This window comes from Apium graveolens, chromosome 9 (genome assembly GCF_009905375.1).
Source record: "Apium graveolens cultivar Ventura chromosome 9, ASM990537v1, whole genome shotgun sequence".
NCBI classification, from domain to species: Eukaryota; Viridiplantae; Streptophyta; class Magnoliopsida; order Apiales; family Apiaceae; genus Apium; species Apium graveolens.
In genome coordinates this window covers 154746134-154818222 of record NC_133655.1, presented here as the reverse complement: position 1 = coordinate 154818222, position 72089 = coordinate 154746134, and the positions used below count along the sequence as shown (strand labels likewise).

At 36.2% G+C, this 72089-nt stretch overlaps 1 long non-coding RNA gene and 2 other non-coding genes across 3 annotated transcripts; 2 read left to right on the top strand and 1 right to left on the bottom strand.

Annotated features, from left to right (window-relative positions):
* Nucleotides 1-36415: 36415 nt before the first annotated feature.
* On the bottom strand, nucleotides 36416-36522 carry LOC141687703 (small nucleolar RNA R71). The gene has a single exon (XR_012561189.1). It is a non-coding gene; the product is annotated as a small nucleolar RNA R71 (small nucleolar RNA).
* An 11088-nt stretch (nucleotides 36523-47610) lies between these two features.
* LOC141687125 (uncharacterized) lies at nucleotides 47611-51018 on the top strand. The gene is made up of 5 exons (XR_012560936.1): nucleotides 47611-47898; nucleotides 48124-48293; nucleotides 49211-49307; nucleotides 49503-49570; nucleotides 50634-51018. It is a non-coding gene; the product is annotated as an uncharacterized LOC141687125 (long non-coding RNA).
* Nucleotides 51019-63579: 12561 nt separating this feature from the next.
* LOC141687755 (small nucleolar RNA R71) lies at nucleotides 63580-63686 on the top strand. Its single transcript, XR_012561239.1, has one exon. It is a non-coding gene; the product is annotated as a small nucleolar RNA R71 (small nucleolar RNA).
* The last annotated feature ends 8403 nt before the right edge of the window (nucleotides 63687-72089 follow it).

Here is a 72089-nt window from a genome sequence, read left to right as displayed (position 1 = left end):
TATTAATTCTTTAAGTACTTATTCATGTCACAGTCGCTTCCTTTTCGAAGTACCTTATGTCCGTTTATATTTTCATCGTCGGCCCCGCTTATGAATTCTAACGGCTTTCAAATCGCGCGGTCTTGGTTCGATATTTTTATTAAATTGAAAAATCATTATTTTTACTTGAAATTTTTATAGCAGTTAAGCTACTCTATTTAATACTCTCTATAAAAATTTCATGATTTATGATTTTTTTAAGTCGATCTTTCTATTTCCAAAATTTGTAATTCGTAGCAGTTTTTGTCGCATAAATCACTTTTAGTAAAACGGTCATAACTATTGATCCGTAAATCGGAATCAAGCGATTCAAGCGCCTAAACGATCCTTAAAACATTTTATATCATAATCAAGTGTTATTTTTCAAGAAACTACAGTTTATATCTTCGGGAATTTCTGCAGAAACTTAATGTTATGTTTTATTCGTTTTAGCGAGATTACGATTACGATCCGAGTTTCGTTTACGCCTTAAATCTCTATAATACCACCAACTATCATCAAATCATCATCACCACACTAAATCCTATCAGGAATATCATGTTATTGAGGCAACAGTCATCAACCTTAAATCTACTTAACTAAATATCAAGATTACAACAAATCATTCACCAAAACTATGTTTACAACTATGTTCCAAAAGATTCTTGAACTTAAACCTTAAATAAAGATGGGTCAAATATTTATACTTTGTTGAAAGCTTGATATGTGTTATTGATGATGGTGAAGTCTTGGGAGTTCTTGGTAGGGTTTTTGGAACCTAAATCAAACATTAAAATCAAGAAACCAGAGAAAAGTTACTATTCATACTATTCATTCTCATCTTTCTTGAATTTATTTCACCCATCAAATCTTGATAAAATGAGCTTAAAATTTATCTTACCTTATTTTAGGATGTATGATGCTTAGGAATTAATGTGGGATTTTTTCCATGACTAGAAGAGAGGTTTTTGAATTTGATTTCCTTCCTTTTTGGAGCTTGGCCGAATGGAAGAAGAAAATGGGGAGTGAGAGAGTTTTGTGTTGTGTTTTTTTAATGCTTCTTGCATAAGATTGTATTTGATTTGTATATCTTCTAGCATATGTCCTAGAACTAGTGTATGTTGGCATATCTTTGAACAAATCATGCTAGCTTCTTAGGCTACAAGCTAATCTACTTGGTTTTAGGATTTAGCTTACTATTTCTAGCTTTAGGTTATCATTCCTATATAACTAGGTTACTATTTGATGATTTAACCATGGTTAGTTTCTTACCATGGTTAATTAGTTTAGTTAGTTTGGTTCGATACATTTATTTATTCGTTTACACGTTTGTTCGGTCGCTTAATCGTTTTTGTAATAATTTCTCGTAAACGGTTCGTGGTATAAATCCTTTCGTATTCATTCTTTATGTTTTGAAGTATCATTCTTGGATATAAATCCGTAGGGTTTTAAGTTCGTAATTACATTGTGATTCCCGTAATCCTCGATGGTTCATAAATACGGTCATTTTTCAAATTCATTTTCTTCGAAAACTAATAGCGTTTATATACACTCATTTGGTACGTATAATCATGTTATCAAATCCGAAACTCAATTTCTCATGCACAACATAGTGTGGGCTAAAAAAATTTCCCCGTCTGTCAGGGTTACTATTCACTAAGCGTTTTTACAAAGTCTTAAAAATTTGAGTTATTACAATTCACCCCAATGCACCATGTACAGAGTCTGCACTGCCTGCACCTGAAGCAATTCAAGTGTATGGTAGGAGAAATAAGGATGGCACACACATTGAGAGCACATATCTTGAAGCTCCCTCATTTATTCAGGGGGAGCTTCCAACACTCACATCTGAGCAACAAACTCTCATATCTCAAATTTCTTCTCTACCAACAACACTTGAATTCAATTCTCAAGTGCAAGCTCACTCAAGTGACTTGGTTCAAGAAACCTTGCTCACCACCCAAATACTTCAATTAGATGGTGAGAGACTACTAGCTGGGGTACACCTTGATAACACCATTAAAACCATGGGGGATTCATCAGTTTTTACTGAAGACCCCATGGAGATACTAAATGCACCTTCATGTGCAAATCAGTCTTCACAGACTGTAAGGTTTGAGGGTAGTACTCCTGAGGGGGAGCTATCCAAATCCTCTCCAATTCAATTGGAGGTTCCTCATGTAGGAACAACTCCCCTTAAAACCCTAGCAGAAATTGCCTTGGCAGTAGATGCTAGGAGTACAATTGCCAATGATCCTGTTATAGGGGAGGCAAGTATAGCACATTCAAGTGACAGTGTGGTGCAAGACACATAAGGGTTTGAGACTGGTGCACATGACAGTAACCCGGTCAAATCCCCCCAATTCAATTGGAGGTTCCCACAACTAGTGTGGAACAACTGGTCATAAACACAGAGCAATCTGTGAGTAAAACTGTGACTTCAGTCACAGGTGTTTCTGAACCCTCCACTTCACAACGTCAATAATCACACATTTTATCTCACTGGCTACAAGAATCTAGCTCTCAACCCACATATGTAGATGATCTACTAGTTGAGCAGATTTCTGGACTGGAAAATGTTTCACAACATCTATTGACTTCAAACATGAGCAATCAAGATTATCAAGCTATCATGCTAACATACAATGAAGAATTTGAGAAGCAAAAAGAGAAAATTGTAAATGATGCAGAACAAGATGGAAATATGGATGCATGGCTCTCTCAGGTGTTTGTATTAGAGATGGATCAAGTCTTGGCCATATTTAGGGAAGAATACATCACTATTCTGGGAAGCAATGCAAAGACCTTGACTCCAAAAGATGTATATGATGCAGTTACAGAAGTGTATAAAACTCATCTCAAAGTATTTCATCTTTTTGGTAAAGCTCTTGAAGTCAAGCTAACTAGTCATGAAGATAAAATCAGGAAGCTGGTGAAGGAGAAAATGGATGAGATTATACCATTTCAAGTACAGATCACTTCCAAATTCAAGCATTTTGCTGATCAAATGTCAAGGATGGATCTCACTACCATTGAAAATGAAGTCAAAAATCTCAAACAATCCTTCATCTCTCTTCATACAGTTGTCCAGCAGCAAATCACTCATTCCAATGACACAAAGGTCAAGCTGGACCAACTTCACCAAAGAAGATATGAGCCCTCAGCTTTACTTAAGGAAGACATCAAACAGGTTGTAGAAGAGCATTTTGGAACCTCAACATCTACAAGCTCTTATCAGCCTAGCTCCACTTCCATAAATCTGCAAATCCAATCTCTTCAAACTCAACTGTCAGAATTGCAGAACTCAAATGCTTCTCTAAGTGCACAAGTCAAAGCCTTGACTACTCTAGTCAAGAGTTAACAAACTGATATCCAGATCCTGGTGGACTCTCAAAAGCATCTTCAAATGCAGAACTTTATTACTTTGGGCGCCATCATGGGGAAGCTCAATATTTCACTGCCTGCCTTACCTGAACAAATTAGGCCAAAAATTCCAACTCGCTTGCTCATGCCTGTTTCCAAGACTAATGGGGAGATTGAGGCTAGGATTGCACAATCTAGGGATGCCAAGACACAATCTAAAGAGTCTGTTCAGGTAGGACAAAACTCAAGTGCTCAAGTTGATGTTGGGAAAGAAAGACTACTAAGGGCTGCAGAAGGACCTAATCAAGATCAGGAATTCAATGACCTTCTTGCAGCATTGAGAGTGTCTCTTCAACACAATTATATGGGTTGCAAGAAAGCTTTAGGCAAGAACATTGTTAGGAAATGAATAACACGCAGAGGGGGGGGGGTGAATGTGTTTTACTGTTTTTGAGCTTTTCTTGATCTTTTATGATTGAACAAAGTAAATTAAATCTTGTAGTAAAAATGTGTTCATGCAAAAATTAAGCTTGCAGAAAATAAAGAACACAAATCTTCAAAACTCACTTAATTTTATATTAAAATTAAGAATGTTTTGCTATAAAATTTCTAGGCTCTTTGTTGATAAAGAGCTTAGCTTCTTCTTGAGAGAGTTACAAGATTTTCCTTTTCCTCAATTGTTACCATTGATTAAAGGACCAATGTTAACTTTATAATTCAGTTAACTGCTGGTTTACACAGTGTACAATAAGACATGCTATTAGCTTTTGTAAACAGTCACTTGTCATTTCTATTTATAGAAAAGTATATCTTCTATTTCTGGCTTAGCATATCTTTAGCATCCTGTGATCATCTTGATTTTCCTTTGTCAGTTAATCTTCACCATTGATCTTGCACATTCTTCAAGCTGCTTTTTATAGACTTGTCAATCCAGCTGTTGGATTGTTTGTTGATTGTTGATCTTGGATATTGAACTGATCTGCAATTCTGTACTTTGAGATTTTATCTCGAGATCTCCATTTGGTCTATAGAGGACTTGACTTCTCGATAAGTATATTGAGTTATCGAGATCTCTAATGCTCCATAGTAAATTTGACTTGTAGAGGTCTCTAAGTTCTCTATAAGAGAATTTGTCTTGTAGAGATCTCGAGTCTTCATATCTTCACTTTGACTTGTCGATATCTCTAAGTTCTCTAATGGTTTATTGACTTATCGATAACTCAGAGTTCTCTAGTCAAATTTGACTTGTCGACAACTCAGAGTTCTCTAGTGAATTTTAGCTTATCGATATCTATGAGTTTTCTAGTGGAATTTGGCTTATCAATAACTCAGTGTTCTCTAATGAATGTTGACTTGTCGATAACTCTGAGTTCTCTAGTGAAGAAATGACTTGTCGACATCTCCAATCTCCATGTATTCACTTTGGCTTGTCGATATCTCTGTGAGTTCTCTAGTGCCTTTTCTGACTTCTCGATAAGTCATTTTGAGTTCTCGAATGACTTCTCTATAACACTAAATCTGTGATTTGTAGAGATCTTGACTTAGAATATTTTTCCTAAAACAGATTTATTCAACTCCAAGCTTTTTTATAATTATTTTGAGGCATGATCTTCTTGATCTTCTTCTAGATAGAATTCTTAGGCTTGACACTATTTTATAGAAAAAGACTCTAGTCCCCTCCTTTGACATTTTTACACACTTTAAGTGTTACAAGTACAAGATGCAGATTTAGATAACAATACAACTTACTTAGGATTGATAAATTGTCTTAGTCTTGTTAAAGTACAGGCATGTCTTGTACAACAATCTCCCCCAATTTGTTAAAAGATTGCTTAACACAAATTCATGCTTGTTAACAAGAATAACCCCAAGTTTAAAAAGATGAAAAATTAAATTCATACACAAAGCTTGATCAAATTACAACTATTTGTACATTAGGAAATTTACCGAGTTTAAAGGCTACAAGTGTCAGGTAAAGATAGTTTTTACCTCATCTTGTTCTCTTTGTAGGTCCTTTAAGTAATCAAGAATTTCAAGTTCTTCTACAATAGGTATCCCACTTAGAGCTTCTATGAGTTCCTGTCTTGATGCTTTTGAGTAACCTTTGTCCAGTAAATCAATCCTGAATCTTGAAAATTGACCAGCTTTAATGTTGAGAAATTGTAACACCCTCCAAATCCGGGGTATAGATTTGGGGCATTACTAATATTAACTACTCACTAATCTTGCACAAGCGAAATATAAATAAAATAATTACCCCGAACTACTACTACTCAAGATCTTTTAAGGTTAAGATTTGAAAACAAGAATGACACACTAACTTTATTACAAACCAGTTTAAAACGATCTGTCTCAAGAACTCTCTTTGTTACAAAACTTTATTCTATTTACATTTCATACTAAACAACTTTTATTCAACTCATCACTATTACTTATCCTGTTACACCTGATCTGGCAGCTCAAAACTCTCTTCTGGGATAGGGATGATGTAATATCCGGGATATATCATTTAATTGTTTTTGCTATTAAATAATTATTATATGTGTTCCGTATCTATTCTGTGAATTATTTGTTAAGTGTTAAATGTGTTTGGATGTTTAAAAATATTATTAATTTAGTATTTTAATTTTTATATGTCCAAAATAAAATATAGATAATTATCATATCTTCCTAATTATTTTTATGTTGATTTATGAATTTATAGGAATCATATGGATTTTATAAAATCTTTTTCCGGGTATTTAAAATCTATTTTATAAAAACGGGAACCAACCGACGTCATCCGTTTTTACGTTTTTAGAACCCGAAACTCATTCGAGAACTCCTTCCTAACCTAATTGTAATATTCCGAGCATTTTCCATATTTCGACTTTTTCGATCCGGCGTACGGTTTGTCCTGCGCGGGTCCCGGCGGTAACATTTTCGATACAATATTCGTTTCGGTAAATCAATAAAACTCGTATTTTTGAGAAACGGGAGCTTTTTATTAAACTATCACAATTATCACCTCGTAATACGTGTAACCAGGCGCTGAGATCAAGATCGCAGTACAAATTGTACTGATTTGGATAATTATCCCGAAAACAGATACCGTTTGGACAGTTTTTATAAATAAACGTACCGTTTTATATCCGGAATGATCCAATGGGATACTAATTTTCCGTAATTATAAATAGCCTTTTAACGTATTTTATTTCGTATCAAAATCATTTGCAGTCAGTTAATTATATAGTTTTCCAGAGAAAAACCCTAAATTCATAAACCTTTCTGAGAATCAAACTACAATTTCAAGGTGTTATTGAAATCAGTTGGAAAAGTTGGAGTAACCAAATCGAAGGTCTCAAGGAGTACTATCAGATTCTGTGTTCCATATCACTGCAGAAATCAAGGTTTATTTTCTGAAAATTTATTTATTTTCGAATTATTTTTATTAAAAATATGAATTTTTGTTCGGATGATTGTTTGAATGATTTGATGATTGCATGTTGTAGAGCTTGTTTTCCTGATGATTTTCATATGTTATACGTCTGATTTGGAGTTCAATAACATGCTCAAAAGTGAGTTTAATTCTCGAATTTCAAAATTAGGGTTTATAACCCGTATGAATGTTTCCAATAGAAATTTGGGGCTTTTGATTTAAGGGTTATTAGCTGTTGATTTATAGTGGATAATGTTCCTTATGAAATTTGCAATCGATTGGTATATAGCTCGTTAACAGAGGATGCTTGAATCGTAGGGAGTTGTCTTTTTAAGTTTTCGATGTTTTGCCGGAAACCGGCGATGTTCTTGGCCAATTTCCGGCCAAGTCTGGGGTTATTGATATATTTTGATTGCATGAATCAATTCCTGGTTGTCTGTAAATGTGATCTGGAGCTTGTGGTGGGGTGAGGATGCCGGGAACGTGTTCTCCGGCCACCCCCGATGTTTTCCCGGCGACCCCTGTCAAAATTGCAGTTTAGTACCTGATCTTTTGAAAACGATGAAGTGTAGTCCCTGAACTTTCCAGAGTTTTCAAAAGTAGGATTCCTGTTTTAAAAATATTATAAAATCATATTCCCTATTTATTTTTATTATAAAAATTTGATTTTAATTTCTTAAAATTCCAAAAATTATTATTTTAATTCCAAAAATTATTTTTAATTTAAAAATAAATCTGAATTAATTAGTTAATTAATTTCAGTTAATTTTAATTGATTAATTGGTCAATTAATTTGGAAATTAATTGATTAATTGATTTAATTAATTATTAATTGATTTTAATTAATTATTTAATTAGATTTAATTATGTAAAAATGATTTAAAAATTCCGAAAAATAGTTTCGAGTTTTAAAATATTATTTTAAATTGTTTTCAAGGCTCGATAATTATTATAAAATTGTTTTGAAGCCAGAATTGGCCAGCCGAACCCTGTTTATTACCCCGAAATTGATCCACCGACCCGTTTTAATTCCGAAAAATGTTTTAAAAATCATTTTAAATATTTGAAAATCTGTTTATGACCCGAGACATCGTTTTAAACGTTATATCATTGATTATGTGATGTGTTATGTGTTATATATGACTTGTTGGTTGACTGTCGGTCTGTATATTCGATGTTTACTTGTTTAATTGCGTAACTTTCAATCCGTTAATCGGATTTGGGTGAAACGAAGGGTAGATAGAAGTATGTGTCGAATAGAATCGTATAAGTTGAATATTGATAGATGCTTATGATATGTGAGCAGAAGAGGCAAGGACTAGGAAAGGAAAACAGGTAGTCGAGGAGTAAGACAGAGGTGATTGAAAGCGAGTGCAGTATAATAAGCTAGTACCAGGCAAGTGTTCTGAACTTTCTCGAGATATTATAGTGATTGATAGTTCTGTTTTATATTGCAAGTGCTTTGGAGCACTGAATCCTAAACCCTGATTCTAATTATTGATCTTGAGCCGTAAACCTGATTCTTTCTAGACCATTGATTATTGTATACCCAAATACGAACCTCAAATATACGATACAACTCCACAAATACATACAAACTAAATATCAAACACTGAACCAGATTGCTTACACATTTAACCCATTGTATCTTATGCTTTGAAAGACCAAGTTTTTGAATCCCTGAAACATTGATTCCTTTGTATCCAATTCTTTCATTACCTAACAACCAAGCTTTGGAAATGCCATATTGATCTTTATACAAATTGAAACCATTTTGATTATTGAACGTCCAATGTTGTTAATGATCCTGTTTATTGTTTATTACTGCTTATTCTGTTATTATGTTAGAATTGGATTGTTTTTATAAAATTGTGGACCAGATTCATGGTCAGACCATATAATTGTTAAGTTAGGCCAATATGTGCCTTGGATCTAGTAGTTAGAGTAGTGTTATGTGCTTTGCTCAGGGTTAGTGCGTGACTGATCAGCAGCCTAACCTTGGTTTTTAAAATGAAAATATAATATCCAATTCTAAATCATAATCTATTGTTCACTTGATACCGTAACCATTTTACCTGACGATCATTATTCTCAGTTTTGTCATTGTGACTTGCTGGGCTGGTCAGCTCATTTGTGCGATGTTGTTTATTTTCTTTTCCAGTTAAAAAGGAACCAGTTGGTAGCGAGGATCCCCAGTCCAGCGTGAGAGCTAGGGGTTCAGGTTGATCGAGTTGAGCTAGTAGGCTTCTTTTGGAATAATCTAAGTTTGTAAAAGTTTGTAATAATGTTTATTACTCAGTTCTGAGTTTGAATAGTTGGGATTTGAATGTTGTAAAATAAGTAAGTGTGTTTGGCTTGTGTGCATACTTTAACCTGTTGCGGTCCGTGGTGGTTGGTAAGTATGGTCACTGCATATTATTATTATTATCTTTATTATTGTTATAAGCAGGTTATAAATAGTGTGTGTGTGTGTGGACCCCAAACTTCAGACCCGGGTTTGGAAGGCACCACAGATGAACACTCTTGGTATAAGAGGGTACCGCTGCTTGACTCGCTTCTTGACTATGCGGGTTCTGATGGGTTTCATTCTCTACCTTAACTGAAAAATAATAGGAATAACAATAAAAGGGGATGAGCTAAAATTGCTCAACAAGCCTGCAAAAATATATGTATAGTATAAAGGAAAAGAATAAGTGAACCGGTAACCCGCTGGTTTGAACAACCAACTGAAAGTGCAAAGAATAATAAATTGCCATTACTGGCGAGTGCCAAATGAACGAGACTGGAAAAAAGAACCAACATATGCACTATAACCCCCTGATCAGTCATGATACGGTGCAGATCTATACCTAACTGCATAGACCCAACTAACATAAGGAGTACTCAGGCAACTATGGCCTATTAATTAAAGGTCTGGGTAATGCCCAGCCCGTATCGTAACCATCCAGTCCAAAGCTCTGCATCCGGAACAATCGGAATGCTTTTGATGTATCCCAACATCAGGATATATCAGATTATATATAACAAGGATAAAATTATTGGAATATGAATAGAGGATTCAATAAATTGGGAGAAATCAAGAATCAAAATGAAATAGAACAAGAATCAATAATTGGGTATCAGTGTATATGAACAAGAATTATCAAAGTATAACTGATATAAAAAGTGGGATATATTCACTATTCTGAACTTAGAATAGGGGAAAAACTTGCCTTGCGCGTACTTAACCTCGTATGACTCACCGCCTTCAGTCTCCTGCTTGACTTGCCTTGTCGATACTGAATCTATCATAGAAAGATAGTCGTTTAGATAACTTACTTTATACGCGTATCTCGAATTGATACCACGTAACCTTAATTATCTACCCATACGTTTCTATCTGACTCGCATATCTAAACATGTAATTATATAGCACATAATGTTCATATAGTCATGTAAAACACATAACACATAAGGCATATAATTGATTTCAACCTCATAATTATTTTTAGAATCAATATTAGACTCATATCTGTATTAACTAACCCTATTTGATTTTATTCATAATTTTTCGAGATTTATTTGACTCGATTATACCTATATTTAGGCCTATAAACAATTAACTATCATAAGACGACTATCTTTCGGAAGAAATTATGACTCACAATTATTTTTATTGAATTCGTTTCATTTTTCTGAGTCTTATGGTCTTCGTTTCACTCAAATCGGACTAACGGTTTAATTACTACGAATTAAATAAGATTTAATTAATTAATAATCAATTATAAATAAATAATCCTTAATTATATTTTTAAATAATTATTTAAAAATTATTGCATTTTAAAATAATTAATCCTTAATTATTAGGATTAATTATAATTTATTACAATTAATTACAAATTATTATCAATTATCCGATTATATCAACTATTTATAAATAAATAATCGATACGAATAATTATTACGACACTCTTCGAATAAATAAATTATCACTCGAATAATAATTCAACACATCGATCGATTACTCGTATCACTATGAGTTACTCACATTATTCGACTAATTAACGAATTATTATCATATTATTCGATTATTTTTAACCTTATTTAGTAATTAATTACTTAATTATTTAGTAATAGATAAATAAATAAATTATTAAATAAATAATTAAATGACTAAATAAATAATGATTTTCGAATTTCTAAATTAATAAAATAATTCAGAAATTATTAATAATATTTTTTAAAATTTAAAACTAATTTTTATTAGATTTTTAGAATTTATAAAACTAATTTCTGATTTTCTAAAATACAAATAAATAATAGAAATATCATAAACAACTTTCAGGAAATGTTTATCAGGGTTTTGAAGATCAAAACAGGGTTTTATTTTCAGAAAAGCGGGTCGTCCCCCAACCCAATCGGGTCGGGAAGAACAACTACCGCCATCACCAGATTCCGATGACGGTGGCGGTTCCTGGCGGCACTCCGGCGAGCTATACAGCCACGAACATCACGATTTCAGACTACTTTTCCTTCGTTTTTCACCGACAACACCACAGGAACATCCTCCTCTTTCCCTTTCGTCGATTCGAAGCCGTAAACACGAAGAACAGCCGCCGTTAGTGGCGGTTCCCCGACGAACACAAACCCGAAACCAACAAACACAAGACCGGTGCCGTTCAATCCCAAATTCAACGATTTACACGTTTCTAACAACGAAATCTTCTAACAATCAGTCAAACTAAAAACCCGAATTCAATGATTAAACCCGAAAATACAAATCAAAAATCGATTAAACTACGCATGAAATTGATAACAAAAATTGATAGAGGATCACAAGAGCTTCACAACGAATATTTACATGTTCGATTTGGTTAACAGAATCACCTTTAAAATCTGATTTGATTCCAAGAACTCCAAATCCTAATTTAAGAGAATTGGGGATTTTCTTGAATTTTCTGATTTTTTTATGATTAATTAACTAATTAATTACTAATAATCAGCTATTTATATTTATGAAAAATAATACCCCCAAATAAAATTAAGGGGCTAATTACACTCCTAATAAAAATATTTGGCCCCAATTTTTATAATTTTTGAGTATTAATTATGAATTTTTAAATATCCAATAAATACAAAATAAAGGCTAAAAATTCCCAAAAATTATGTATATTACAAAAATGCAAATAAAAATGATGTATGATAATTTCATGATCATATAAAAATAAAAATGTGATTTTTGTGGGGCTTTTGGCACTCGAAGGGGTCCGGAAAAGTCGTTTTTCGCGAAAAAGGTAAATTTATAAAACGTGTAGGGGTTCAAAATAGCGATACGGTATAGGTCGTTCTTGGTAAAATAGGGCCACTATTTTTGTTTGAAATACGGGCTTTTAAAACAATGTTTGAGCTGTACGGGCTTTGATATAAAACATGTAACTTACGATAAAACGCTCAATAAATATCCAAATCACATTCAGATCAAAACAGACAACACGTAGCACACATCAATTAGAGTTTAACGACTCAACACATTTAATCACATAATAATACACATAATATATCTTTATTATAATATAATACAAGCGTAATTTTCTCGGTCGTTACATCCTCCCCCCCTTAACAGGATTCTGTCCTCAGAATCACGCTATGAAAATAACTAAGGATACTTTTCTTATATATCACTCTCGAGCTCCCGGGTTAATTCCTCAACCACTAGGTTTATCCACAAAAATCTTACTAACGGTACAGATTTATTCCTTAATACCCTCTCTTGCCTATCTAGAATTCTTATCGGCTGCTCTACATATGACAAATCTACCTGAAGTTCTATTGGCTCATATTCTATTACATGCCTTGTATCATGGTTGTACTTCTTAATCATATATACATAAAATACATTATGAATATGCTGCATATGAGGTGGTAAAGCTAATTCGAACGCCACTTTTTCGACTCTCTTCAAAATTTTAAATGGACCAACGTAACGAGGTTTCAATCTGCCCTTATTGCCAAACCTAGTTAATCCCTTCCATGGCGATATTTTGAGCAGTACATGTTCTCCTTCTTGATAGTCCACATCCTTTCTGGATAGATCTGCATATTTACGTTGTCGATTCTGCGCTGCTTCGAGTCGCTTTCGGATAAGTTCTACTTTCTCCTTGGTCTGCTGAATTAGTTCTGGACCTAGAATCTTGCGCTCTCCAACTTCATCCCAACAGGTAGGTGATCTGCATTTTCTTCCGTATAAAGCTTCATAAGGTGGCATCCCGATACTTGCTAATAGCTGTTATTATAAGAAAATTCCACTAGCGGTAAGTGCTCGTCCCAATTACCTTCAAATCTATTGCACACACACGTAGCATATATTCAATTATCTGAATAGTCCTTTCACTTTGCCCGTCCATTTGTGGATGGTAGGCGGTGCTCATATTCAACTTGGTTCCTAGACATTCTTGGAATTATCTCCAAAATCTTGAATTAAAACGGGGATCTCGATCTGATATAATAGATACAGGTACTCTATGATGCATTACGATTTCCTTGAGATATAAGTGTACTAACTTGTCTAGTGAAAACCTTTCGTTGATCGGAAGGAAATATGCCGACTTCGTTAATCTGTCAATAATAACCCAAATTACATCATGATTTGCTTTAGTCCTTGGAAGTCCCACTACAAAATCCATAGCTAAGAGTGTTCCCATTTCCATTCTGGAATATCTAGGGGTTATAGTAATCCGCTCGGGCATTGATGTTCAGCTTTAACTCTTTGGTATGTATAACACTTACTAACCCATTCCGCTATTTCTTTCTTCATGTCTGGCCACCAAAAGTTTTTCTTCAAGTCTCCGTATATCTTGGTGCTTCTGGGATGAATTGAATATCTTGAGCTATGAGCGTCTTGAAAAATTTCCGCTTTCAATTCCGGTACATTAGGTATCCAGATTCTCGAAGTAACTCGAAATATTCCTTTGGCATCCTTCTGGCTGGTAATCTCTTCTCCTGTCAAATTGTTAATTTCCTGATCCATTACTTCTTCTTGACACCTTCTTATCTTTTCCAATAATTCTGGCTGAAAGATCATGGCGTAAATCATTTCAGTAGAGCTATCTGGAACACGAACTTCAGTCTCCAGTTTATCGAATTCCTTGATCAAGTCTTTTGAAGATGTTAACAGGTTCTATCGTTCCTTTCGACTCAGTGCATCTGCTACTACGTTAGCTTTGCCTGGATGATAATTGATTGAAACATCGTAATCCTTGATTAACTCTAGCCACCGTCGTTGTCGCATGTTGAGTTCCTTCTGTGTGAAAATATATATCAAGCTTTTATGGTCCGTGTAAATCTCACATCTTTCGCCGTATTGATAGTGTCTCCAGAGTTTCAGTGCGAATAGAATTGCTGCTAGTTCGAGATCGTGCGTCAGATATTTCTGTTCATGCGGCTTTAGCTGTCTAGAAGCGTATGCGATTATGTTGCCATGTTGCATCAAAACACATCCAAGTCCTTGATACGAAGCGTCGCTGTATATGACAAAGTCTCTTCGATCATCAGGTAAAACAAGCAAATGTGCGGTTACTAATCGATTCTTCAATTCTTTGAAACTTTCTTCGCATTTCTCGTTCCATTCTAATTTTTCATTCTTTCATGTCAACTTCGTCAATGGTGTGGCTATCTTTGCAAAATCTTTAACGAATCTTCTGTAATAACCTGCTAATCCCAAGAAACTTCTGACTTCCGTTGGAGTCTTCGATCTTTCCCAATTTAATATAGCTTCAATCTTTGCTAGATCCACTTGAATTCCTTCAATACTAATGATGTGTCCTAGAAATTGCACTTCCCTCAACCAAAATTCACATTTCGAAAATTTCACATAAAGTTGTTCCTTTCGTAACGTCTCCAATGTCGTTCTTAAGTGCGCTGTATGTTCTTCTTCTGTCTTCGAATAAATCAAGATGTCATCAATAAATACAATGATAAACTTATCCAGATTCTTCTTGAATACTCGATTCATCAAATCCATAAATGTTGCAGGTGCATTAGTCAATCCGAATGCCATCACAAGAAATTCGTAGTGTCCATATCTCGTCCTGAACGCAGTCTTTGGAATATCTTCTACCTTGATCTTTAACTGATGATAGCCTGATCGTAAGTCAATTTTCGAAACCATACTGCTCCTTTCAGTTGATCAAATAAGTCGTCGATGCGAGGTAAAGGATATTTATTCTTGATAGTTAACTTGTTCAGCTCACGATAATCAATACATAGTCGCATGCTACCGTCCTTCTTTTTCACGAACAATATTGGTGCACCCCATGGGGACACACTTGGCCTTATAATTCCTTTGTCGAGAAGTTCTTGCAATTGCTTTTCTAATTCTTTCATTTCAACAGGTGCCATTCGATATGGAGATTTTGAAATTGGTTTAGTCCCTGGTGCCAAATCAATAGTGAACTCGATTTCTCGATCCGGAGGTAGTCCTGGAAGTTCATCTGGAAAGACATCGAGAAATTCACAAACTACAGGAATATCCTCAATCTTCGGGCTTTCTTTTTCTTTGTCCAATACGTAGGCTAAATAAGCTTGACATCCTTGACGTAGCAATCGTTTCGTCTGCACTATTGTTAAGAATCTTTGCTTTTGTTTTTCACCTTTGAATATTACCGTTGTATTTTCTTCAGTCTGCAATTTTGCCTTCTTATCTGCGCAATCATCTGAGCATTATTACTAGCTAGCAAATCCATTCCTACAATAACATCAAATTCTCCTAACCTGAAAGATATCAAGTCAACTGAGAAATGACATCTCTCTATTTTTATATCACAACCTAGGCATACTCGATCTACCGTAACCTGGTCATCACTTGCTAATTTTATGACTAGCACTTCATCTAACCACTGAACCTCACAATCTATCTTAGTAATAAAACCTTCAGAAATAAAAGATCTCGTAGCTCCTAAATCAATCAATACTTGAGCATTTATGGAATTTACAGGGAGCGTACCTGCAACCACATTCGGACTCTGTATAGCTTCCTTCATTGACATGCTGAAAGTTCTTGCCCTGGGCTAATTTTGTGGTGGTAGTGGTGCCGGAGGTAATGCTAAAACCCTTGGACTCCTGAACAATAGCCGTATAAGTCGTCAACTCGAATACTGCTACCCTGCTATGAATCCATGGCTTCAATCCCTGCTGAAACCTCTTGGCTCGCTTTTCATCCGTATCCACCTGCTCAGGTACAAACCTAGCCAATTTCGTGAACTTGACTTCATAATCCGCGACCGACAAATTGTCTTGCTTCAATTCCAGGAACTTGATCTCCATCTGATTCTTCATGAAGCGAGGAAAATACTTCTCCAGGAAAAGTTCAGCGAATCTATCCCAAGTTACTACACCTTCTCCTTCCAAAGCTTTCTTTGATTCCCACCAGTAATTAGCTTCGTCCTTCAGAAAGTAGCTAGGAAAATCCGTCTTCTGTTCTTCCTCAACCTTAACCAACGCAAAAGCCTTTTCTATCTCCTTCAACCAAGCTCTCGCCTTTGTAGGATATGCGGAACCGGCAAATTCCGGAGGCTTCACCGATTGGAATTTCTTGAAAGTAACTACAGGTGCTACTGGTGGTGTTTGATGTTCTGGATGAGCGACTTGCTGTAGCATTTATTGTTGAAACTGCTGCTGTTGCTGCTGCATCTGTTGCTGCATCATCAGCATCTGCTGTTGCATGAGATGAAACATCTGATCCATATGATTATTATCGTTCTGACCCTCGTTATTTCCGTTAGACGAGTCAGGTCTTGCTTTTCTTTTAGGTGCCATAGTTCTGATAATAAAACAATTGGTTCTTTTAATAACGATTTACTAAACAAGTGTTATGGAATAGAAACAGTCTTTATAATATTAAAACAACATTAAAACAGTTGATATGGGGAAGAAAACAATTTATTAAATATCTAAAATAAGTGAGTAAAAACAATGTGATGTTTAAATAAATCATTTTGAAATAATTAAAAATTTTGAAAAATAAAGGGTATAACATGGTTGTAAATAAAAACAACATTTTTAAAATATGCGATGGTAAAACGATAAAATAAATCTAAATGCTTAAATAACTGGAAAAATAAAATAAAGAAAACGTGAAAATGTTCATCTTATATATATATAGGTAGGACACCAGTTGCAGGTGTCAATGCTTTATACAAAAGTCTATAATATGTCAGTTGTCCTGCTACTGCTATTAGTCAAAACTTGTAGCTACACTCATACAAACTAGTCATACAATACTACGCTGCATCTATCTACAGAAAATATACAAGATACAACACTCCACTGTCTGCTGAGATCAGAATCCAGGTGGTACATGGCTCAGCTCCTCCTGCAATGCCTCTAATACTGCCTCTATAAGTCTCATCGCCCTGCGATGTGCTGCCTCGATACTTATGTCCTGCTGCCTCAAGTCAGTAAGCTCCTGAGAACTAGCCCTATGGATCTGGCGTAGTCTCTCCCTCAAGATATAGTCTGGTCGAAGTGCTCGAACTGGACCGTCCTCCTGTGTCTCAAACAACCCAAGAATCTCCCTACACTGATCCTGCCATCTGACCCTCTCCTCTCTCTCTGACTGGTACCGCTGATATGGAACCGTGTGAGGCTCACGAAGATCTGTACGGGAACCTCGAGAAGGCAATGGTAATGGCTGATCCACCACTACCTCATCCATAAACTCTGGCTGCGGGAACTGGTATACTCCGGGCACAGGGGCATAGATAGCTAGCGGTACAGGAAACAAAATAGGTTGCTCCTGGGGTGCATATACAGGTGGCTCTAACTCTGGCTCCATCTGGGGAATCTCTGGAATCTCAGGCTGTGGCACAGGAACCTGTGGTTCTAAGTCCTCCCACTGTGGAATGTCAACCATATCAGGAACATCAAACATCGGAAACTCCAAAGGTGGAAAGTCAGGTATCTCCGACTCAAAATACGGAAAATAATCAATGAAATCTGGTACCTCTGGGGCAGGCAACTGATCTGGTGCCGGACCCTGTGGTAGAGGTGGAGGTAATACCTGCATCGATACTGGTGCTAGTGCTGGTGCTGCTACTGGGTCTGACTCGGTCCGCTCCGTAGATGATGTCGAAGAAGCCATCTAATATAATCATAATACAAGAACAATCAAATCATAATCCTAGAACTCATAACTCCTAATCACATAAACAAACAACCCTAACATTCTTACTTCTATCGTATATGATCTTCCTATCTTATCTTAACCCTAATGTTCTTGTTTTCAAGGGTCAAAACCTAGGCTCTAATGCCAACTGTAACACCCTCCAAATCCGGGGTATAGATTTTGGGCATTACTAATATTAACTACTCACTAATCTTGCACAAGCGGGATATAAATAAAATAATTACCCCGAATTACTACTACTCAGGATCTTTTAAGGTTAAGATTTGAAAACAAGAACGATACATTAACTTTATTACAAACCAGTTTAAAACGATCTGTCTCAAGAACTCTCTTTGTTACAAAACTTTATTCTATTTACATTTCATGCTAAACAACTTTTATTCAACTCATCACTATTACTTATCCTGTTACACCTGATCTGGCAGCTCAAAACTCTCTTCTGGGATAGGGATGAACACTCTTGGTATAAGAGGGTCCCGCTGCTTGACTCACTTCTTGACTATGCGGGTTCTGATGAGTTTCATTCTCTACCTTAACTGAAAAACAATAGGAATAACAATAAAAGGGGATGAGCCAAAATTGCTCAACAAACCTGCAACAATATATGTATAGTATAAAGGAAAAGAATAAGTGAACCGGTAACCCGTTGGTTTGAACAACCAACTGAAAGTGCACATAATAATAAATTTTCATTACTGGCGAGTGCCAAATGAACGAGACTGGAAACAAGAACCAATATATGCACTATAACCCGCTGATCAGTCAGGATACAGTGCAGATTTATACCCAAGTGCATAGACCCAACCAACATAAGGAGTACTCAGGCAACTATGGCCTATTAATTAAAGGTTTGGGTAATGCCCAGCCCGTATCGTAACCATCCAGTCCAAAGCTCAGCATCCGGAACAATCAGAATGTTTTTGATGTATCTCAATATCAGGATATATCAGAGTACATATAACAAGGATAAAATTATTGGAATATGAATAGAGGATTCAATAAATTGGGAGAAATCAAGAATCAAAATGAAATAGAACAAGAATCAATAATTGGGTATCAGTGTATATGAACAAGAATTATCAAAGTATAACTGATATGAAAAGTGGGATATATTCACTATTCTGAACATATAATAGGGGAAAATGTTGCCTTGCGAGTACTTAACCTCGTATGACTCACCGCCTTTAGTCTCTTGCTTGACTTGCCTTGTCGATACTGAATCTATCATAGAAAGATAGTCGTTTAGATAACTTACTTTATACGCGTATCTCGAATTGATACCACATAACATTAATTATCTACCCATACGTTTCTATCGGACTCGCATATCTAAACATGTAATTATATAGCACATAATGTTCATATAGTCATGTAAAACACATAGCACATAAGGCACATAATTGATTTCAACCTCATAATTATTTTTAGAATCGATACTAGACTCATACCTGTATTAACTAACCCTATTTGATTTTATTCATAATTTTTCGGGATTTATTTTACTCGATTCTACCTATATTAAGGCCTATAAACAATTAACTATCATAAGATGACTCTCTTTCGGAAGAAATTATGACTTACAATTATTTTTATTGAATTCGTTTCATTTTTCTGAGTCTAAGGGTCTTCGTTTCACTCAAATCGGACTAACGGTTTAATTACTACGAATTAAACAAGATTCAATTAATTAATAATCAATTATAAATAATTAATTATAATTAAATAATCCTTAATTATATTTTTAAATAATAATTTAATAATTATTACATTTTAAAATAATTAATCCTTAATTATTAGGATTAATTATAATTTATTATAATTAATTACAAATTATTATCAATTATCCGATTAGATCGACTATTTATAAATACATAATCGATACGAATAATTATTACGACACTTTTCGAATAAATAATTTATCACTCGAATAATAATTCAACACATCGATCGATTACTCGTATCACTACGAGTTACTCACATTATTCGACTAATTAACGAATTATTATCATATTATTCGATTATTTTTAACCTTATTTAGTAATTAATTACTTAATTATTGAATAATAGATAAATAAATAAATTATTAAATAAATAATGAAATGATTAAATAAATAATGATTTTTGAATTTCTAAATTAATAAAATAATTCAGAAATTATTAATAATATTTTTCAGAATTTAAAACTAATTTTTATTAGATTTTTAGAATTTATAAAACTAATTTCTGATTTTCTAAAATACAAGTAAATAATAGAAATATCATAAACAACTTTCTGGAAATGTTTTCAGGGTCTTGAAGATCAAAACCGGGTTTTATTTTCAGAAAAGCGGGTCGTCCCCCAGCCCAATCGGGTCGGGAAGAACAACCACCGCCATCACCAGATTCCGGTGACGGTGGTGGTTCCCGGCGACACTCCGGCGAGCTATACAGCCACGAACAACACGATTTCAGACTACTTTTCCTTCGTTTTTCACCGACAACACCACAGGAAAATCCTCCTCTTCCCCTTTCGTCGATTCGAAGCCGTAAACACGAAGAACAGCCGATGTTAGCGGCGCTTCCCCGGCGAACACAAACCGGAAACCAACAAACACAAGACCGGTGCCGTTCGATCCCAAATTCAACGATCTACACGATTCTAACAACGAAATCTTTAACAATCAGTCAAACTAAAAACCCGAATTCAAAGATTAAACCCGAAAATATAAATCAAAAATCGATTAAACTACGCTTGAAATTGATAACAGAAATTGATAGAGGATCACAAGAACTTTACAACGAATACTTAAATGTTCGATTTGGTTAACAGAATCACCTTTAAAATCTGATTTGATTCCAAGAACTCCAAATCCTAATTTCAGATAATTGGGGATTTTCTTGAATTTTTTGATTTTTTTATGATTAATTAACTAATTAATTACTAATAATCAGCTATTTATATTTATGAAAAATAATACCCCCAAATAAAATTAAGGGGCTAATTACACTCCTAATAAAAATATTTGGCCCCAATTTTTATAATTTTTGGGTATTAATTATGAATTTTTAAATATCCAATAAATATAAAATAAATGCTAAAAATTCCCAAAAATTATGAATATTACAAAAATGCAAAGAAAAATGATGTATGATAATTTCATGATCATATAAAAATAAAAATGTGATTTTATATAATTTAATAATAATTAAATTCATTTTTCACGAAAAAGGTAAATTTGTAAAACGTCTAGGGGTTCAGAATAACGATATGGTATAGGTCGTTCTTGGTAAAATAGGGCCATTATTTTTGTTTAAAATATGGGTTTTTAAAACACTGTTTGAGCTCTACGGGATTTTATATAAAACATATAACTTACGATAAAACACTCAATAAATATCCAAATCACATTCGGATCAAAACAGACAACACGTAGCACACAGCAATTAGGGTTTAACGACTCAACACATTTAATCACATAATAATACACATAATTTATCTTTATTATAATATAATACAAGCGTAATTTTCTCGGTCGTTACAGAAATTTTCCATCTTTGGAGATTCTACTCATTCCTTTTGCTTTCAACTCTTCAGATCTTTTTATGTACATCTCTATTTCTTCATCATACTTCCTCCTTCTCTCTTCAGCTTCAACCTCTTCTCATTTCTTTGTTTCCTCCCTTTCAATCAACCATTCAGCTAGAACTGATCTCCATGCCCTTGTAGTGGTATCCTTGTCCTTTACCAAGCTTATTATTCTCTTAATTTCTGTGGTTGAAAGAGAGTCCATTAACTTGCTGCCAAGAAAGGTGAAGGAACCATCTTCATAGAAAACTCTAACTTCCCTAAGAGATACAATCTAGACTTTGACTATTTCCTCAGCAAGTTGTTGAAAATGGTCTTCATCTGAGATGCACCAGTTTAGAGGTAGAAAGTCAGATTGCTTGAAACAGTTCCAGATGGCCCTTTTAGTGACTTCTTCTTTCTTTGTAGGCTTGACTTTCTTAGGTTTTCTTCCAACAGATTTGAGATTGACTTTGAGTGAAGGCTTGGTTAAGGGTAGGGTTGTGATTTTCTTGAGATGTGTCTAGCTTGTGGTGATTGAAATTTTTAGAAAAGAATTGGCTATTTGTTTGTACAGAAATTTTGGCTTTGAGATTTGAGATGATTTGATGTTTGAGATAGTTGATGTTTAAGGTTGAGCTGAGGTTTGAGCTAGTTGTGTTTGGATTTTAAGGGTTTGATGTGGTTCGGAGTCATCATGAACCTTTTTAGTTCTCCTCTCACTTCCCTTTTTCTTCTCATCATTCTTCTTCTCCTCCTGCTTCTTGTCCTTGCTGCCAATGGCCTTGGATTGACTTGGATTTGAGCCAGAAGGTTTTTGATCATCTTTCTACTCATCATCATCCTCATCTTTCCTTAGATTGTACTTAGTAGCTGGCAATATGTTGTCATAATCTCTCAGGTATCTTTCCAAGATTTTTATCATCTCAACATCTTCATCTTTCTTGTTCTTCTTGATCTTTAAGTCAGACTGTAAAGTCATGATCAACCTTAAGTTTGATCTGACACAGTGCTTGGGAATGTAGAGATGCTTGGCATGCTTGGTGGAGGGACAAACATAAACAATTCCCTTGTTTGGAGATAGATAGGCTTCTGGAAAAGCTGCTATCTGTGCCTTTTTAAGCTCATGTAATAGTTGAGTGTCTTCAGAAATTACTTGGTGGACTTTGTCAATCATGACATCCAATTCAGATGCTCTCAAAGTTTGGAGATTTTTTAAAGCAACTTGAACACATCTATCCACCCCACCATCATTTATGTTCATCACAATTCTCTTCTCTAGGAAGTTGTCAATCTTCACCACCACTGCTCTTACAAAATTGATATTCTTGCCTAAATCTTTCTTGCAACTCATGTAGTTGTGTTGAAGGGACACTCTTAGTGCTGCAAGAAGATCACTGAATTCCTGATCCTGATTAGGTACTTCTATAGCCTTCTGTAGTCTTTCTTTTCCAACATCAACTTGAGAATGTGAGCTTTGTCCCACCTGAACAGACTTTTGATATAATATCTTAGCATCCCTAGATTATGAAATCCTAGGCTCAATCTCCCCCTTAGTCTTGGAAACAGGCATGAGTAGAGGAGATGGAATTTCTGGTCTAATCTGTTCAGATAAGGCAGGCAGTGTAATGTTGAGCTTCCCCATGATAGCACCCAAGGTAACTGAGTTTTGCATTTGAAGATGCCTGTGAGAGTCCACCAGGGTCTGGATGTCAGCCTGTTGACTCTTGACTAGAGAAGTTAAGGCCTGGACTTGTGCAGTGAGAGAAGAGTTGGAGTCTTGCAATGCTGTAACTTGACCTTGTAAAGATTGAATCTATAGATTTGTTAAAGTAGATGCAGGTTGATGGGAGTTTGATGTAGAGACAACAGTAGATGACCCAAATGTAACTTGTACAAATTTATGAATCTCATCCATGACCAAAGGAGAAAGAGTGTATCTTGCAGTGTGCATCTGATCCAACTTCAACCTCGTGTCATTAGAGTTGGTGATATGATTTTGAACTTGATTGTACAAGGCAACAAATGAATCCTTAAGTTATGTCATGCTTCTATCTACACCACTGAGATCATATCTGGAAATTTTGTCTGAGAAGTGTTTGAATTGATTTTTGATCTCAGTTTGAGAGGGAATGAGTTCATCCATCTTTTCTCTCACCATCTTCCTGATTCTGTCATCATGACCAGTCAATTTGACTTCAAGAGCTTTACCAAAAAGGTGAAAAGCCTTGAGTTTAGCTTTATGCACTTCTGTGACTGCATCATATACTTCTTATGGAGTCAAGGCCTTTGCATTGCTTCCAAGGATAGTAACATACTCTTCCCTGAATCTGGCCAAGACTTGATCCACCTCCAATACAAAGTCTTGAGATAGCCATGCATCCATATTTCCATCATGCTCTTCATCATTCACAATTTTCTCCTTCTGTTTCTCCACATCTTCATTGTAGGTGAGAATGATGGCCTGATAGTCCGGATTACTCATATCAGAGGTAAGTAGATGTTGAGAGATGTTTGTCAATCAAGAAATCTGCTCCACTAAGAGATCATCTATAGATGTGGGTTGAGAGACAGATTCTTGCAGCCAGTTGGTGAGAATGTGAGGTTGTTGAGGTTGGGAAGTTGAAGGGTGTGAGGTTGATGGTTCAAAAATACCTGTGACTGAAGTCACAGTTTGACTCACAGATTGCTCAGTGGTTTTGATAGTGTGTTATCCTCCACTTGTAGTGGGAACCTCCAATTGAATTGGAGGGGATTTGACTGGGTTACTGTGATATACACCAGCCTCAAACCCTTGTGTGACTTGCAACACACTGGCACTTGAATGTGCTATGCTTGCCTCCCCTATGATAGGATCATGGGCAATTGTACTCCTAGCTTCAACCGCCAAAGCAATTTCTGCTAGGGTTGTGAGGGGAGTTGTCCCTACATGATGAACCTCCAATTAAATTGTAGAGGATTTAGATAGCTCCCCCTCATGAGTACTACCCTTAAACTTTTCAGTCTGTGAAGACTGTTTTGCACATGCAGGTGCATTAGAAGTATTCATGGGGTCTTTAGTGAAAACTGATGAATCCCCCATGTTTGTTATGGTATCATCAAGGTCTACCCCTGCATGTAGCCTCTCACCATCTAAATGGATTGTCTGGGTGGTGAGCAAAGCTTCTTGAGCTAAGTCACTTGATTTTTCTTGCACTTGAGAGTTAGATTAAAGTGCAGATTAAAGAGAAGAAATTTTAGAGATAAGAGTTTGTTGTTCAAGTGTGAGTGTTGGCAGCTCCCCCTAAATGGATGTGGGAGCTTTAAATTATGTGCCCTCACTGTGTATGCCTTCCTTATTTCTTCTACCATAAACTTGAATTTCTTCTTGTGCAGGCTGTGCAGACTCATTATTGGTTGCTTTTACAACATCCTGTTGGGAGGATGCAGAGGTGGCTAGAGTGGTCAGCTCAGTTTGCTTACTCCTTTTGGATCTTTTGACCAGAGGTGACTCCTTTTCAGTTATATCCTCACCACTCTCAGTTACAACAGTTAAGGTTGCCCCCTTTCTCTTCTTTTTACTCACCTCATCCTTTTGAAAAGATGAAGTGGTTGGTTGCCTAGCTTCTAAGGGTTTTGAAAGAATGGTTGCATCTTGGGAAGATCCCTGTGGGTGTTCCTGTGTTTGTACTTCCACAGGTTCAGGGATCATAGCTGTGCTAGATTGATTACCAATACTTCTCATGTCTGGCATAGAATAAGGATAAGTCTTAAATCTTTCAATCATGAAAGGTGTTAACTTAAGACTTACTGGAACCTTATTCTTAATAAGAAGTGATCCAAATAGAATTTTGGATACTTGCTTACAATTTCCAATTAGTGTCATGTTTACACCTTCTAGCATATGTATGTCATGTACTTTATAGTTTAAAGCTGACATAATAAATCTAGGCAAAAAGATCTCCTTACCTTTTGATTCCAATGACATTGTCAACCTGGTGCTCAGCTCCTCCAATATGTAGTGTCCTATATTTATCTGTTTGCTGTGAGCCATGGAGTAGACCAGCTTCTGGACAACACTGGATATGTTGTCAAATCCCGACTTCCTACAAGTGAATGCCCTTATTACAGAGTCAAATAGGAATGACCATTCCCTCCTCAGATATTTCTTGTTCATGCTGGCCAGATTAATCCTCTCAGAATAATTTATGAAGTCCATGAACTCATGCACTCATCCTGAGTTGGAGCCTCCATCAGATTGTCAGTAGGAATTCCCAAAGCCTTGTTGATATCATCCTCAAGAATCTCCACTTGTTGTCCCTTAATTGTGCAGTTTATTACTATAGTCAGCCTAATTTTCATGCACAACTGTTCTAGTTGTTGTTGTGTTCCAGAAATCACCTAACACATCTAGATACAACACAGGATTATCCGTTAGAGTACCTACAAAGTAGGTCTCAGAAAGAAACTTAAAAAAGCACTAAAAAACTTCAGGTGCTTGATTTGCATCCAGAAATGCAAGAAAGTTGGTTTCCTTGGGGATAAAGGGTACAAGATTGTTGGCTGCCATTAATATGAGTATGAAGTTTAGTGGGTAAAAGAGATTTGTGAGAAAGAAGGAAAAAATAGAGAGAAATCGGTTTTGGAGTGAAAGCTAGGTCACTTAAGATCTCGAAAGTTGTAAGTAAATGTATGTATCGAGAAGTCTGGGTATTTATAGTAAAAGCAAATGACTTGTCGAGAACTCAAATATAGACGTTTGGAATTTGCCTATCGAGAAGTCATTTTTAAGAATTGAAATACATATCAAGAAGTCTTTTAAAATTCCTCTTATTAGAGAACTAAAAATTGACTTATCGAGATGTCAAATAAATACCCAGTTTGTCCAAAAGTGGACTGAATTAATTCCAACTTTTATTTGAATAAATTCAAAATAAAATTATAATAAATTTTCAGAAAGTATTTTACCAAAATAATTATTATTAAATTATTTTAGTTTTGAGTTGTTGGTAAGTCAAAAATTGTACTTGTAGAGAACTCTGTGAATTAACACTACTAGAGAACTCTACAAGGACTTATCATTAAGTCATTTTTTGCCTATCGAGAAGTCACTCGAGAAGTCAGTAAATTGACTTATCGAGAACTCACTCGAGATGTCCTAAAATGACTTGTCGAGAAGTCAATTAGACTTATCGAGAACTCAGTTCTCTATATACTTTTGAATTTTGTAATTCTGCCTTTTGTTAATTTTACATATTAAGAATATAAATTAACCACTGAGCAGTTTACTTAGAATTTGAAACATTCCAAGTTAAATTTTAAATTTTTTGAAAAATAAATATGCAGAGATTTCTAAAATATTTATAATTCATATTTCAGTTAATTTCCAATTAAATCAAATTGATTTTGATTTACTGGAAATTAATCTGCTGCAACACATTAACTGAGTTCTTGCCTTAGGATGAAGAATTAAGCATTCCAATTTCACCTACAAGTCTATTGAAAGTTGCTTCATCCAAAGGTTTAGTAAAAATATCAGCTAATTGTTTTTCTGTTGGGACAAAAATGAGCTCAATGGTACCATTTGTAGCATGTTCTCTGATAAAATGGTACCTTACATCAATGTGCTTTGTTCTAGAATGATTAACTGGATTGACCACTATAGATATAACACTAGTATTGACACATGATAGGAATTTTGTGTAATACTAGTTCATAATCCATTAGCTGATTTCTAATCCAAAGCACCTGAGCACAACAACTTCCTGTAGCTATGTATTCAGCCTCAACTGTAGAAGTTGATACAGATTGTTGTTTCTTGCTATACCAGGATACAAGTCTTTGTCCAAAAAATTGTCAGCTTCCGCTAGTATTCTTCCTGGTCAACCCTGTATCCAACAAAATCTGCATCTGTGTAGCCAACAGCTTCAAAACCAGTTCCCTTAGGATACTATAATTCCAAGTTCGGAGTCCCCTTCAAATATCTGAAAATCCTCTTTACAACCATCAAATGTGATTCTTTTGGATTAGCTTGGAATCTTGCACATAGACATGTTACAAACATGATGTCTGGTCTACTTGCTATTAAATAATGCAATGATCCAATCATCCATCTATAGCTTGAGATATCTATACTTTTGCCCTTTTTATCTTCATCCAACTTTGTTGCAGTAGACATAGGTGTAGATGGGGTGAATAATCAACCATACCAAATTTTTTCAATAAATCCTTGACATACTTAGTTGGCTGATGAATATACCATCACTTCTTTGACTGACTTGAAGTCCAAGAAAGTAACTCAGTTCCCCCATCATACTCATTTCATATTCACTTTGCATAAGCTTGGAGAATCTTTGGAAAAGCTTCTCATTTGTAGAATCAAAGATAATATCATCCACATAGATTTGAACTAGGATCATATCCTCACCATATTTCTTGTAGAAGAGAGTCTTGTCTATGGTACCTCTAGTAAAACCATGCTTCAGAAGGAATTCTGACAATGTGTTATACCAAGCTTTTGGTGCCTGTTATAGTCCATATAGAGCCTTGAGTAACTTGTACACAAAATTTGGAAATTCTGGATCTCCAAAGCTAGGTGGATGTTGCACATAAACTTCTTCTTCTAGCTCACCATTCAGGAAGGCACTCTTGATATCCATTTGATATACTTTAAAATTTGAATGTGCAACAAATGCTAGAAAGATTTTTATTGCTTCAAGTCTTGCAACTGGAGCAAAAGTTTCATCATAATCAATTCCTTCCTCTCGTGAGTAGTCTTTTGCAACCAACCTTGCTTTGTTTCTAGTGAATATACCATTTTCATCCATCTTGTTCCTAAACACCCATTTTGTTCCAATTATACTTCTATTCTTTGGTGCAGGAACAAATTTCCAAATGTTGTTCCTTTCAAACTGATTCAGGTCTTCCTGCATGGTAGATATCCAATCAGGATTCAGTAAAGCTTCATCAATTTTCTTAGGCTCTACTTGAGACAGAAAACATGCATGTAGGCACTCATTAGCAGTTGCACTTCTAGTCCTCACACCAGCAGTAGGATCACCAATAATTACTTCTCTAGTATGACTTCTATCCCATTTCCTTTTATGAGTTTATTGACCTGTGCCTTCATCATTTTCATCATTGTTGGTATAACTGCTAGATCTTTCTTCTCTTCCTCCCCCTGAGTTTGTGCTATCAAATTCAGGTGTTTGAGATGAGCTTTCACTTTCATGATTTTCTTGTTTAGTAGACTCTTCATTTATCATCTGTTGTGCATCAACTTCATCTTCCCCATCAGAATCACTATCAATGTTGAGGTTTTCAAAAGCAAGGGCTTCAGCTTCATTATCATCAAGGCATTCCAAGCCTGGACACTTGTCATCATCAAAAAGTCACATATATGCTTTTCATAATCTTCTTCTGATCAATCACATAAACTTTGTAGGCTATTCTTTCCAGTGAATATCCCAGAAAATTGCTTCAAAGACTTTTGAGTTAAATTTTTTCACATATTCAGAGTTGTCTTTTAAAATGTAGCACTTGCTTCCAAACATATGAAGATGCTTTACAATAGGCTTTCTTTTAGAAATGATTGAGTAAGGTGATTTTTCATATGCTTTGTTGATGAGATATCTGTTCCGAGTGTAACATGTAGTGTTAACAACCTCTTCCCAGAAACTTGTTGGCAACTTGGCATCTTGCAGCATTGTTCTAGCAGCATTGTTCTAGCAGCTTCAACTAATGTTCAGTTCTTCCTTTCAACTGCTCCATTTTGTTGAGGTGTTCTAGCAGCTGAGAATTCTTGAACAATGCCTTTACTTTTGCAGGATTCACTCAAGGTAGCATTTCTGAGTTCTGTTCCATTATCACTTCTCAATCTTTTTACACAGTTGTAATCTTCAGCCTATTTTTCTATCTTCTTGATGTGCTCAATTATGATGTGTGAAGTTTCATATTTAGAGTGCATGAACTCTACCCAAGTGTATCTTGAGAAATCATCCACCATCACAAGTGCATATTTGTTCCTTGAACTTGATAAGACATTTACTGGTCCAAACAAGTCCATGTGAATGAGCTGCAATGGTGCACTTATAGAATTCACAGTTTTTGACTTGTGACTTGATCTCTGCATTTTTTCCTTTCTAACAAGCTTCACAAACTTCAACTTGAGCAAACTCCAGTTTGGGCATGTCTCTTACTAACTCCTTTCTGACCAAGGTGTTAATTACCTTGAAATTCAAGTGAGACAGCTTCTTATGCCATAGCTTGCTTTGTTCTTTTGATGCCTTGGTGTAGAAGCAACAAACACCATCCTTATTTGTAGAGTCAAAATCTACAACAAACAAGCTTCCATTCCTTGCTCCTTTTAGAGTAACTTCACCAGTTTTCTTGCTGATGAAAGTGCATTCTTTTTTGTTGAATAAGAATTCAAAGCCTTTGTCTGCAAATTGGCTAACACTGAGAAGATTCACTTCAAGACCATCTACCAGTGCTACATCATCAATGACAACATTTTCTGAAATAATCTTGCCATATCCCATTGTGAATCCTTTGCTGTTGTCTCCAAAGGTCACTAAAGGGCTAGCTTTCTCCTCAAACTGTGATAGCAGGGCTTTATACCCTGTTATATGCCTGGAACATCCACTATCTATGATCCAGATGACTTTCTTCACTTTACCCTGCAGACAATGAGTTTTAAGTGTGTTTAGCAACCCAAGCAGTGTTAGGTACTTTCTTCTTGTTAACTGATTTAGCAGAAGTAGAATGAGTAGTTTCAGATAAAATATAGTCCATTGACTGTTGAGCATTTTTCCTTTCTATTGTAGACCCAATTTTTGTTTCTTTGAGGTCTACTCTCAGTTTGTGACAACTTTTTATCACTTTTAAGTTACAAGGAATGCAGTCAAACTTGTCATAGAAGGAGTAGGGATCACTTGCATTTTTTTCATTGTATTTGCAGGCTCCTTCAGTTGGCTTGCTAACTGCCTTTTTACAAAGGTGAGTTAGGTGATTCACAGAGCCACAATTTTCACATTTCTTTCTTGGAACATCTTCAACATAAGAAAAATTGTTACTTTTGTTTATCCCTAATTTTCCATTTCTATTTTTCTTTTTCTTTCTTGCATCTTCAATTTTGGGTTCTTTAACAGGTGTCTTGGGACTTTATTTGTCCATGAGTTTCTCTTTAGTATTGGAAGACTGAGTTAATTCTTCAGCTTTCTTCTCTTTGTCCTCATCAGCAATTTCTTGCTTGATAATCAATTCTTCTTCACTAAAGTTGACTTCACATGCTTTAAATATAGGTGCATTAACCTCTTTCAAAAAGGTTGGAGCATTTTTAGTTTTCTTTGCTTTCCCTTTATCACCTACAGTCTTCTTTTTGTCATTCATAGCATCATAGTCAAGGCCAATAGCAATGTTTGCACATGGCTTATCTTTCTCATGGTACTGTCCAACCAGTTAGATGCATTTCTGAAAGATTTTAGTTTTACTTCATTCTTTTCCAACTTCTCCCTTAGTATTGCTTCAATTTCACTTGCACACTTAAGCTTGTTCTTTAGATATGCATTTTCTTGTTTTAAAGTTTCAAGCTCCACCAACAACAATTCAGTTTCTTGCTTCTCACTTTCAAGCTTCTCATTTATCTTTGTTAATCTTCTAACTTCTTCATTAGCAACAACCATGCTTATGTGGATGTGAAATATTTCTGTGCTCATCCTCTCTACAGATTCCTTATATTGACTCACATTTAAATTAATTGTGGTAAAAGTTGGTACCTATGATTTTGACGAGGATGATTCTCCTTGCTCCAAAGGCCATGAGTGCATAATTTCCAAATTCTTCAACTTCATCATTTTCAGAGTCATCCCAACTTTTACCCTCTGCAATATAAGCTTTGCTTTGCTGTTTCTTCAGAAGAGCTTCATACTTTGCTTCAAGTTCAAGATAAGCTTTATCCTTCTTTGCTTTCTTGGGTTTCCTGCATTCTGTAGCAAAATGGCCTAACTCATCATAGTTGAAGCACCTTATCTTAGATCTGTCAACAGATCCAGTTTGTAGCCAATTTTGCTTTTAGAAGTGTACTTTTCTTTTCCTTTCCAGCTGCTATCTTTGTTGAAAGACTGTCCTTTACCCTTGAAGTATCTTGGTTTCTTTACTCTAATTTTAAAGAATTTTCTAGCCAGATAGGCCATTGACTGATCTAGTTCATCAAGAGTGTAGAACTCATCTTCTTCCAATTCCAGAATGACTTGTTCCTGTGAATCATTTGTTCTTTGCTACTTGTTGAGGCAACTGGAGTTTGAGATCTTGGATCATCAGTAGATGTTTGGCTTTCATTGACAATTAAAGCACTTGAGCCATCTACCACATGTCCTTGGCCAGATCTCATTGATTTTCTCTGAATCATTTCAAGTTCATATGTTTTAAGAATTCCATACAGAACTTCCAGTGTTATCCTACTCAAGTCTCTCCCTTCCCCGATTGATGATATTTTTTGTTCCAAATAATCAGGGAGAGTAAACAGGAACTTCAGGTTCACTTCTTCAGCTTCATAGTATTTGTCATGGAGCTGCAAATCATTTATTAGCTTCTTAAACCTTTCAAACACATCTGTTATACTTTCCTTTGGCTTGACTATGAAACCCTCATACTGTGAAATCAGTATCCTTCTCTGATTTGATCTAACTTGCTCGGTTCCTTCACAGAGTATCTCAATCTTTTCCCATATTTGCTTGGCAGTGTCACAGTTGACAATGTTGTTGTACATCACATTGTCAAGTGACTCAATTAATATTAATTTAAAGCCACTATCCAGAGAAACTTTCTCTTTTTCAAGCTCAGTGTACTCAGAAGGATCTTTTGGAGCATAATGAGCTGGGATAACCATGTCTCCATCTGTAGATTCCTCAACTTTAACCATGGGAGTAAATGGCCCATTCTTGAGGATCTGAATGTAGAGTGGATTTGCCATCCTGATAAACAGCATCATTTCCTTTTTCCAAAGAGTGTAGTTAGCTTTGTCAAAGGTAGGAATTTTGATGCTACTGATTTTCTGTGTATTCATTCTTCCAAGATCTTGAATCTGTTTACTTTCAGATTTTGCTCTGATACCACTTGTTAGGAAATGAATAACACACACAGAGGGGGGGGGGTGAATGTGTTTTACTGTTTTGGAGCTTTTCTTGATCTTTTATGATTGAACAAAATAACTTGAATCTTGTAGTAAAAATATGTTCATGCAGAAATTAAGCTTGCAGAAAATAAAGAACACAAATCTTCAAAACTCACTTAATTTTATATTAAAATTAAGAATGTTTTGCTACAAAATTTCTAGGCTCTTTGTTGATAAAGAGCTTAGCTTCTTCTTGAGAGAGTTACACGATTTTCCTTTTCCTCAATTGTTACCACTGACTAAAGGACCAATGTTAACTTTATAATTCAGTTAACTGTTGGTTTACACATTGTAAAATAAGACATGCTATTAGCTTTTGTAAATAGTCACTTGCCATTTCTATTTATAGAAAAGTATATCTTCTATTTCTGGCTTAGCATATCTTTAGCATCCTGTGATCATCTTGATCTTCCTTTATCAGTTGATCTTCACCATTGATCTTGCACATTCTTCAAGCTGCTTTTTGTAGACTTGTCAATCCAGCTGTTTGGATTCTTTGTTGATTGTTGATCTTGGATATTGAACTGATCTACAATTCTGTACTTTGAGATTTTACCTCGAGATCTCAATTTGGTATATAGAGGACTTGACTTCTCGATAAGTATATTGACTTATCGAGATCTCTAATGCTCCATAGTAAATTCGACTTGTAGATGTCTCTGAGTTCTCTATAAGAGAATTTGGTTTGTAGAGATCTCTAGTCTTCATATCTTCACTTTGACTTATCGATATCTCTGAGTTCTCTAATGGTTTATTGACTTATCGATAACTAGGAGTTCTCGTCAAATTTGACTTATCGACAACTCAGAGTTCTCTAGTGAATTTTGGCTTATCGATATCTCTAAGTTCTCTAGTGGAATTTGACTTATCGATAACTCAGAGTTCTCTAATGAATGTTGGCTTGTCGATAACTCTGAGTTCTCTAGTGAAGAAATGACTTGTCGATATCTCCAATCTCCATGTATTCACTTTGGCTTGTCGATATCTCTGTAAGTTCTCTAGTGCCTTTTCTGACTTCTCGATAAGTCATTTTGAGTTCCCGAATGACTTCTCTATAACACTAAATCTGTGAATTGTAGAGATCTTGATTTAGAATATTTTTCCTAAAACAAATTTATTCAACTCTAAGCTTCTTCATAATTATTCTGAGGCATGACCTTCTTGATCTTCTTCCAGATAGAATTCTTAGGCTTGACACTGTTTATAGAAAAACACTTCAGTCTGCTTCTTTGACATTTTTACAGACTTTAAGTGTTACAAGTACAAAATGCAGATTTAGATAACAATACAACTTATTTATGATTGACAAATTGTCTTAGTCTTGTTAAAGTACAGGCATGTCTTGTAGAATAAACATCAATTTTGTAAGAGCAGTGGTGGTAAAGATTGATAACTTTCTAGAGAAAAGGATTATCATGAACATCAATGATGGTGGTGTAGGCAGGTTCATTCAGGTGACTCTCTTAAATCTCCAAACTCTAAGAGCATCTGAACCTGATGTAATGATTGATAGAGTAAATCCAGTCATTCAAGAAGACACTCAACTACTCCAAGAGCTCAAAAAGGCACAGATAACAGCTTTCCCAGAAGCCTATCTACATCCACACAAAGGAGTAGTTTATGTTTGTCCAACAACAAATCAAGCAAGGCATCTCATTGTTCCCAAACATTATGTTAGATCAAATATGAGGCTAATCATGACATTGCAATCTGACTTGAAACACAAAAAGAACAAGAAGCCTGACACCATGTTGCCAAATACTCAGTACAATCTAAGGAAAGATGAGGATCATGATTGATAAGTGGATTTTTTATCCACTTGGAACGCTTTATTACAAGCTTAAATTGGTGTTTTGGACTCAAATTGTTGGTATTTTGATGTGTTTTTGTGTTATTGCATTTCAGGTATTAGTTAAATGAAGAAATGAGCTTTTAAAGGAAATATGATAAAAAGTGATCAGATTTGGAAGCCAAGGCCATTTTCAAGTTGTAGAGAATCTCGTTAGCTTCGTGTGGGCAGTTGAATCGCCTAATTCTGACGAGTAGAACTCAAGTTATGGCCAAAACAAGATTCATCAGGTTTTTTTCCAGACAGGAGCTGAGCGCCCGCCCAGGAGAGCTGAGCGTCCGCCCAGAGAGCTGAGCGGCCGCCCAAGGCGCGGCTGGTCGCTGATTTCGCTGAAAAAGCCTTTTTTGAGTGGAATTTGACGATTTTAAGGGTCCAGGTCCACTAGGGGCGTATATATACTTAAAAAAAGGATTTTCATCATCCGGGAAGATTGGGATACGAAGGAGAAGACCTAGACGCACAGAACAACTCCGAAAAAGAAGATCTTGTTTTTAACTTGTGATTCTTTAAATTAGTTGTAACTTTGGATGCTCGTTTTCGTTCTTGTTGAACCTAGATCTCGTTTATTCATACTTTAATCATTATTCAGTTTATTAAGACCTTATTTTATACCATGCTTTCATTGGAACCCATGGTGACGATGAGTTCAATTATGGGCTAATCATTGTCATGGGATTCTAGCGGATTTACTTATGGATTTCAATAATTAATTTATTTCGATACCTTAGTGTGTGGTGATTGTATGATATCCTAGTATTGGTTGTGCTTATTCATCTTATGTGCATAGCTAACAGTGAATATAGAGGTTTAGAACTTGCCATGCTAGCATAGGTTCATGTATTTGTTATGTATGATTCTTAGGTAACTCTAAACGTTTTACTTGCCCTATGCAATCATTATGGATAACTTGTGCTTAAACCGTTATGTTGTCAAATTCTATAGACATATATGGTCTCAATATAATTGGTGCCTATTCAGCTTCTATCTCTTTTGTGGATGTCTGGTAAAATGGTACTCGTGCCACGAAAGTTGGCGTTTATCAGTTTCGTGTTATCTGATTAGTGTCATCACCATCACATGCTAAGGTTAAGAACAATAAGGCTTTTGAATGAAGTAGTAATGAAGTTAGAATCCTATGTTTGTCATATATAGTAATTCAACCTCAATTCTCTTAGTTAATGTTATTTAGTATAATCTCTTAGTTTAATAAAAACCCAATTTGTTATTTGTCTTAGCATTGAGCGATAACCATACATTGTTGCATAGGTGCATAAATTGAACTTAACCTAAACCAGTCTCTGTGGGAACGAATCTGATTTATATCTTATACTACTTGCGAACGCGTATACTTGCATGAATATTAGCGCGTGTTTTCGCCCTAACAAGTTTTTGGCGCCACTGCCGGGGACTCGGTGTTAATTTTTAGATTATGTGCTTGTCATCAGTGGTCGTTAAAGTTCACTGACTCGAATTCTTTTACTTTCACGGTTTATTTGTTTGTGTTTCAGGTACTCATTACAATGGGAGATCCAGCAGCACGAACGAAAGCCTTGATGGATTTTTCTCAACCCAAGATCAATGACATTCAATCTAGCATTGTCAGGCCAGCTATCATAGCTAATACCTTTGAGATCAAGCCTGGCATAATTCAATGGGTGCAGTATTCAATCCAGTTTGGGGGTTCTCCAACTGAAGATCCCAATATGCACATTAGGGACTTTATTGAGATCTGCGACACCTTCAAGTTCAACGGTGTTTCTGAAGATGCTGTGAAGCTGAGACTGTTCCCATTCTCTCTGAGGGACAAGGCTAAGAGCTGGTTACACTCTCTACCAGCTGGTTCGATTACTACTTCGGAAGATCTTGCTCAGAAGTTTCTTACTAAATTCTTCCCTATGGCGAAGACAGCTGCAATCATGAATGCTCTTACTCAATTTGCGCAGCAATCAGGAGAATCTTTATATGAAGCTTATGAGTGCTACAGGGAGATGCTTAGGAAGTGTCCTCATCATGGAATGCCTGATTGGATGATCATCAATTATTTTTACAATGGGTTGGGAGCACAGTCCAGACCCATGCTCGATGCAGCAGCAGGCGGAGTATTATGGGCAAAGAGCTATGAAGAAGCTTATGATCTAATTGAACTGATGGCTGCTAATGAATATCAATATCCAACCCAGAGATTTCCACAGGGCAAGGTAGCAGGAGTTCTTGAAGTGGATACAGCTATGGCTATCACTGCTCAACTGAAGGCATTGTCTATGAAGATCGATTTTCTGGCTAAGTATAGTGTTAAGTAGATAACCAGTGTTTGTGAGCTGTGTGCAGGTCCGCATGCGACAGAGCAATGCGCTATATCCAGTGACTCAGCTCAGTTTGTGAGCAACTTTCAGAGATCACAACAACCAGTTCCAGACACTTATCATCCTGACAATTAGAATCATCCTAACTTCAGCTGGAGCAATAATCAGAATGCGATGCAACAGCCATTCCAGCAGTTTAGCGCAAAACAATTCAACCCTCCTGGTTTTCAGCAACAAATTGCACCAAAACAACAACTCCAAATTCAATAACAAAATCATGATGTAGGTCTATCTTTGAATGAAAAATCTGAATTGGAGGAGTTACGGCTTATGTGCAAAAACCAGGCTCTTATATGCCAAAGCCAGGCTATTTCTATCAAGAATCTGGAGAACCAAATAGGGCAAATTGCTAATGCCTTATTGAATCGGCCACTAGGAATGCTTCTTAGTGATACAGAAGCTAATCCAGGAAAGAGGGAAGTTGAAGAACAGGTGAACGCCATCACCTTAAGGTCTGGAAAGGTTGCAAGCCCCCAAATTCAGCAAGACGAAGAGCCTGAAAAGTATCAAGTTCCAGAATCTGAAGTTTTGGATGAAGAAGATGTGCAGAAGGAAGTAGAGGTGGAACCAAGGAAGACTACTGTGGAACACACTCCTCCTGAGGGTAATACAGGGGAGAAACAGATCTATCCTCCACCTCCTTTTCCTAAGAGGTTGCAAAAGAAAAAGCCGGATAAGCTGTTTGAGAAGTTTTTAGAGGTGTTCAAGAAATTTCATATCAACATACCTTTCACTGAAGCTCTTGAACAGATGCCTAGCTATGCGAGGTTTATGAAAGGTATTCTCTCTCGGAAAGTGAAGCTCGATGACTTAGACACCGTTGCTCTAACGGAGGAATACAGTGCTGTGCTGCAACAGAAGTTGCCTTCGAAGCTTAAAGATCCTGGAAGCTTCACTATTCCTTGCACCATTAGAAACTTGTCGTTCGACAAGTGTTTATGTGATTTAGGAGCTAGCATCAATCTGATGCCCTTATCTATCTTCAAGAAGCTTGGTCTGTCTGATCCAAAACCAACATACATGTCATTGCAACTAGCTGACCGTTCCATCGCTTATCCACGAGGTATAGTGGAGGATGTCTTGGTCAAGGTGGATAAACTCATCTTCCCTGCTGATTTTGTAATTCTTGATTTTGAGGAAGATAAGAAGATTCCCATTATCTTGGAAAGACCATTCTTGGCTACAGGCCGAACTATGATCGATGTGCAAAAAGGAGAGCTTTCGATGAAGGTTTACGATCAAAAGGTCACTTTTAATGTGTTCAAGGAAATAAAGTTACCCACAGCTAAAGAGGAGTGCTTTAAAGTAGAGCAACTGCAGGTTTTGAATGCACCTCCGTTGAAGAGGAAGTTAGATATGCCATTCGATTCTCTTGGGTTAGCAGAGCTAAAATTTTCTCAAGACCGTCTCGAGCCATCTATTGAAGATGTTTCTACACTTGAGCTTGACCCACCACCAGATCACTTGAGTTATTCATTCTTAGGTGCACCCCATGATAAGGGGTTGAGATATATTTTTGATGATGTAGAGAGTGGCTGGACGGATCTTCCAGTGCTTACAGAGGGTTCTTCTCATGCGCCACAGACAGTTGATAGGTTTGGTCTTGGTGATGAGCAGTACAGGTGAGTGACTAGGCATATGGAGGCCATGCACGACATTCACCATTGTTTTACTGAAGATTTGACACACGCTTTCGGTACTGTTGTCCGAGACATTGGTGGCGAGGTTGATTGGCCACCTGATCCTCCACCCGACGAGGGTGACTCTCCCGCTAATTAGGTATGCCTGAAATCCTTATTATTACGTTCAATGAGGACATTGAAAATTTTAAGTTTGGGGGTGATAATGTAAGGATTAGTAGTGTGTGTGTCCATATAGATTCATATAGATTCATATTGCATGTTTAGTTGTAGTTCATTCATATTTTTGTATGATTTGTTCATTTAGGACATATTTGTTTGTTTCTATGTGATTTCATATAGTTGCATTTGCATGTATATTTAGCATGATCCCTTAAGATGAACTATGATATTTGATAAGTTGATGTTGATTTCAGTGTGGTGATGATGAATAGAGGGATGCTTAAGTCTTAATGAATTGATTTGCATGCTAGAAACAAATATTTTCACAAAGTCTTATAGGGTTGCTTTTGATCTAGATCATGATCATACTTGTTTGTTGTTGAGATTTAATCACTTGGTTATATTTAGAATTTGTGATATTCTCGTAATGACGTAAAAACACTGATTTTTTTTATCTGGAAAAAAACTTGGAAATCATTGCTAGTTGTTGTAAGGCTAGGTGTCAAATGGCTAGTAGCCGGCTCATATTTTTATGAGTAGTCTAGGGTTGAATGAGATGGAGCGAAACACACTCATTCAGAAATTGTTGAAAAAAAAGAAAAAAAAGAAAGAAAAAAAGTATGTGTTTATGCATAATTGATCAAGAGTGAGCTCTTTAATACTCGAGTTATTAAGTTCTAGAGAACTTTGTGCCTAGTGACCTAAGGCTTTTATAGTCTGGGATTCGCTAACCTAACGCTCGCTACATGGGTATTATTGCATAAGTCTTTTGGGACCTCATTCATTATATGGTCAAATAAGCATCTTTACTATGTGTTCAATAATAGTGTGAATCCTTGTATAACTCTAGTAGAAAGGAGGTGTTGTGAGTCATAATGCGTTTATTGTCTATTCTGTTTATAAACTTTTGATTGTTTTGATGATAGATAAGTTATGGTTATTGATCTAGTATCGAGAGTATATCTATTAAGCGTCCACACACGCACGTTTCTGGTTTGTGAGTTGGTTTGTGGAATTTATTCGAGCTCTGTTTAAAGTCATTGCATTCTTAGAGGCATTAGCTTATTCATTTGGTTATGGTTATTCCGAGGGGATCGATTGCATTATCATTTAGTTGCATTCACGTAGTTGCATTCATGCATTAGGTTTGTTTTATAGTTTTGAGTCTGTTTATGCTTGAGGACAAGCATCAATTCAAGATTGGGGGTGTGATAAGTGGATTTTATATCCACTTGGAACGCTTTATTACAAGCTTAAATTGGTGTTTTGGACTCAAGTTGTTGGTATTTTGATGTGTTTTTGTGTTATTGCATTTCAGGTATCAGTTAAATGAAGAAATGAGCTTTTAAAGGAATATGATAAAAACTGATCAGATTTGGAAGCCAAGGCTATTGTCAAGTTGTAGAGAATCTTGTTAGCTTCGCGTGGGTAGTTGAATCGCCTAATTCTGACGAGTAGAACTCAAGTTATGGCCAAAACAAGATTCATCAGGAATTTTTCCAGACAGGAGCTGAGCGCCCGCCCAGGAGAGCTGAGCGGCCGCCCAGAGAGCTGAGCGGCCGCCCAGAGAGCTGAGCGGCCGCCCAAGGCGCGGCTGGTCGCTGATTTCGCTGAAAAAGCGTTTTTTGAGTGGAATTTGACGATTTTAAGTGTCCAGGTCCACTAGGGGCGTATATATACTTAAAAAAAGGGTTTTCATCATCCAGGAAGCTTGGGATACCAAGGAGAAGACCTAGAAGCACAGAACAACTCTGAAAAAGAAGATCTTATTTTCAACTTGTGATTCTTTGAATTAGTTGTAACTTTGGATGCTCGTTTTCGTTCTTGTTGAACCTAGATCTCGTTTATTCGTACTTTAATCATTATTCAGTTTATTAAGACCTTATTTTATACCATGCTTTCATTGGAACCCATGGTGACGATGAGTTCAATTACGGGCTAATCGTTGTCATGGGATTCTAGATGATTTACTTATGGATTTCAATAATTAATTTGTTTCGATACCTTAGTGTGTGGTTATTGTATGATATCCTAGTATTGGTTATGCTTATTCATCTTATGTGCGTAGCTAACATATAAGATAGTGTATTAATCTCTATTGAAGCGACAATGAATATAGAGGTTTAGAACTTGCCATGCTAGCATAGGTTCATGTATTTGTTATGCATGATTCGTAGGTAACTCTATCCGTTTTACTTGCCCTATGTAATCATTATGGATAACTTGTGCTTAAACCGTTATGTTGTCAAATTCTATAGATATATATGGTCTCGATATAATTGGTGCCTATTCAGCTTCTATCTCTTTTATGGATGTCTGGTAGAATGGTACTCGTGCAACAAAAGTTGGCGTTTATTAGTTTCGTGTTATCTGATTAGTGTCATCACCATCACATGCTAAGGTTAAGAACAATAAGGCTATTGAATGAAGTAGTAATGAAGTTAGAATCCCATGTTTGTCATATATAGTAATTCAACCTCAATTCTCTTAGTTAATGTTATTTAGTATAATCTCTTAGTTTAATAAAAACCCAATTTGTTATTTATCTTAGCATTGAGTGATAACCATACATTGTTGCATAGGTGCATAAATTGAACTTAACCTAAACCAGTCTCTGTGGGAACGAATCTAATTTATATCTTATACTACTTGCAAACGCGTATACTTGCATGAATATTAGTGCGTATTTTCGCCCTAACAATGATGAGCGTAAGGGTGACAAGCAAAATCCTTCTGGCTCAAATCAAAGTCAAGCTTCCAAAGCAACTGGTAGTAAGGATGAGCAGAAGAAAGGAGAAGACAAAAAGGATGAGAAGAAGAAGAGAAGAAGTGAGAAGAGGGGTAAAAATAATCATGATAGTTCAGAACCACACCAAACCCTAAAAATCCAAACACAATCAGCTCAAATCTCAGCTCAACCTTCAGCATCAACTATCTCAAACATCAAACCACCTCAAACCTCAAAGCCTAAATTTCTATTCAAGCAAACAACTATCTCCTTCCTAAAAATTCCAATAACCACAAGCCAGACAAGGCTCAAGAAAATCACAACCTTACCTTTAGCCAAACCTTCACTAAAAGTCAATCTCAAATCTGTTGGGAGAAAGTCTAAGAAAGCCAAGCTTGCAGAAAAAGGAGAAGTCACTGAAAGGGTCATCTATAACTGTTTCAAGCAATCTGACTTTCTACCTTTGAATTGGTCCATCTCAGATGAAGATCATTTTAACAACTTGCCGAGGAAATAGTCAAAGTCTGGGTTGTATCTCTTAGAGAAGTTAGAATTTTCTATGAAGATGGGTCTTTCACCTTCCTTGGCAGTGATTTAATGGATTCTCTTTCTCCCACATAAATTAAGAGAATAATAAGTTTGCTAAAGGACAAGGATACTGCTACAAGGGCATGTAGATCAGTTATAGCTGAATGGTTGATTACAAGGGAGAAAACGAGAAAAAGAAATAAGGCTGAACCTAAAGAAAGAGTGAGGAAGTATGATGAGGAAATAGAGATGTTCATTAAAAGATCAGAAGAGCTCAAGGCCAAATGAATGAGCAGAATCTCTAAATATGGGAAATTTCTAAACATCAAAGCTGATGGATTCTCAAGATTTAGGATTGATTTACTAGACAATGGTTATCCAAAGGTAACAAGACAAAAACTTGTAGAAGCTCTAAGTGGGACACCTATAATAGAAGAACTTGAAATTCTTGATCACTTAAAGGATGTTCTTAGAGAAGAAGTAGATACAAAAAATGTCTTTTCCTGAGACTTGTAATCATCAAACTTTGTAAATCTCCCAATATATAAAAGTTGTAATTCTATCAAGCTTTATGTATTAAATTTCATTTTCCATTTTTTTAACTTGGGGTTAGTCTTGTTAACATGCATGAATTTGTGTTAAGCATTCTTCTTACAAATTGGGGGATATTGTTGTGCAAGACATGCCTGTACTTTAATAAGACTAAGTAAAATTGACAACCAAGTAAGTTGTATTGTAATCTTAGTTTGCATTTATACTTGTAACATCTAAAGTCTGTAAAAATGTAAAAGAGTAGACTGAAGTCTTTTTGTTTAAACAGTATCAAGCCTAAGGATTCTATTTGAAAGAAGATCAAGAAGATCATGCCTCAGAAGAATTATGAAAAAGCTTAGAGTTGAATAAATCTGTTTGGATAAAAATATTCTAATTCAAGATCTCTACAAGTCACAGATTTAGTGTTATAGAGAAGTCACTCGAGAACTCCAAATAACTTATCGAGAAGTCAAAAAAGCTTGTAGAGAACTCATAGAGAGATATCGACAAGTCAAATTGAAGATATGGAGATTGGAGATATCGAGAAGTCATTTCTTCACTAGAGAACTCAGAGTTATCGATAAGTCAATACTCATTAGAGAACTCTGAGTTATCGATAAGTCAAATTCCACTAGAGAACTCAGAGATATCGATAAGCCAAAATTGACTAGAGAACTCTGAGTTATCGATAAGTCAATAAGTCACTAGAGAACTCATAGATATCGATAGTGAAAGTGAAGATATGAAGACTAGAGATCTCGACAAGCCAAATTCTCCTATAGAGAACTCAGAGACCTCTACAAGTCAAATTTACTATAGAGTAGTAGAGATCTCGATAAGCCAATATACTTATCGAGATATCAAGTTCTCTATAGACCAAATGGAGATCTCGAGGCAAAATCTCAAAGTACAATTTACAGACCAGTTCAATATCCAAGATTTACAATCAACAAACAATCCAAACAGCTGGATTGACAAGTCTATAAAAAGCAGCTTGAAGAGAGTGCAAGATTAATGGTGAAGATTAACTGACAGAGGAAGATCAAAGTTAACACAGTGTGCAAGGATTTGCTAAGCCAGAAATGGAAGATACACTTTTCCTAAAATAGAAATGACAAGTGACAGTTTACAAAGTAAAAAGCAGTTTCTTATTATACACTGTGTAAACTAGAAGTTAACTAAATTATAAAGTTAACACTGGTCCTTTGTGAAGTTGTAACAATTTAGATAGAAAATCTTGTAACACTCTCAAGAAGAAGCTAAGCTCTTTATCAACAAAGAGCTTAGAAATTTTGTAGCAAAACAGTCTTAATTTTAATATAAAATTAAGTGAATTTTGAAAGATTTGTGTTCTTTATTATTGCATGTTTAACTTCAGCAAGTAACACATTTCACTACAAGATTTAATTTACTTTGTTCAACCATAAAAAGTTCAAGAAAAGCATAAAAATAGTAAAACACATTCACCCCCTTTGCGTGTTATTCATTTCCTAAAACTTGCAATTATCCATACTCAATATGTAACTTCATCTACTATACGGGATCATTTCACTTCCTTTTAAAACATTCAAAGAATAGACCTTACACAAGAAGGGAATTTGTGTATATGATTCTGATTGGAAATTTTTTATAAAGAATAAGAGTACAAGGAAATAATCGAAATGATCCATAAATCAATAAGTCATAATTGAAGAGGAAAGAATGAATGATGATTTAGATATGAATTAGACAACCATGACAACCATATTTATACTCAAGATGGTCAGTCTTTCATATTATATGGCATACAACACATGATTAGGTGGCGTCCCACCAGACTCTTCATTATTTCGACAAAGCGTCACATCATAACACTGCTTATCTCGATCAAAAAGAAATATTCTGAGAAGAGAAATAATTTGAAAGGGATACAGTAAATTTTCTTTTCTTCTTGTCTCATATATTTATCACTGAAAGAAACTCACACGTATTCAAGAATAAAGAAGAGTATACGCAATCGTGGAAAAGAATGACACCGTTGGTTGCCATCTACATTTCCCTTATGCATACTTTCAGGGCTCGTTCGAGTAACAAATTCTAGATCCACGTCAGATGATAGATTTAGAATATCTTCTGGAAATACTTTAAAATCTTAACAATCTGAGCATAATTGTCGGCTCATTGGATTTTCCGTCATAACTTCTTGCTTCATCCCTGCCAAGTAAGTCTTGTATTTTTAGCGTCATGATTCCATGTTTGCTACTTTAATAATTCGACCATAATCACGTTATTACAGAAAGTATAATCATAATTTCTAATTTCTTCTATGCCGCGTAGCGTAACCATTGATCATGCAACACCTCGACTCCGTTGATAAGAATATTATTCTTTTTCAATCGTCTGGAAGATTCCTCCATTTTCTTCAATCATCCTCGGGCTTCTTTTGGGTCAATGAACCCATTTTAAACTTTAATAATTTCATAAATTGGATAAATAATATTTCTGCACGTTAATTCGATTGTTGATACTATTAAACAAGGTTTGCACTCTTCTTCCGAAGAAATTTTAAATTTCTCCGTATTAGCGGGTCTTACTTGTCCCTCTGAACTAATAATACTGAGTTCGATCAAGTATTCTTTCGGGAAATCTCATACTTATAACAACAAAAACTCAAGTAATAATTTGACAACCATAATTTTAAAACTCATTTCGTGTAAAGATCTTTTAGAAATTCTGTTAAGAAAACCTTTTTCGAAAACTTGTTTTAAGATTTTGAAAATTGCACACATGGTCGTCATAACTATATAAGTTGTTTGTTATTCTCATAATCCGCTAATGAGGTACCTAGTTTAAGAAACGAACACATAAGGGTCCATTCACTTTGATATATCTTCTATTCCTCCTCAGGTTCATTTCTCATTCATTAGTCAATGAAAACTTTATTTACCGTTGCATACTATCTTATTCATGTTCCTAACTCCAATGCGGACATCTAATGCTATCTTTGATGTTTTCATCGTCGTCCCTGATGTCATATGTACAATCAATTAACGCAATTCAGCATTCTATCCGTAGATAATGTCGTATCTCCTTGCTAATCTTAGGTATACCTAATATGCTAGATATCATTCATAGCGTGGCGCCCAAAAAGTGACAAGAAACTTCTCACAATGATCGTGCCTTTGAAATTTGCAATGTTGGCTCTTCGTCAGCTTAAATCAACTCGTTACCTCCAGTTTGAACCTTGTCCAACTACATAATTCTAAGTTGGATCATACCAAAACTCATCTATCTTTCCTTATACGAAGTTCTCACGCGAATAAATCTCCTTTTTCTTTAAAACCACATAAAAAGTAGGGTAATTTACCCATTCTCCGTCAAGCTGTCGACTCTTTGCAACTATAAGATCTAGGAACTCAATATATCTATAGTGTTAATATATTCACCTTCCACTTCTCTTAACAATATCCTATCTTACTAATCCATATCCGATCTGCTAATCTTAATTCACACTCAACTCGAACTCAAAATGAGTATACATAGGGTCTTCCTTATCTTATATAACCTGTCAATCCTATCTCACTTCCACCTATTCTTATTTCAGGGCCCAATAACCTGTGGCTCTGATGCCAACTGTAACATCCCCAAATCCAGGGTCAGGATTGGGTGTCACTAAACAACTTTAAACAATATAATCATGTATATTAAAACAAATATACAGATAACCCTTCATTATTCCGGATCACTTACGGTCATGGTATGTAACAAGAATCTAACTCTCTAACATTTACAATAACCAAGTACGATTTTATTACCTTTTTACTAACTTCCTTGTATTATTCACTCTAACACCTCCAAATTCCTTCAGCTGGGATCTCTCCACTTTTGTTGTCTATTAAGAGCTATTCACTTTTGTCCTCATTTGATACTGAAAGAAATAAGAATTCACAAAGTAAGAGTGAGCCAAAAATGCCCAACAAGTATCATAATTGGTTTCCAGGTATCATATCAAAGAAACTTCTGGAAACAGTCTTTAAATGATTTCAAAATATCTTTAGTTATTTAAAATAGTTGAGCAAATAAAAACGTCGACCCTCATTGGCCTTTAATCATAAATCACATTTCTATGTAAAAGAAAAATGAACGTTTCACTAATTCAGTTCTTGAATCAAATCTTTGTTTATTTTTGTAACCATAAATTTCCAAAAAGGAATGCCGTTAATGGCGATCAACAATAAATTAGACTGGACACTAGAACCAACATATGCACTATAACCTGCTAATCAATCAGGATATAGCGCTGATCTATACCCAACTATATAGATCCACCAACATATAGGGTACCCAGGCACTATGGCCCAATAATCAAGGGTCCAGCCATCTCTGGCCCTTAGGTTCTAGCTCATTCCTGGCCCTCATCATAACCATCCAGTCCGTAGAGTATTTTGATGTCAAATCACTTTGATTTCAAAATATCCCGATTCAGGGTTCGCAAATAACCCGGAACAATAGGTATTTGCTTAAGAGATCAATCGATAATAAAGGAACAAGAACAAAAAGGTACTTGCATAATTAAGACTAATTGCAGCGAAATATAAAAATATTTAACTATTTTGAATTTAGAATAGGGAAGAAATATTTGCAGTATTTTAGAAGAAAGTTTAGGAATACTTTCCTCAATTGATAACTCTCTGATCTTTAACTATCTGCCATATCCCTCAGTCTTGATATATCTGTATTTCCCATTGACAGGCTACCTGACCTTTCTTGTCAATCACCATTTCAGGTTTATCTCTATTCTGACATAACTAGAAAAAGTAGAATAAACATCACTCTTTAGACATCGTTTGGAGTTTACACTGATGTAAAAAGTTTTTTTTGCATCAGTTTGTTTCAAATTGATGTCTTTTAGTAGATGAGACAACAGCTTTTTATTTAACTGATGTATTAGGTTCATTTTTAAAAAAACCAGCAACGCGGTTCCCCCTTGCTTTCCCCCTTAACCAAATTTTCACTTCCTTTTGAAAATCCCTCCCATGCCTTAGAATTTTTTCGAACTCTCCATCCTCTTTTTTCAACTTTACACACACACATAACATTAAAACATTAAAACATTAAAATCAAAACAAAAATAAAACCAACACTTATTATATCAAAAAGAAAAACATAAATCAAAATAAAACCCTTTCCTTGATAGCCGAAATTATTTCTTTCTCTCTCTCATCAACTCTAAGCTCTCAAATGTCTCAGCTTTCGACGGTTAAAAAGCTCAAGCTTTCTCTTATCTTGTGCTCTCTTTAATACTGTTCTCAAACTCAATTTATCTCGATTATGCCCGTTCAATTAAAAAGGTATTCAAGCTTTATTCAGTTAAGCTTCCTCAAGCTTCAAGTACGAGTTCAAAGGTTGAAAAAAAAGTCCAATTAACTGCTCAAAACTACAAGTCAGAGGATGAAAAGGTGAATTTTTTTATTGGGTGAGCTTTAAATCCTAATTTTTTAAATTGGAGCTTTCAATTTCAAACCCTAGTTTTGTAATTAGTTGAATCTTTGCTTTTTAATTAGGTTTAAATAGTTAATGTTCAATTGGATTGGAGTAATTATTCGAATTGAGCATGTTATATTAATTGGAGATTTCTTATGTGTGTTTTGATTTGATATTTGGTGGGTTTGATTTTTTTGCAGAAAGTAGTTGTCTTGGAAAAGGCTTATGCAAATATAATCTTGCTAGAGTTATGGTATCGGAGAGGAAATCCTAGCAATTCATATGATGCTGAGACTCAAAAGATGATGGATGCTAGAGTTGACTTGTATTTCAGTTTTTTTGTTGATCTTTCTTGCAGATTTCTTAGAATGTATGTGTTATTTATGTAAATTTATTCATTTTCGTTATTCAAAGTCACTCTTTTAAGAACACAAATACAATACTGCATATTTTTTTCTTGTTTTTGTGATTATATAAACTAGGTGTTTGACGAGATTGATCTGCTTGTATTTTTTGTAAATAGAACAGTCAGTGGATAGCCATGCTATCAATGATATATGCTTCCATCCATAGTGTAGTGCAGTTGCCACAATCTGACTTAAGTACATATCATTTCCACTTGTTTTTCTCTGTTGTATTCATCATTATTATGGCTTAAGGAATCATTGTTACACGAGGAAATTTTGAAGATGACCTTGTAGGAAACTGTCATCACAGTAAATTTGCTCTTAATTGCTTATATGCTAGTTGCATATCAATAACATCGAAATAGTGTTTACGTTGTTTTTCTTGTGTAACATCATATATATGTACTTTTATGGACAAACTGATCATCACTTCGATATTTGTTTGAAGTCTAAATTCTCAAAACTTTGATTAAACATAAGGTTCATTATGTAGGTTCCTGAGATCTCCAGGTTCTCCGATTTTTAAAGCATTTAGAAAGTAGCTCTCGTTTGAGATTGCAGTTGGTTTGAAACTCATTGTCACCTCCGTTGTGACCGCAAGAACACATGCTTCTGTATTTAAACAACATCTGTGATCTTTTTCTTTAATGTAAATCAGTATCGAATTACTCCATCATAGTGTGATATCCCTATACAGCCTAAAATAATATTATTAACAGCCAAAGTGCAAGTCTCATACATCTTATCACAAGTACATGTATGTGCATATATTATTCTATATGCTTGCAGTATATTTGATAGAATAATCTGTTCTGGTTATGATAAGATGTTTTAAAATTGTCATTTAATCCATTTTTCTTTTCTCCTTGTGCTGTGATAGTTTTCAGGTAAGCTGGTAAATATCAAGCTCCATACTCGGAGGTCACAATGGGTGGTGAAAGAATCCAGAAGCGATAATTTGGATTGGAACAACATCTGTAATCTTTTTCTTTAATATAAATTAGTATCGAGTTACAGATTTCTTAGAGTTGCTTCAGATTTTTTTTTGCTTTTCTTATTTACGAGGGCTTTAATTTTTAAACTTTCCCCTTTTCTCCAGAAATTAATCTACCTTAGTTTTATTAAAGGTCTCTGGGGTTTTATTAATTTGTTATTATCTTTTTCTTTTCCAGTACTCGAGGCATTTTTATATTCTCATCAATCTCAACCATTGGGCCCAGAAGACTTGGCCTGGAGAATGGTTTGTTCTCATCTTACCTGAGTTCTCTTTAATTCGTGATTTAACTCTTATTTTCCTTTCCAAAGAGTTTGGCACTTTACACATTATTTGCATCATTATACACAGACGGCTAGTTCAGTTTCATAATTTTCATTAATCATTATAGTATACTTACCTTTTAAACACATTTTAATTTACAATATTTATCTTGGCCACACAATGATGCTAGAGTAGAGTTGATTCTACTCAGGCTACTTCATTGTATTGTATCATTTTAAATTGGGCAAAGATTAATGTTTCCAAGCATGTTTTACTTATAATTCTTTGCCCAAAATGGCAAGTGGTTAGCTTTTTAGTTGTGGTCGGGGATGGAGGTAGCGAATATCTGTAATTTACTTCTGCTGCATTATTTTATATTTCATAATTACATGGTAAAAGTTTGTAATATTCAATCTATTTTTCTCTCAGAATATGAGAATACTTAGATTATTTTAATAAATTTTAAAGTTTATAATTTTTCCTCAATAATTATGAGTTATAAAATTTGGTCCATTGGTTATCAAATCCTTGCTATTTCTCTGGGTGTGGCATTTTGAGTTAAATTATTGTTTTTGTGTGAATTAAGCCATTTTAAGTTATCAAATTTTACAAATGAATACATAAAATTTGGTCCATTGGTTATCAAATCCTTGCTATTTCTCTGGGTGTAGCATTTTGAGTTAAATTATTGCTTTTGTGTGAATTAAGCCATTTTAAGTTATCAAATTTTACAAATGAATACATGAATGTCTCTTAGTCTTGTACAACATTGAAACTTTTTGTATTATGTTTTAAAATTACGTCATGACACTTGACCTTTTTACTTATTTTAATCTCCCAACTAGTGTGATATCCTATGCAACCTAAAATAATATTAGTAATAGCCAGAGTTTAAGTCTTATACATATTATAACAAGTACATGTATGTGCATATATTATTCTATAGGCTTGCAGTATATGTGATAGAACAATCCGTTCTGGTTATGATAAGATGTTTTAAAATTATCATCTAATCCAGTTTTCTTTTTTTCTCGTGTTGTGATAGTTGTCAGGTAAGCTTGTAAATATCAAGGTCCATACTCGGAGGTCACAACGGGTGGTGAAAGAATCCAGAAAAATGTGTTCTTGTAGTTAGTTTGGAAATAATCCAAATTGCATTTTTACCGATCATAGGGCAACACTTAGCCGGAATATGCGTAAACATTTTGTAGTTGATTCTGAATTTTGTGTAGTAAAATGTTCCGCCGGGAACATTTAATTTTGATTAGGTTTGTAGTTGAACATTAGTTGTACAGTGTAGTTTAAATATGATGTACATAGTTGGTCAACTAGATGGATTCAATAGTGTTGTTAGTTTATATACTTGATAAATTTAGAATTTTGTTGGTTTGCTGGAGGTTGGTAATGATAAACATATTTTGCGATTTCGATTTATTGGTCTTATATTTTATTTTATTTTTAGCATTTGGTAATTTACAGTCCATCTAATATCAATGCATAGAAATAGATGTTAAGATACATATCTTCTGAAAATTGATGTCAAAGAAGTAGCCAAACTACAGTTCTAAAACTAAAACCGATGTTAAAATTGTCAAACACATCAGCTCTAGTTAATGAATTGATGTTTAATCAGAAATCTAACATCGGTTCTCATTTACAAGCGATGTAAAAAGGTAAATTTGACATCAGTTTCATGCTTAAAAATGATGTTAATGGTTATTTATACCTTGTAAATTAAATTTTAAAGCTCATAATTAGATCATATTAAAGCTAAATAGAACATGCTATAATGCAATTTTTGTGTTAAAAAGGAGAATATACATCGGGTTTTTATTTGAAACCGATGTTAAAGTTGTTACCAGACATCAGTTCATAACTGATGTTATATGGGGGTACCTTTCTCTACACCCACATAGACATCGGTTGGAAAAACTTTTAACATCGGTTGGAAAAACTTTTAACATCGGTTACTGACCGATGTCTATTGACATTTTTCTAGTAGTTTGAATCCACTCGTTTCACTACTACACGTAATCAGACTTTACTTTTACAATCTATGTCTGGCTTTGAATGCTTTGAACTATGTGTATCTATCATAACATATACCATTTAATTAACTGACAATATATAATTGTCTAGTCTATACGTTTATCCTTATCGTCTACCCACCCGATAATAACAAATAAGGATCATCTTTAATCATATAAAGTTTAATAGTCACGTGAACTCATAATTCACATAACACATAAACACATAAGGCACGTATCACATATTTCATATAACATATAACTCAGTTTGTCAAAACATTCGACTCGGTATGTTCAAAACTGAAATCGAGTCGAAATACAATTTTATGATATTTACGTGACTCAGAAACATTTACAAAATTAAACGACCTTTCGAAACGAAAGATTTTATGTCTCCAAAGTATTTTTAATGAAAGCAAAATATTTTTCTGAGTCTAGATGCGTTCGTTTTGTATTAAACGGACGAACGGTCTATTTAATACGAAATTTTGAACATTTTTCGGAATTAAAACGAGTCTCCGAATCATTTTATAATTAAATAACAGGGTTTGAACACCCGAATCTGACTTTAAAATGATTTAATATTAATTATCGAGCTTTGAAAATAATTTTAAATAATATTTAAAAGCTCAAAACTATTTTTCAGAATTTTTAAATCCAAATAAATAATTAAATCTAAAATAATAATCAATTAAAATTAATTAATAACTAATTAAATTAATTAATCAATTAATATTTAATTTAATTGACTAATTAAATAATTAACTATCAACTTAAATTAATTAATTAAGTAATTAAAATTTAATTTTAAATAAAAAAATAATTTTCAAAAATGAAAATATTGATTTTTTTAATTTAAAATAAATAAAAACATTTTCTGAAAATGATTATAAAAGAGAATATAATTTTTGTAAATAATTAAAACATGAGTCTGATTTTTGTAAAACACAGAAACCTTGAGGAGTAAACTGCAAAAACAATATTTCAGAAATGTTTTTGCCGTAAAATGAATCAAAATCGGGTCAAACCCCGGGTCAAAATTGACCTGAATGGGTCACCCAGTTTCTGAAGAACACGGCGGCCGGAAAAATAATCTGGCGGGGCTAATTCAGGCAAATACTAAATCGTTTGATTCGGTTCTACACTCCAATCGATCCCTCAACACAGCAGCAACTCAGAGATGGTTTTAGTTTGGGTTTACAACCCCTGAACAATGTTTTCCTGCGAAAACAATTAGAAATCCGGCGAGCTCGACTAAAAATCGGCGAGCTCAATTACAGGTTATCCAGGAATCGTCTGTTGCACAAATATACATAAATCGATTCCAAATTCAACGAAGAACACAACCTATTTAACAGAATCAGCTAATAACCCCTAATCAAGAAATACCCAAAATCAGTCAAGAACATTCCTATGAATATAACCCTAATTTTATTAATTCGAGAATCAAACATCAATTAGGACATGTTATTGAACTCCAAATCAGTCATACAATATATGACCAGGAGGAAAAGATCTACAAGATTAAGCCATCAAATCATATCAACAACATCAAGAACAAAAATTCCTATTTTAATCCTTAATTAATTTAAATTAAAATAAATAAATAAGAAATTAACCTTAATTCCTGCACTGAAATTGATGATTGATTATGAAAGAAATTTTCGAGAGCTTCGATTTGATATATGGCACGCTCGAATCGGAGTTCGGTAACGCCTTCGTTTGTGCGTTTGATTATGAAGAATGCTACGTTTAATTAGGGGTTTCTCTGTATTTTACTGGATTTTTATATCAGATTATGATTATACGAATAAAATGAAATAAGAAAAGGGCTATTTATATTTATGGAATACTGGTACGCGTTGGATCGTTTTGGATCGAAAAATAAGTTGCTTAGCCACTAAGTAACTGCAAAAACGATCCGATTTGATACCCGTATTGGATAATTATCCAAACCAAGCTTTTTATAAAACACCTTATACAAAAATAATGTAATAATATCCCGTCTTTCGAGAATATGGGTTTTGTTGATCTATCGAAATGATTATAGTATCGAAAATTTTACGCCGGGACATGTACGGGTCAAAAAGTAATCCGGATCGAAAAAGTCAAAACACGGAAAATGTCCGGAATTATCAGATTAGGTTAGGAAAGAGTTTTCCGAAGAGTTTCGGGTTGTAAAAATGCAAAAACGGTTGAAGTTGGACGATTCTCGGCTTTATAAAATAGTTTTGTAATTATTTAGAAAATAATTAATAAATTCATAAATCATTATAAAATCATATAACATTCCAAAAATTACCAGAAAATACCATAATTACCTATATTTTATTTTGGACATAATAAAATTAACATACCTATACTTTATCACATCAACTTAATTTCTTGGGAAGGGCGGGTGATGTTGTTTGCTAAGCTCTCGCATTAGGCTATTAGTTGTGTTGTGCTGTTTAAACATCATTTCTGCTTGGTTCTTGGATTCCCACCCCTTGCAGTCGCCATGCCACACTTAGTTCAAGTCTTGTCACCTTGTTTGAGTTAGCATTGATTGCTGGGCTGATGTTTCATTTTCTGGACAACCTAAACTACTTAGGCTTGGTTGCTCCTTGTTAATCTTTGTTGGTTTCCATTGAAGAGTGCTCGAATGCTTAGTATATGGAAAACAACTGGACTTGGCTTGGGTCACTTTGTTCACTTGGTTTTGGTTGCGGATTGGATGGTTTTCATGGTTCCCCCCAAGATCAGTTGGCTACTCGAAATTTGGAATCTTAATAGTTTTTTATTGCGGCTGTTATTGACGTGATGCTAGCACAAATAAGCTGCACACTAGGGAGACGCCCTAGTCTTTGTCAAACTTCATGCTTTTGTGTTGAGCTCATTTTGGTTAGCTGTGATCATAGTTTGTTGGATGGTTTTCAGGGGCTCTCCCACTGTTAGGGCGAAATCACGCACTAATATTCACGCAAGTATACGCGTTCGCAAGTAATATAGAATACTTTCTAGTTCGTTCCCTCAGAGACTCAGACTAATTTATTGTCTAATTTAACTCACTCACCAATGTATGACTACTTCTCAATGTTAAGATAATAACACTTAAAATTGTTGATTAAATATTAACTATAATTAACTACTTAATTAACCACTTAACTAACACTTCAATTTATCAATAATAAAACACTCATGAGATCACAACTTCATTATTACTTCCTTCTATAACCATTGTTATTACCTTTAGCATGTGACAGTGATGATATTAATCGAATAACACGAAACTGATAAAAGCCAACTTTCATTGTACTAATACCATTCTACCAAACATCCACAATTAAGATAGAAGTTGAATAGTCATCAATTATGTTGAGTTCCTATATGTCTACAGAAATTGACAACACAACGATTTAAGCACAAGTTATCCCTTTTTGATTACATAGGGCAAATAAAACTGTTACAGTTACCCACTAATCATGCACAACGTACATGAACCTATGCTAGCATGGCAAGTTCTAAATCTCAAGATCCACCGTCGCTTCACAAGAGATTAACACCCCATCTTATATGTTCGCGACGCACATAAGACGAATACGCACAACCGATACTAGATATCATGCAATCATCACATACTAAAGTATTAAACAATTAACTAAAGAATTCCATAATAAATCCGTTGCAACCCCATGATCACGATTAGCCCATAATAGAACTTATCGCCATCATGGGTTCATATGAAATCATGATAATTAAACACAAGAAAATAATAACTAAACTGATTATATTAAAACAGAGTACGTCACAAGAGTAAATAAGTCAAAGCAAGAAAACTAGCATCCAACGTTACAACGAAACAAGAATCACAAGAATATATGCTTCCTCTTCGTTGCTGTGTGCTAAATCGGTCTTCTTCCTTATCTTCTTCGCTTCTTGCAAAACACAATCTAAAACATAATCTCCTCTTAATACTCTATGAAAACGTCTCAAATCTACTTATATAATAGTCCCATAAAACTCAGATTACATAGAAGTTGGAAGCCAAATAGAAGTAGAAGTCTAAAATAATATATCTTTTTCCCCGACCCTGCGCGGCCGCTCAGCATTTCTGCGCGGGCGCGCAAGGCTGCTGCGCGGCCGCTCAGCATTGCTGCGCGGGCGCGCAGGACCCTACTGGAAAAATTCCAGGTTTGCTCCGTTTCTTCGCCGTAATCTGCCCGTTCTTTTCCTCTCTCAATGGTGAACACATGCCAAGGCTTATTCTTGATGATTCCTCCTCCGAAATGCAACTAATACCCTGAAATATATAAACACTAGAAAAACGCGTCAAATACACAAAATACTTGATTTCAAGACATCAATTTAAGCCATTTTAAGACGTTCTAAGTGGTATAAAATGCCACTTATCACACCCCCAAACTTAAATCGATGCTTGTCCTCAAGCGTCACAGACTAAAAACAAATAAAAAAATATGCATGAATGCAATCTATATGAAAATGCAACGATCCCCCTTACTACAATTAACCAACCAAATTGTCACGTCTCAACGAATGCAGTTAGACACTAAAGATCAATAAACCCATGCAAACAGACATACAGCCAGAAACGTGGTGTGTGCAAATGCTTAACAGATATGCTTCGGAACTAGACCAATTACTATAACTAGACTATCCTCAAGGCAATCCTACGATTATACAAAGAATAAAAATTCTAGGCACAAAGTGATATACAACACTTCAAGAACTCTGGAGCTGACTACGGAATCGTGCTTTTTATTTACAACTCAAATGCTTATTTGACCGTGCAATGAGTGAGGTCCACAAAAGACTTATACAATGGTATCCATGTAACGAGCGTTAGGTTAGCGGATCCCAGACTCTAAAAGCCTTAGGTCACTAGGCACAAAGTCCCCTAAGAACTTAATAACTCGAATACCAAAGAGCCCACTCTTGATCAATTATGCAAAAAAAAATAATTTTTTTTTTAATTTTCTTTCTGAGCAAGTGCGTTTCGCTCCATCTTGCTCAACCCTAGACTACTCGCATAACATGCGAGCCGGCTACTAGCCATTTGACGCCTAGCCACAACTAGCAACAAATTCCATTTTTACTCCATTTTTTTTCTTTTTCATGCCTTTACCACTAAGAACCTATTATCAAATTCTAAGCATAATAAATAGATTATCCTCGAAAATAATCAGATCATAACAACAATCTAGTCTTTAAGCATTCTCTAAGACTTAGTGAAAATACAAGTGCTTCTAGCATGCATATCAACCTACACAACTTAATATCACTTTAATGCTATCACTACACTCGCATCAATATCACAATTCAGTCGATAAATCATTGCAAAAGGGATCATGGTATATGCATGAGCTATATGATATGACAAACAAATAAAGCTATATATAAAAAAACTATATGGCAAAAATTATGCAACTATATGAACTAACTATCATGAATATGCAGCTATATGACACACACAAAATATTCCTTAACTACCACCCCCAAACTTAAAATCTTCACTGTCCCCAGTGAAGGTAGTAGAAAGGAACACAGGGTATACCTACTCGGAGTCATCATCATCAACACCCTCAGTGGGTGGAGTATCAGGCGGCGGGTATGCAGAGTCCTCACCAAAAACTGGCCACTGGATATCAGCTCCAAGGCCTCGAAAAGCAGTCCCTAACGCAAGGGTGAGCTCCTGAGCAAACCTGCTCTGCGTCTCATACATGGCATCCATCCGCCGTGAAAGCCTCCTATACTGGGCATCACCCATCCCAGCACCCTCCTGAGCTCTCGAAGAACTAGCCTCACCACGCCCTGGCCTGGCCATAGTAGCACCTCGTGCTGGACGCCCTCCTGGAAGACGATAATCCAGCCCATGCTCCTTAGGCTCACCACCGGTCCACTCCTGCATCCCATTCAGAGTGCCAGAAACTATCGGAGCTGCTGGCAACTGCAACTGCTCATGAGCCGGCCAGTTCACTCCTACTGCTCGGCATAGCTTTGTAACCGTGGATGCATAAGGGATGTTCATATACTTTGTTCCCCTCAAAAACTTCAGAATTCCTTGGTAGATAAACTCACCAAGGTCCACATAGTATTCCTCATTCAGAATTCCCCACAACAGCTGTGCTCTCTCAACTGTGACCTCGTGTGCATGTGAAGAAGGCAAAATATTAGCACATATAAATGCATTCCATGCACGGGCATACCTGTTCATGGCGATCGCCGGAAAGTGACGATACTCATTATTGGCTAGACTGCGGTTCCAAACTGTGCCCGGTCGACAGAGAGTCGCACAAATCAAATCCAAGTCAAAGTCCTCAGCAGTCTTTTCATTCCAGTTCTCCTCCTCGGGCTTTCTCTCTCGCTGTCCAATCACACGGCGAATCGCCGCAGGATGATAATCAACCGTCAGCCCACGAACTACAGAAAACCCATTCTTTTCAGCCTTTGCGTTCGCGTAGAACTCGCGAACAACACTCATCGGTACTGCTTCGGGTGACTCACAAAAAGCTATCCACCCCTTCTCTGCAATCATGGGCAACAACTCACCATCCCTCCCTGATGGTAAAAACCCCCTCTCCTTCAGAATCGGCTTCCCCAACAGCCTAGTGTACTCCTCCTCCGCAGCTCTGTCAGTTAACCGAGGCCTTGCAGCAGTACCCCTTGATGAATCAGTAGTAAGAACTGTGCTGCTGCTGTCAATAGTGCGTGCTCTCTTGGGTGCCATTGATTTGTGAATAAAAGTGTGTAAGAACTGATTTTTGATGTTTATGAGAGGGTTTAAGTGTAGGAAGTTTGTGGGAGATATGTAGGATAGGTGTATGTATATATAGGGTGTGGAGTAGGTTAAATTAGATTAGGAGTGGGGTTGAGGGATAAAATCATGGGGTAATGGGAAAAGAATTCGTGGGTTTATGGGCTGTGATGGGTTTTCGTGTTTTTGTTTTTTTTTTTTTTTTTTCTGAACTGTAAAAAGTTTTCCGGAACTCGACCCCTGCGCGGCCGCTCAGCATCTCTGCGCGGGCGCGCAGCAAGCTGCGCGGCCGCTCAGCATAGCTGCGCGGGCGCGCAGAGGGTCTCTGGAATTTTTTTTTTCAGCCCCTGTTTTCTGATTTTTTTGTGTTTTTGGATAGGTTATTAACTTCTAAGGGTTCCTGTAACAACAATTCATGGGTTGCCTCCCACGCAGCGCTTCTTTTTCGTCATTAGCTTGACGTTCCGTACCTTTCTCACGTAGTCAACAATATGGCACTAACCACCTCTCGGTTTGCCATGTTCCCATAGTAGTGCTTCAACCGCTGACCGTTAACCTTGAATGCTTGGTCCGAATCATTCTCAAAAATTTCCACCGCTCCATGTGGAAACACAGTTTTGACAATAAAAGGTCCAGACCACCTTGATTTCAACTTCCCAGGAAAAAGTCGGAGCCGAGAGTTGAATAACAGAACTTGTTGCCCTGGCACAAATAACTTAGGATGTAGCTTCCTATCGTGCCACCTCTTCACCTTTTCCTTATACATTTTGTTATTCTCGTACGCTTGAAGTCGAAATTCATCAAGTTCATTAAGCTGAAGCATTCTTTTCTTACCAGCTGCATCTAAATCCAGGTTCAATTTCTTCAATGCCCAGTAGGCCTTATGCTCAAGCTCCGCCGGTAGATGACATCCCTTACCGTACACCAACTGAAACGGTGACATCCCAAGTGGAGTTTTGTATGCTGTTCTGTAAGCCCAAACAGCTTCATCGAGCTTTAAAGACCAATCCTTCCTTGACGGACAAACAACCTTCTCTAGAATGCGCTTTATCTCTCTGTTAGACACTTCCGCTTGACCATTTGTTTGCGGATGATAGGCAGTAGCTACTCGATGATTCACATTATAACGCTGTATCATAGAAGTGAACTTACGGTTGCAAAAATGCGATCCTTCATCACTTATGATTACCCGAGGTGTTCCAAACCTTGTGAAAATTTGCTTATGAAGAAAATTTAGCACTGCCTTTGCATCATTTGTCGGTAAAGCTTTAACTTCGACCCATTTTGAGACATAATCGACTGCCAGCAAGATGTACTGATTATTGCAAGACGAGATAAAAGGCCCCATGAAATCGATTCCCCATACATCAAAGACCTCGACTTCAAGCATCACATTTAATGGCATCTCATCCTTCCTTGACAAATTTCCCACTCTTTGGCAACGATCACACCTTAAAACAAACTGATGAGCATCCTTGAACAAGGTAGGCCAGAAAAAACCTGCTTACAGAATACGAGCTGCCGTCTTCTCACCTCCATAGTGTCCACCATAAACCGTGGAATGGCAGTCTCGTAATATCCCCTCCGTCTCACAGAACGGGATACATCTCCTGATGATCTGGTCAGCTCCCTGTCTAAACAAATATGGTTCATCCCACATATACCACTTCACCTCATGCAGAAACTTCTTCTTTTGCGCGGATGTCAATTTAGGAGGCATTATATTGCTGACAAGATAGTTTACAATATCTGCAAACCATGGTTCTTCCTCCTGAATTGCAAACAACTGCTCATCCGGAAAAGATTCATTGATTAACGTCCTATCTTGTGAAGTAGAATCGGGATTCTCCAACCTAGAGAGATGGTCAGCTACTTGATTCTCAGTACCTTTTCTATCTTTGATCTCTAACTCAAATTCTTGAAGTAAAAGCACCCAACGAATGAGTCTCGGCTTCGAATCCTTCTTAGAAACCAGATAGCGAATAGCTGCATGATCAGTGAATACTGTCACTTTCGTACCAAGCAGATAAGATCGAAATTTCTCAAAGCCAAAGACTATAGCCAAAAGCTCCTTCTCAGTAGTGGTGTAGTTCAATTGTGCCCCATTTAAAGTCTTACTCGCATAGTAGACCACATGGAAGAGATTTTTCTTGCGCTGTCCCATAACTGCACCTACCGCATAATCACTCACATCACACATCATCTCAAACGGTTCTGTCCAATCTGGTGCTGTAATAACTGGTGCCGTGATCAAACTCTCCTTGAGAGTCTCGAATGCTGCCAAACATTCATCATCAAATTTGAAAGGCACATCTTTCTCAAGTAAATTGCACAACGGCTTAGATATCTTTGAAAAGTCCTTGATGAATCGCCGATAAAAACCCGTATGACCGAGAAAACTACGGATTCCTTTCACCAAATTAGGTGGGGGAAGATTTTCAATGACTCCCACCTTGGCCTTGTCCACCTCCAGACCCTTGCTAGAGACCTTATGCCCAAGGATAATGCCTTCACGCACCATAAAATGACATTTCTCCCAATTAAGCACCAAATTAGTTTCCACGCATCTTTTGAGTACGGCGCGCAGATTATTCAAACATTCATCATATGAGTGTCCAAAGACGGAGAAGTCATCCATGAACACTTCGACGTTATTTCCAATCATGTCAGAGAATATAGCCATCATACATCTCTGAAAGGTGGCCGGGGCGCCACATAACCCAAACGAAACTCTACGAAAAGCAAATGTGCCAAATGGACAAGTGAAGGTAGTCTTTTCCTGATCCTCTGGTGCAATACAAATCTGATTATACCCGGAATAACCATCCAGAAGACAAAAATACTCATGTCCCGCCAATCTGTCAAGCATTTGATCAATGAATGGGAGAGGGAAGTGATCCTTCCTTGTGGCTTTGTTTAATTTTCTATAATCCATGCATACTCTCCATCCTGTAACTGTTCGAGTAGGGATGAGCTCATTCTTTTCATTTGCGACCACAGTGATACCTCCTTTCTTAGGTACACATTGCACGGGACTCACCCACGAGCTGTCAGAAATAGGATAAATGATGCTCGCATCTAGCCATTTCAGAATTTCTTTCTTCACCACCTCCTTCATGATCGGGTTCAGTCTTCGCTGCTGTTCCACAGTTGGCTTACTACCTTCCTCTAACAGAATTTGATGCATACAATATGAATGACTTATCCCCTTGATATCTGCTATGGTCCATCCTATAGCCGATTTGAATTCTCTCAAAATCCTTAAGAGCTTGTCTTCCTCACTACCTGAAAGGTCAGCTGAAATAATAACAGGTAACGTAGATGAATCACCTAAAAAAGCATACCTCAAGTGTTCAGGTAATGGTTTAAGCTCCAAGGTAGGTGCTTCCTCTATTGATGGTTTGAGCTTCCCTTCAGCATTCTTAAGGTCAGAAGTACCAAGAGATTCAAATGGTATGTCGAGTTTTCGCTTCCATGGAGAAGCGTTCAGATATTGTAATTGCTCGTTGCTATCTTCATCATCACTGTCAAATTCCCCCACTAAGGCCTTTTCCAATGCATCAGACATTAGCATGTGATCGAGTTCCGAAGTAACCGCATAATCAATCACATCCACTTTTAAGCACTCCTCATCTTCTGTAGGGAATTTCATTGCCTTGAATACGTTGAAGGTCACATCCTGATCTTGGACCCGCATAGTAAGTTCCCCTTTTTGCACATCTATCAAGGTACGACCCGTAGCCAAGAAAGGCCTCCCCAAGATTATGGGAATCTTCTTATCTTCCTCAAAATCCAGAATAACAAAATCTGCAGGAAAGAAGAGCTTATCCACCTTGACGAGCACATCCTCAACTATGCCCCTTGGGTAAGTAATGGAACGGTCAGCCAATTATAGCGACATGTATGTGGGTTTTGGATCAGGCAGATCCAGCTTTTTAAAAATCGACAAGGGCATCAGATTAATGCTTGCTCCCAAATCACAAAGGCACTTGTCAAAAGTTAGATTGCCAATGGTGCAAGGAATGGTGAAGCTTCCTGGATCTTTCAGTTTTGGTGGTAACTTTTGTTGCAGAACCGCGCTGCATTCTTCCGTGAGAGCAACGGTTTCAAGGTCATCCAGTTTCACCTTCCTTGAAAGAATAGTCTTCATAAACTTCGCATAACTAGGCATTTGTTCCAGAGCCTCAGGGAAAGGTATATTGATGTGAAGTTTCTTGAACACCTCCAGAAACTTCCCGAACTGTCTATCCAGCTTTTGTTGCTGCAATCTCTTAGGAAAAGGTGGTGGAGGATAGAGCTGTTTCTCCCCTGTATTAGCCTCAGGCAGAGTGTGTTCAACAGTAGTCTTCCTTGGTTCCGCCGCTTTCTCCTTTTGCTTAAATTCTTTATCTCTAACTTCAGCTTCGACTTCTTTTGCTTTTTCAGCATCAGCTACTTTTCCAGACCTTAAGGTGATAGCCTTGACTTGCTCTTTAGCTTCCTTCCTGCCTGGTACTTCCGTGTCACTGGGAAGAGTGCCAGGTTGACGATTGAGCACTGCATTGGCTAATTGTCCGATTTGATTTTCCAAGGTCTTGATAGAAACCGCCTGAGTCTTGCACAACAGCTTAAGTTCCTCAAAATCAGCACTAGTAGGTGCAGCTGCACTTCCCTGTTGAGGATATGATTGCCTTGTAGCATACTGCTGTGGTTGCTGGAATCCAGGTGGGTTAAACTGTTTACTCACTCCTTGCTGATATGGTGACTGAATAGCATTCTGATTATTCCCCCAGCTTAAATTTGGATGATTTCTGTTGTTAGGATGATAGGTCGCTGGCACAGGCTGCTGTTGTCGCTGATAATTATTCATATATTGAACAGATTCGTTGACAAGAGAACACTGATCCGTAGCATGAGAACCTACACAAAGCTCACAAACCATAGCTATTTGATTAACTCCATACGTAGCCAGAGAATTAACCTTCATTGATAGCGCTTGGAGCTGGGCTGCAATAGCGGTGGCTGCATCAACTTCCAGAATACCTGCTACCTTGCCTGATGTCATCCTCTGAGTTGGGTTCTGATGCTCATTTACAGCCATCGTCTCGATAAGATTATACGCCTCAGTATAGCTTTTAGCCCATAAGGCGCCTCCAGCTGCTGTATCGAGCATGGGCCGAGATTGGGCCCCCAAACCATTATAAAAACCAGTAATTACCATCCAATCCGGCATTCCATGATGTGGACATTTTCTCAACATTTCCTTGTAGCGTTCCCAAGCCTCGCACATAGATTCTGTAGATTGCTGCGCAAATTGAGTAAGAGCACTCCTCATAGCAGCAGTCTTTGCCATTGGATAAAACTTCACCAGAAACTTTTGCGCAAGATCTTGCCACGTAGTGATGGACCCGGCTGGTTCAGAATGTAACCAGTCTTTAGCCTTATCCCTCAGTGAGAATGGGAAAAGCCTCAACTTGATAGCCTCATCAGTCACGCCATTATACTTAAAAGTGCTACAGATCTCGACAAAATTCCTTATGTGCATGTTGGGGTCTTCAGTTGCCGCTCCTCCAAAAGAAACAGAATTCTGCACCATCTGAATAGTGCCCGGCTTGATTTCAAAGGTGTTAGCTTGAATAGCCGGATGAAGGATGCTTGACTGAATGTCATCAATTTTAGGCCGAGAAAAATCCATAAGAGCTGGATCAACTTGAACAATACGATCTCCCATGTTTACTGGTTCTTTCTGCTCAGTTCCTGAATCCGAATCCTCAAAATCTAACTTCTCCGGAGTATCAAGAACTTCGTCTTTCTCCTCAGCTGTATCTAAGGTCCTCTTGCGAGCAAGAGAACGAGTTTGCATAAACGCTTGCTAAAGTACCTGAAACACAACCGAAAAGAGTAATTAACTACTACGTCCTAATCACTGAGTCCTAATGACCAATGATGGTAAGTACATAAACTAAACAAATACGCCGAGTCCCCGACAGCGGCGCCAAAAACTTGTTAGGGCGAAATCACGCACTAATATTCACGCAAGTATACGCGTTCGCAAGTAATATAGAATACTTTCTAGTTCGTTCCCTCAGAGACTCAGACTAATTTATTATCTAATTTAACTCACTCACCAATGTATGACTACTTCTCAATGTTAAGATAATAACACTTAAAATTGTTGATTAAATATTAACTATAATTAACTACTTAATTAACCACTTAACTAACACTTCAATTTATCAATAATAAAACACTCATGAGATCACAACTTCATTATTACTTCCTTCTATAACCATTGTTATTACCTTTAGCATGTGACAGTGATGATATTAATCGAATAACACGAAACTGATAAAAGCCAACTTTCATTGTACTAATACCATTCTACCAAACATCCACAATTAAGATAGAAGTTGAATAGTCATCAATTATGTTGAGTTCCTATATGTCTACAGAAATTGACAACACAACGATTTAAGCACAAGTTATCCCTTTTTGATTACATAGGGCAAATAAAACTGTTACAGTTACCCACTAATCATGCACAATGTACATGAACCTATGCTAGCATGGCAAGTTCTAAATCTCAAGATCCACCGTCGCTTCACAAGAGATTAACACCCTATCTTATATGTTCGCGATGCACATAAGACGAATACGCACAATCGATACTAGATATCATGCAATCATCACATACTAAAGTATTAAACAATTAACTAAAGAATTCCATAATAAATCCGTTGCAACCCCATGATCACGATTAGCCCATAATAGAACTTATCGCCATCATGGGTTCATATGAAATCATGATAATTAAACACAAGAAAATAATAACTAAACTGATTATATTAAAAAAGAGTACGTCACAAGAGTAAATAAGTCAAAGCAAGAAAACTAGCATCCAACGTTACAACGAAACAAGAATCACAAGAATATATGCTTCCTCTTCGTTGCTGTGTGCTAAATCGGTCTTCTTCCTTATCTTCTTCGCTTCTTGCAAAACACAATCTAAAACATAATCTCCTCTTAATACTCTATGAAAACGTCTCAAATCTACTTATATAATAGTCCCATAAAACTCAGATTACATAGAAGTTGGAAGCCAAACAGAAGTAGAAGTCTAAAATAATATATCTTTTTCCCCGACCCTGCGCGGCCGCTCGGCATTTCTGCGCGGGCGCGCAAGGCTGCTGCGCGGCCGCTCAGTATTGCTGCGCGGGCGCGCAGGACCCTACTGGAAAAATTCCAGGTTTGCTCCGTTTCTTCGCCGTAATCTGCCCGTTCTTTTCCTCTCTCAATGGTGAACACATGCCAAGGCTTATTCTTGATGATTCCTCCTCCGAAATGCAACTAATACCCTGAAATGCATAAACACTAGAAAAACGCGTCAATTACACAAAATACTTGATTTTAAGACACCAATTTAAGCCATTTTAAGACGTTCTAAGTGGTATAAAATGCCACTTATCACCTACCCTTAGTGATCTTGGGTTTGGCTGCATTTTAGTTGGTCCCTATTTATTCTTGCCACGGCATCTTGGGTCGCAATGAAGAGTGCTTGTATGCTTAGTAGTTGATGAATCATTGTGCTTCGGCTCGAAGGAGTATTGCCATGCTAATAATGCTTAGCTTAACTTAAATTTGGGGCTCTAGCTATATGGCATTTTATGCTCAACACCTGGTCTGCTTTGTTAGGTTTACACTCTGCATTCTTTTGGATAACTTAGTTCAAGCTTGAGCAACTTGTTTGAGTTGTAGAAAGCGTAAAGGGTTGATGCCTATACTGGACAGCCTTGTCATGAGCAATATTGGTCAGTTTGTTCTATGTTCAGCAGGTCCTCATTGAAGAATGCTAGTATGCTTAGTAGATGTTAATTTTCGGGTCTTATACGCAGACTGGTTGGTTTGGTTATTTCATGGTTGCAGATTGGTTGGCTGCTAGTTCTCTCTCTAAGGGAAGTTAGTTCTTTCTGAAGTTTAGCTCCTGCTATTGCTGGCCTTGTTGATTTGATTGTTCCCGATTCTTGTTGTGTGTAATATTTGAAGCTACTTGGATGAGCCATCATGCTAAGGAGATGCCTTAGCCTTTGTCAATCTGTTGGCTCCATGGTAACTTTGACTGTTTCCCAACACGGATGCATCTGGAACACTAGTATGCTAAGGAGATGCCTTGGCCTTGTTTAATTGCTAGTTTATATTCAAGTCAGTTGGATGGGAGGCAATACAGGGGCTGTTGGATTTTAATCACAGCGGAGGCATGGTAAAACACTTTTACTCACATAAAATCCAAATAAAAGCATATAAATCGTGGTAAAAATGTAGGGATCGATTACTAACCTTTAATATGCGATCCAAGAGCAACGATCGGAGATCCTTAGCAGCTGCTCCTCAAACGTGAAGCACTCCACCGGTATCCACCAAGAAAATGACGTTAAGGAGGAGGAGGAGGTGGAGAGAATTAGGTTTTTATAAAATTTTGGGGTTAGAATAAAAATAGGGTTTATAATAGTATATTTATAGGCAAAATTTTCAGCTGAAATTTTCCCATAAATATTATTATTATCCCATTTATTATTCTCATTAATAATTAAAACACCTTTTAATTATTAATCCTTTTTCTAAACACTTTAGAAATAATTCTCTCTCTTGATTTAATTTCCAAAAATTAAATTCTTAATTAATAATATTAAGAACTTTTCTTAATTAATTTATAATCAATTAAATCTCATTTAATCAATTATTAAATTTGTCAATTAATTATTTATTTCATAAATAAATAATTATTAGCCATTATTAATTAATTCCTCCACCATTAAATTATTCTCTTTTTATGGTGTGACCCTGTAGGTTCAATATTAAGCCGGTAGTAGAAATAAATAATAATAAAACTATTTTATCATTATTTATATAAATTCTCTAATTTATTAAATATGATTAATTAATTAATCACATTTATTCTACATCGTGAGGGATACTTCTCAGCATATCGCGACTATCCGGATAATACGAATTCACTGCTTAGAATACCAAGAACCTATTCGGTGAATAGTTATCGTACAATAAACTCCTTCTACCCTACAATATCCCGATTAAATACAAGGCATGGATCTCATGTCAAGCCTATCTAATTCAATCACTTGCTTACCATTTACTATGCGTAGTTCTATGCAAATTAGAAACTCCTTTCTATTTTCATTCACTCTGGCCAGAGATTCCTGAACTAGCATAAGTGGATCAGCCTTGAACATTCGCTTCCTTCACTGGAAGGGGTAGATCCTTTATTGATCATACACTATCTTCGTGTACAAATTCCTATACCCAGTAGAGCCCTAATAATTGTCCCTGGAGACTAAGAACTAAACCAAAGCATAGTTCAGTGTACACAAGATGACTATGATGACCTCAAATCTAAGGATACTTGTACAACTATCACTATGTGAACAACTGCTGACACGTGAGTGAACTCCATTAGTTGTTCAGCTGTGCGAGTCATGTTCAGTGAACTTATTCTATAATAAGCACCTACATACTAGCTATAGTGTCACCACACAAATGTCTATGAGAACAAACATCCTTCATAATGAAGCAAACATAGTATGTACCGATCTTTGCGGATTATTAATTACCAGTTAGTAATCCTATGATCAGGAACTATTTAAGTTTAGAGTTATCATCTTTTAGGTCTCACTATTATGATCTCATCATAATCCATAAAAAGCTTTACTCTAAACTATGGTATATCTTATTTAAACACTTAAATAGATAGAGCCCGTAATAAAAACAAAACAAGTCTTTTATTAATATCAATAAAATCAAAACAGATTACACAGGAAGTTATTCCTAAATCCTAATACATGATTGGACTTAGGACATATTCCTTTCAATCTCCCACTTGTACTAAAGCCAATCACTCTGGTATCTAATACCCATCTTGTCTTTATGACGATCAAAGTGACTTTCATAAAGTAGCTTTGTGAGTGGGTCTGCTATGTTGTTATATGTGTTAACTCTAATTCAATACAATATAAGAAATGTTACCGCGCTCCCACTAACCCTTTTATAGACGCATGGTTCATCTACGTTTTTGATAAAATCAAACTCTTTGATTGTCTCATGAAAACGAATGTTCCATCTTTCGAGAAGCTTGCTTTAAACCACATATGGTTCGCAGCAGCTTACACACTAGGTTTTCTTTTCTCTTGGAAAGAAAACCATCTGGCTATTTTCCAGATCTCATAGTCGTAGTAAGCAGCAATCGCAAGCAAAATCCGAGCTGATTATAACAGGGCTACAGGTAAAAGGTTTCATCAAAGTCAATCCATTGCCTTTGTTTGAATCCTTTTGCCAAAAGCCTGGCCTTATAGGTCTCCACCTGGCCATCTGCTATAATCTATCTTTTATATACCGTTTATATAGATTCCATTCTGGATTTCATGGCACTATGCCATCTCTCTGAGTCAACACTACTCATAGCCTCATTATAGGTCACAGGGTCGTCATCATCAATGATCGACAACTCATTGTCATTCTCAATGACAAGGCCATATTACCTCTCAGGTTGGCGAGACACTCTCCCTGACCTATGAATGGGCTGTTCCATAAAAGGTTGTTCAGTCAGAACAGGTGTTTCCACTTGATCCGTAGTAGTTTGTGCTTCTTGAACTTCATCAAGTTCAATTTTGCTCCCACTGTTTCCTTCAAGGATAAAATCCTTTTCCAAGAAGGTAGCATTTCTGGAGACAAACACCCGATGATCGGTGTAAAAGTAATACCCTAAAGTCTCTTTAGGATATCCCACAAAACTACATTTTACGGATCGATATTCCAGCTTATCTGGGTCAACTTTCTTGACATAAGCTGGACATCCCCAAATCTTAACGTGTTTAAGACTCGGTTTCCTTTCTTTCCATATCTCATACGGAGTTTGAGGAACAGATTTGGAAAGCACCTTATTCAATAAATATGCTGAGGTTTCCAATGCGTAACCCCATAGGAATACTGGAAGATTTGCATAGCTCATCATGGATCGAACTATGTCTAACAAAGTTTGATTTCTCCTTTCAGATACCAATCTGAAGGCGTCCACTGGGAGACTATACCATTTACTTTGAGATAATCCAGAAACTCTCCATTCAAGTATTCACCACCTCGATCTAATCGAAGAATTATAATACTATATTTGGTTTGTTTCTCCACTTCATACTTATACTCTTTGAACTTTTCAAAGGCTTCAGACTTGTGTTTCATCAAACACATATCCGAATCTAGATCTATCATCTATGAAAGTAATCAAGTATGAAAATCCACCCATGGATTGCTTAGACATTGGTCCACATACATCTGTGTGTACCATTCCTAGCAAATTTGCAGTCCTCTCTCCATGTCCACTAAATGGAGACTGCAGTGCCACAATGAAGTGAGATTTTCATCATCCCTTTTCTTTTATTAGTTTGTTCAATCTGAAGTAAATTATGTCACATATATACAGACCATTATTTAAAGCACCACGTGCATAAAGAATATTATCTCTAAGAATAGAACATTCATTATTCTCAATAATAAATGAAAATCCAGCCAAGTCTAACATGGGAATAATATTCCTCACAATCGAGGGAACAAAATAACAATTATTTAAAACAATAGTCTTGCCCATAGGCATATGTAAATGAAATGATTCTACATCTATTGCAGCAACTCTTGCTCCATTTCCCATCAGTAGAATCACCTCTTCTTCTTCAAGAGTCCTACTTCTCCTTAGTCCCTGTAACAAATTGCAGATTTGAGAACCACAGGAGGTATCTAATACCCAAGTAGAAATTTGATTTAATGACATATTCACTTCTATCATGAACATACCTGAATCAGAAGCGGTAGTCTCACTACCCTTCTTCTTCTTCAATTCTGCAAGGTAAACCTTGCAGTTCCTCTTCCAGTGCCCCACCTTGTTATAATGAAAGCAAACAACTTTGCTCTTGGGGTCTTCAGCTTTTGGTTGAACCGGCGTTTTCTCACCTACTTTCTTCTTCTTGGAAGGGTTCCTCTTCCTTTTCTTAGGATTGGAACCTTCACCAATTAGAAGAACAGAACTCTTCTTAGGGGGAAAATTCGATTCCGTATTCTTCAACATGTTGTGGAGTTCAGGCAGGCTGATATCCAACTTATTCATGTGAAAGTTCACAACAAACTGTGAGAATGAACTCGGAAGCGATTGCAAGACCAAGTCTTGGCTCAGCTCCCCATCCATGGCAAAACCAAGTTATCCAAGTCGTTCAATCAAATTGATCATCTTAAGTACATGGTCATTCACAGATGATCCCTCAGACATCCTACAACCGAACAGCTTCTTCGATATCTCATATCGAGCTCTCCTTCCTGCCACATCATACAACTCTTGTAGATGCATGAGGATAGTGTGAACATCCATATGCTCATGTTGCTTCTGTAGCTCAATGTTCACGGAAGCTAGCATGATGCATTGAGCAACATTTGCATCATCTATCCACTTACGATACACAACATGTTCATCATTATGCGCATCGCTAGCAGGTTCAGTAGGCTTAGGTGAGTCAATCACGTATTCCAGCTTCTCAATCCTGAGAACAATTCTCAAGTTTCGAAGCCAGTCAGCATAATTAGGACCAGTCAACTTGTGAGCATCTAGTATGCTCCTGAGTGATAGTGCCGAAGACATAATGTATATTGTAAATCTGTAAATGATAAACATATAACAACACTTAGCAAATATTCGATTTCATTTTAAAAACACTATATGAATCGGGTCTTTATTCATAAGTGGCTCCCACTAGTTTATCTAATTTATTCAACCCCCTACGTGAAAAATTAAGCATTCATAATGCTAGTGTGAATAGGGATCCTACATTCCATTACACAATCCCGGCTGTGGCACGAACCGCCATGTAATGTTCAATAGGCAGACAACTCTTGTCAATTACATCTTATGTTATTCCCTAATCAAACTTTAGCGTCTTGAATAATTGAGTCACGGCTGTGGCACGACAAACTCAATATTCTAAGTCAAGTCTAACCCAACATTCCGTACAATTGAATCAGTCCCCAAAGGCCCACGGCTGTGGCACGTACCGACCTTTAGATTCTTATTCAATGTACACATCTCTATGTAATAGACAAGTATTTCTTATTTCTAAATCAAAGCCCTCGGCTTTAGCACGAACCGACAATGATTCAAAAATAAGAACTACTTTTCTATCATGTTGGAAGGCTATGATCGACACAAGCCCGTTGTATCATTGGCCAATTACTACTTGATATTATTTAATTTTAGAGGGATTATATTACGTTACAATCATAATCATATTATAAAGAGATTCTTCCTTTTAAATTAAATATTTCAAATCAGTAATCAATAATCAGATGATTCCCAGATCGGGTGGAGCATTGTCAAGAGGCATCACTTAATAACCCTTTCTTACAGATAGAAATCTGTTGTTGACAGAATCATCCTTTCTCTCATATCGAAAATTCATATTCAATTACATGTTTCATAAACACAAGAATCTTATGATTGTATTCATAATATTATTATTAAGGTTATGAAATAATTTCACTATACTAGGTTGTCTAACAAACGCCTTATGTTCATTTAAGTTCACCTAAATCTATCATCGCATGATAAACTAAGCATATATCACATATATAAACATGAATAAACATCAAGGTATGCATGTTATATCATCTAGCATATTGGTCTAACCATTATACATCT